The 72,089-nt window shown below is 36.4% G+C and overlaps 2 protein-coding genes across 2 annotated transcripts; both read left to right on the top strand.

Moving 5' to 3' along the window:
- The first annotated feature begins 39,091 nt into the window (after positions 1 to 39,091).
- On the top strand, positions 39,092 to 39,688 carry LOC133833903 (putative invertase inhibitor). Its single transcript, XM_062263501.1, has one exon. It carries the CDS (start codon positions 39,109 to 39,111, stop codon positions 39,685 to 39,687), a length of 579 nt encoding a protein of 192 aa, XP_062119485.1. The 5' UTR covers positions 39,092 to 39,108; the 3' UTR covers position 39,688.
- A 13,404-nt stretch (positions 39,689 to 53,092) lies between these two features.
- LOC133777999 (serine/threonine-protein kinase CTR1-like) lies at positions 53,093 to 57,975 on the top strand. The gene is made up of 5 exons (XM_062217799.1): positions 53,093 to 53,462; positions 56,410 to 56,478; positions 56,658 to 56,758; positions 56,868 to 56,952; positions 57,781 to 57,975. The coding sequence occupies exons 1-5, from the start codon at positions 53,385 to 53,387 to the stop codon at positions 57,832 to 57,834; spliced, it is 387 nt and encodes a 128-aa protein (XP_062073783.1). The 5' UTR covers positions 53,093 to 53,384; the 3' UTR covers positions 57,835 to 57,975.
- Positions 57,976 to 72,089: the final 14,114 nt, after the last annotated feature.

Here is a 72,089-nt window from a genome sequence, read left to right as displayed (position 1 = left end):
TATTCTAAAAAATTCAAAATACTAGCGTTTCGGAGCACCTGGCGCGGTCGCGCCCATAGATACTTTGGGGTTTCTAGGGTATTGGCGTTGTCACGTCCTACCCAGTGCAGTCATACCCCTGGACACTACCCCTGGAAACATTGGGGTTTCAAAATTTTACCGTTTCTAGGACACTAGCGCAATCGCGCTAGGTCGACAGAAAACCTAAATTACCCATAATTCAAAGTGTTCTTCCCCAATTCGAGAGATATGATTTCCTCAGCACAACCAGACCCAAAATCGACCCCAAACAGGCTTTTCTAGCAAAAAAAAAATTGCCGCAAATCACCTCAAACAACAAGCAACAACAAAATACCTCAAAAATGCACTAAAACACAAAGATTCAAAGACTTATCGTTTTGATCTTTGAGCTTAGGAACTTACCCAAATCCGAGAATCTAAGTCTAAATTGTGGGCCTTAAACTCAATTCCAAGCTTGGAACATCCACCAACCCGCATTCCCTCCAACAAAATTTAACACCAAAACCTGGTAGAAACCTCAAATCTTCATAATATATCTTAACCTCAACTTAATCAAGAACACTATAGTTAAAATGAAAAACAGAGCAAATGGGTTCTTACCTTCTTTGAATTTCAAAACCTCTAGAGTAGGTATGATTATGCAGCTCCTAATCCTTCCTAATACCCCAAATTTCCAAGAAATTTCCTCAAATTCAAGTTTTTGTGGTTGGTGTTCTTGGGAGTGTTCTTGAAAGAAGGGAGAGAAAGAGAACTTAGAACGTGAATGGGAATGGGAATGGGAATGAGAAGGAGGGAAAGACTTAGATCAGATTTCATTATCCCTTCTTAATAAAGCTCAAGGTCAAAATGGTCATTTAGCCTAAAAATGCCCACTAACCTCAAATTATACCTCAAAGTCCCAATTTAATTCACTATTCTTCTAAATATAAGTATTTTCCCCGAATCTATCTCATATTCCATTAATTTTCAAAATACGCAAAATTACCAAAATACCCCTTGGTTCACCCCAAGCCAGGTATAAATCTTCGTTGTGACTTTTCCACTATATTTCTCAAAAGGATCAACTCATGCCGAATATCATAAATATATCCACATAATAATGTAGTCTCAAGCAGATAGCATACAATATTACAAATATATCCTCAGCAGGTCAAAATTATAAAAATGCCCATTTTTAACAAAAGCTGCTCTTTAAACACATTTAATACACATAATCGTGCGTACTCAATCATATAAGCATCTAAATCACATAATTAATTTAATTACCACATAATCACCCCACGTGTCCTCTCGGCATGCTAATCCATATGCTTAATTCTATTAGAGATTTCGGGGGGTTACACCTACCATCCCAACGACCACAACGCCTAACTTCTCCTATTTCTCGCCATACACTCCTGCACTTACGAGTGTAATGAGTGCCCCACAGTACATTCACAATGTTCTGCAACCGGGATATAGCGCCACGCCCACAAGGTACGGAGCAGATCCCACTGGTTCAGTGCTTATCAGCCTGCTTTCAGTACTAAAGCAGCTGCTCCTTCCTAATCAATAACACCTAGTGATGGGCTAAGTGGAAGTAAGTGCGGGACTAAAAACAAAGGGAGCAAGAAAGCAAAGAAAGCTCCCGAAAAGAAGTACACCACCCAATACTCTGAGTACATCAAACTAATTGATACTTGAGAGAATGTGTACTTAGCCATTGAACAACAGATCCACTTCCAGAGGCCTTAGCTCATCCACATAGAAAAGGAAAAGAGAGATGTCGGAAAATTCTTCAAGTATCACAACGACATTGGTCAGAACACCAATGAATGGAAACAGATGCGAGATGAGATAGAAAACATTATCAAGTTGGGGCATATTTACCAGTACACGAGGGGCGGGTCTCACCCTGTGTAGGCTTCCTTAGGGGCACTACCCCCAAATCACGTGGAGGCACCTCCCCAAAACCAAGGCCAAGTACTTACTGCTCTGTAGCCTATGGCCCAAGATCCTCCTCCAGTGAATATGAGAGTGGGGACTATCTCAGAAGGACCCCACTTAGGGGGATGTTGAGGAGTTTGGAGAATAAATATGTGCGGACCCTCAACCATGACAATGAAGTTTGTGCATTGGTCCAACACGACCCGGATTCCTCGAATGACTGACCAATTCAATGCCTTCACCGAAGAAGATGCTCAGAGAGTGCAGTTCCCCTACCACGATCCTTTGGTAATTGAGACCCAGAATGCTAATAAGATGGTTGCTCATATCCTGGTGGATAATGGAGATCAGGGAACATCCTATTCAAGTAGGTAGTTAAGAGAATAGGATTCACGACATGTGATCTCTCTCCATGCACTTCGACCCTTACGACTTCTCGGGTGAAGGATAGATCCTGATGGGGCAGATCAAGTTGCCAATGATACTTGGAGAACTTCCTAGATAAGCCTTCAAATATTTCACCTTCGTTGTAGTGGACTGCTCCTTCACTTACACCTCCAATATGGGTCAACCAGCCTTGGTGGAGGTCGGAGCAAACACTTCCTTTAGACACTTGTGGATGAAGTTCTCCACTGAGGCAGGAATAGGTGTGGTTTACGAGGACTAGAAAGAAGCCTGCCAGTGCTACAATGTGTCGCTCAAACACCTAATAATGGTGATTGAGGCAACAGCTCCCGAGCAAGATCCTATAGAGATGGAGGTTCAAGTTATACTCGAAGAGTGGGAGGAGCCTAATTAATTGAACCCAAAATGGTTCAGGGCAAGGCAATAGAGCCCATGGAGGAGATAGAAGAAGTTATCCTTGATGAAGCCAACCCAGACAAAAAGATGAAGGTTGGGAGGAACCTCAAGGCGGAAGTCCGAGAGGCAATGGTAAACTTTCTCTGCGAGAACCAAGGCGTGTTTGCATGGTCTTATGAGGACATGACGGGGATCGACCCAAGCATCATTTTCCATGCCTTGTATGTGGATCCCAATGTTGCCCTAATACAACAAAAAAGAAGGCTGCTTGACCCGACAAGGTCAGAAGCGCTGCTGGCAGAAGTCAACAAGCTTCTCGGGAACGGGTTCATACGGAAGGCCCAATATCCCAAATGGGTAGCTAATGCGGTGTTGTTCCCTAAGCCTAATGGGACTTGGAGGACCTGAATCAATTTTATTAACCTCAATAAGGCCTACCAAAAGGATTATTTCCCCTTCCAAGGAATGATCAAATGGTGAATGCTACCTTCGGATACGAGCTTTTGACATTTATGGATGCATACTCTGGTTAAAACCAAATTTCCATGCATGTCACAGACAAAGAGAAAACTAGTTTTCGAATAGATAAGGGCTACATAGTGATGCCATTTGGCCTGAAAAATGCAAGGTTGCGTATCAGAGATTATTGAACAAGATGTTCAAGAACCAGCTTAGTCAAAACATGGAGTTCTATGTGGACGACATGCTGGTCAAGTCCAAAGCATCCCCGGAGAACATAAAAGACTTACCGAAAGTTTTCTCAGTCCTCCACAGGTTCGGGATGATGTTGAATAAAAAATATGTATAAAGCCTGACTAATCGGATAGTGGCTCTCAGACGCTTTGTATCGAATTCCACTGACAAATGCATCCCTTTCTTCAACACCCTTTGAGGAAGTCAACATTTTTAGTGAACGCAAGAATGTGAGCAAGCTTTCCAACAGCCTAAGGCGCACATGGTAAATCCTTCGATACTGTCAAAGTCGGTGGGTGGAGAACCATTTCTTCTCTACCTTGCCATCACAGAGCATAACATTAGTGCAACATTAATACACGAGGAAGGTCGCTCCCAACACTAAGTCTATTATGTCACAAGGAAGCCCTATCTATTGGGCCTATATGGAAGCTTTATGTGGATGGGTCGTCCAATGAGAACAGGACCAGAGCAGGGATAACCTTGACTTCACCCGAGGGGCAAGGATTCACAGTGCCCTGAGATTTGAATTTGACGCCTCGAACAATGAGGTTGAATATAAAGCTCTCTTAGCCGGATTACGAGTTTACCGAGAGCTTAAGGTTGAGGGACTCAAAATCTACAGTGATTCTCAGCTGGTGGTGAATCAACTCTTCGAAGGTTATGAAGCTCGAGGTACCAAGATGGCTGCCTACCTGGCCAAGGCTAAAGAAATGCTACATAACTTCAAGAAATATACTATCTGACAAGTTCCATGTGAACAGAACTCCGATGTTGACTTCTCAATGTGGTCCCAATTGATTACTTGGCTTCTCCAAGCATCGTAGAGCCCGAGGAAGTGGAAACAATCTAGCCTCAGGACAGTTGGATGGAGGCGATCATGAAATAGCTTGTCTCCGGAGAACTAGCGCAAGACAAAAATGTGGCTCAAAAAATACTCTATCAAGCTCCTTGGTATGTGATCATGGACAACAAAGTATACATGCGAGGATACTCACTACCACTACTTTGATGTGTGTTTGAGCATGAAGCAAAACTCATCCTCGCACGAAAGCTTCTGTGGAGACCATGCTTGGGGGCAAAGTCTTGCCAAAAAGATTATGCGACAAGGATATTTCTGGCCCACAATGAACAGTGATTCGTTGGAGTATGTCAAAAGATGCGATAAATGTCAGCGATACGCTAACATCCCGTGAGCTCCTCCTAATGAGCTCACTCAAATAACAAGTATGTGGCCCTTTGCAGTCTGGGCATTGACTTAATAAATTCCTTGCCCACTGGAAAGAAAGGAGTAAAGTAAGCAATTGTGGCAGTCAACTACTTCACCAAGTGGGTTGAAGCCGAACCTCGCTACTAAAATCTCAAAGCAGGCACTAGACTTAATGCTTTTACCAATTTACATGTTACAAAAATTAATAGTGATTAAGGTTCCACGAAAGTTGTTTTAAGGCTCCACAGGAGCTGAGTCTAGTTCTCATCATCATTTATGACCATCGGAGGAGTACATCCTCCAAGGGCACTACCACCCGAGTACCTTAGTCGAAGAATAAGGCTCCACCAGCCCTTCATGCTGCGATGGATTCCTCCAAGCATGCGAGAAACCTTCACCGAAGTAGGAGAATAGTTGCCATGTGTCAGGCCAAGAGGTGCCTTAGACCACAGACAGCTTACTAACACCCATCTATCTGCCACAGAGATCTTGTTGTCGATCTTGTATAAGCGGCAAAGAGGATGTCTCACGACGTCGGCTGACATGGGAAAATGTGCAACTACCACCATGACACTATCAAGGGCATTTTCCCCCATAAAGCAATGGGCTGAGACTCCTCGTAGTTGGCCCACATGAGATACACTAGGGCCCACAAGCTTAGTAAATGCAGCATGTGCTTTATTTATGTAATAACAACCCTCATTAATAGAGGAATACTTGTAATCGTGTAAAATTAATGAGCTTAATCTTCCTAGCTGTCTATAAATAGGGCTAGGGCACACTTTGTAACAGATCATATTCCCATTTTTCAGAGTGAGCACATAATGTTATGATTGGTTAAATATATAGTCAAATTGATTAGGCACGAAGAGTAGAAAAAACTATAACAGTTTCACTAAAGTCAACATGTGTGAGTTTACTTTAGGTATAGGCATCTATAGATTTTTTTTTTGGGTCCAAATGGTTTCTTTGGAGTGTATAAGAGTACCCAAAAAGTTTAAAGGCATTTGGGTGATGTTTTGAGACAAGTTTTTGGGCGTCAAGTTAGAGAGACCTGCGTTGCGTCACCTTTAGGGGGCGATGTGTCGCCGAGTACTGAAATCACCATACAGACGATGCATTACCTGCATAGTGGTGATGCATCACCCGGGTGTAGGTGACGCATTGCCTGGGCAGTCCGTATAGGACCGTACATGTTGGGAATTGTGCCATTTAAAGCATATGTGTTGAACAATGAAATAAATAATTAACATGAAGTTTTGCATACATTGATTGTTTATTATTATTAGAATAATATTATATGAATATCATAAAATTCCCAAATTCGTTATTGTGACTACAATCTTGTATTAGTACGAGAGGATTAAGATTGTATGGAACAAATTTATATAGTTCATAGTAAAACAAAGTTATATGGAATCTTTGGATTAGATATTGTAAGTACAATTCACTAGTATTATTCATGTAATCTAGATCCGGATTACTGGTGTAGTAGGACATCTTAGTGGAGGTACTTTGTATATAATGGTTATGCATGAACGAGACCTGATATGTTATTCATACTTAACTAAATATCATTTCTTTTATGAGTATTAATTAAACATATCAATAAGATGATCATATACAAATTGATCTTAATCCTAAAGTTACTATGAACTCTTGTTTATGCCATTTGGGTTCTTTGATTCACTCTTTATGGTTTATCAAAATGATCAGGCTGAAACTTTTATTTTGGGAACTCATTGGTGAAATGGATGGGGACATAATATACTGATATGGAATCTATACCTTTTTCGAGTGGAATTGAATAATGGTTCTCTTAAGGGTTAACTTTTGGATCTGAAGTTCAAATTCATAAAATAATTTATGAATTAAACTTCACTAGTAAAGTTAATGGTACTTAAGGAAACAAGGTATAATTAAAGAGGTAAAACGTTATCTTATGTATTTTCTTACGTGTAGAAGTATTATTTTAAGTGGTGTATATTTTATGCAAGTAATGAATATATTGTCATGCTAAGCTTGATTGTTTATTTGTATCTAAGTGGTAAATGTTAAAGCAAGCTAATGATATTTAGGAAAATTGAGTTATTATTTCATGGGAGAATATTTCATGTTGTTAGTAAGCCATGTGTTTCGACCTACACTTATTTTTGGGATTGAAGTCTGTTTAAAGTTGTTTGATAATATTGTAAAAAAAAAAAATTCTTATGAAAAAAAAAACATGTGGTAAAACCTTTAGTGTCATTTTATGATTTAAAGTGAGAATCTTAAAGGTCTACAAGGTTTCGGCCAAGACTGTTTTCAAAGTTTAGAATTTTTTTTGGTATTGGTAATGAGATCCATGTAATTTTTGTTTGATACTAAGGTGTTCGAATGTTTGTAACATGCTTTATAAACTTGTTGGGAGGAGCTTAGAGTTTTCGGCCTAGGGTATTATTAAGGATATTAAATAGTTCATAATGCTTTGTTATAGTTTGGTGAATCATGTGTTGTCTATAACATGTTTAAAAATGCTAAGAAGTGTACTTTTGAATGAATGGAGCGCTTTCATGGCCCATCCAAATGTAAATGTAGTTTCGTGTAATTATATATCACCTATGTGAAATTGAGACAAGTTGTCTGTTTCTAATTCTAGGCTCTTTGTGAAGTAGTGTTGATATTTATGTGCTTGGACTTGAGGTGAGGAAGTTAGATATATTTCCTTTCATTATGTTGATGTTATGTTTAGTCTTTTCTTGAGTTTTATGCTTGCTGTTTGCAGCCAGAAAATGCTACAACATTCTGTTTATTATTTATGAGTTATATGATGCTTCCAAGATACTACAACATTCATTGTTTGTTATTTCTGAATTATATGTTGTTGCTAGAATGCTACAACATTTACTGTATTATGTGTTATGATAAGTTTATGATTTGTGATTATGTTGTATTGCCATGATATTAAGGTATAACGTAACATCAAATAGAAATGTTACTAAGGCATGACGTAACATTCAGGCTACTAAGTTATGACGTAGAACTAGAAATAGAAGTGTTACAAAGGTATGACGTAACACTAGGGTAGATGTGCCAACAGATGTCGCCTAAGGGAAGGCCACTAGGGAACAAGTCCCACAATTATTATGTATTATGTTTGTAGCTTTTGTATTATGATTATGTTAGAGAAATGAGCTCTTATCATAAGTTTCATGAGATTCAAAAGGGACGAGCGATTAAAAAGGGATGAGTCCCACAAGATTAAAAGGGACGAGTCCCAAAAAATTAAAAAGGGATGAGTCACACAAGATTAAAAAGGAACAAGTTCCACATGATTAAAGAGGGACGAGTCCCTCAAGATTAAAGAGGAACGAGTCCCACAAGTCTAAAAGCTGCATGAACCGATGGGGACAAGTCCCACAAATACTATGAATATTATGTATGAGTTATGATAATACTATGATGATTATGAATAATATATATGGAGTTTTCTAATTATGAGACTAAAAAAATGTCAGGTGGTGACAATGATAAGACTATGGTAGACAACTACAAATATTTTTTATTATATTATGCTTATGTATATGTTCTGGGCTCTTCTATTTGGCAAGTACAAACGTTGTTGTATATGTCTGATTGTCAACGCACAGAAGTAAATAATGAGAATGAGTTGTGTTTTCTCTTGTTTATATTATATTTATGATATGTTAAGATATGCCTTATATCAATGTATATGTACGTTATGATGGTTAAGCTATGTACGTAAGAACTTTTTGATTTTATATGTTGTATTCTATTTGTTGTACTTCTTTATTGGGTTTTTTAGCTCATCCCCATTACTTTCCCTCTGCAGGTATCTACCTAATAATGTTTGATTTTATGTGTGGAGCACGGTGTGGTGGGACCAAATCATTGTGAAAGTGTGTACTACTATGAGGGGTCATACTACCAAAGAAAAGATCCTGAAACACCATAGTTTTTATGTTTTCAATTTTCAGCTTTGTATTATACAAGAGAGTTGTAATTTGTTTCTTACAGTCTAATTTTTATCCAAAGTGTACTTTGTTTTTTTTTTTTTTAAATCGGGATCCCGACCAAACTTTATTTTAGAACATGTATTTTAAGAATTTTCAAATACTATTTTTCTTAGTTATTGCAACCTACTAACTCAAGAAATTCAGGGCGTTGCAAAAACCAACTAAATTCATTTGACCATAAATAAAAGAAAATTATTGTGCATTGATTAGAAATAACTGGTTTACCGAATAATAGCTTTACTATCAAGAAAAATCAATTTACCAATTTCACATAGCTATAAAAAGAAAATAGATTTTTATGATAAAAAATAAAATTCTTTATTTATAAAAGTTATACTCAAGAAAATTATGTGAAATGTGGATTATAAATGAAGAACCAAAGTCAATCAATCAAACGAACAATTCCTTGTTTATCACGAAAATATCCTAATTGATATAATTAAAAAAAGTGTAATATTTAATTTAATTTAATTCAAGAATGATATTTTTTAAGTAAACATTTTTTCTTTTAGTAAAATCTGCAAATAAAATATATAGGTATTAACACAAGATAACCAAATATATATATAATCTAAAAAATAAAGAAGAAATATAAAACTATATGTTTGCAGTTGTTGCAATAGGATTACATAGCAACTTAGATACCTTCATGAAATTCAAAAACATGTCTATCTAAAAGTATGTCCATTCAGAGTTTTCCAATAATCTTTTTATTTGATGAACTTAGACATAATTTAATATTGTTTTGTGGGGTATAAAGATATTTTGATATTGAATAAACCAAGTGTACAAATAAGTAATGACGTAAACAACATATTAATTGTTAAAATAATATAATTTCTAATAATGATAACTATTAATATAGGAAACATTGCACTTATCAATGCTGAAAAAAAGTTTATTTTCTTTTTAACTTCCAAAACTTCATGATAGTATCAGAAAAAAGTTTATTTTTACCAGTTAACAAATTAATAACCAAATATATACTGAGACTTTTTTTCTTCCATTCAAACTTTTCAACACGAAAATTATTTACCCCATAATAATTTAATAAATGTATCATTCTTCGGGAAAAAAAAATGTTTAAAGTCTCACAACTTGGATTTATTTGTGGGTGCATATCATTGAGGCTTATACTAGCAATGACAAAGCCATAATGAACATGTTGGGACCTAATTTTTTTTTTCATAATAAAGATTATGGCCAGAACAGTGCACATTTTTATGTATTATTATGGTAAATCATATATTTTTATGTAAGTTATGATCTCAATTTTTTTATTTATCTAGTAATATTCTTTATAGTTATAATAAATATCCTGTATATTTTCAGAAAATTTTGAATAACTTAAATAAATAAAAAAAGAAGTCTAAATATAAAAATATACACGGTAATCTTTTCTAAAGAATATATAGAAAATTTAATATATATATATATATATTAATTTTTTTCTAAATTTTTTATATTAATTTTCTTTTTTATAAAGTTAAGGGGCCTGACCACACCCTAACCCCATAGTTCCATTAGTGGTCGAGAACTTTATAAAACTAGGATAAGATTAAATGAAAAATTTGTGTAAAATAATAAATGGTTGGATGGAATAGATTTTTGAGTAAATGAATCATTTCAATTTCATTGTTTGTTTTGCTTACATGGTATTTTTTTTTTCAAATGGACACTAATATTCAAGGAAACTTAATTTTCCAATTTTACTAATATATATATATATATATACACTAGGTGGAAGCAACGTAAAATACATGTTTGCTTAATTTTAAAATTATAAACATTGTTTGTAATTTTAATATACACTGGTTCATTATTTTTTTAAAATATATATATAATAGAATAAATTATAGTTCTATAGTATATATAAATATTTATATCAATAATCTCTACATATATAATATTTAAACACAACGTTGACATAAATATATATTTATATGACTATATGACTTATATTAAAATACAGTAATATTTAAAAAGAAATTAACAATAGAAATAAAATAAAAATAGAAAAAGTCATAGTGTAGACAGTATTATATATGCATCAACTATTTTTAGTTTCTAATATATCTCGCAATGTCCTTCAGTAAATTTGATTGAAGAAAAAGAGCTACATTCACTTGATAAAAAGCAAACTATCAAACAAATTTATAAGATAAAAAAATTATATGTATGTCTTTATTATTTTAAATAAATATGATTTCATTATTTAAATTGTAAATCCTAAAATTAGTAAATTTTATAGAAATATTTTTTTTATTTAAAAGATAATTTTAAATTCCTATTATTGTGAATTTCGAAATTAATATCTTGAACTAATTTGTAAGGTTTTCATATAATTCCTTATTTAGCTTGATTTTATCACTATATGTTTATAAAGGGAATTTATATCTTGGTTATATGAAGAAAATATTCTGTGCTTACTCAAAATTACTTCTCGAATATTTGTCTTTTATTTTTCGTGATGCTCAAGGTAATAAAATTCAGGAAACACAATCTTTGAAGTAATTAATGTTATTTCTATCTTGAGCAATTTGATCTGACACACGTATTAGTTGTCCCCACCAAATCTGTATCTGTCAGATCAGAATCATCTAAAAATGGAAAATCTTCATTAATCAATAATATCTTCAAATATTCTTATTTTTATTAGGAGATTCTTTCTCAGCCTTTCTGAGCACGAAATGGACCCTATAAATAGGTTTCTAAGGCCTTGAGAAAAAATGAACTCTTAGATGCATAGTTTGTGAGTGAATTGTAATATTTGTGAGAGTTCCTTGTTTGTATTCAAGATCATTGTATTCGCGTGATCTTGTAGTAAAATGAGTGTTCAGTTTTGTGGTGAGTTTAAACCACTTTCATGAGTGAATACATGTCATAATTTGAACACAAATTTTATAGTCTTTGGGAGAGGATTTTTACAAGCATTGTGTCGAGAGGATGCAAGCACTCGCTGGCCATTGAAGAGAGTGTTAGAATATTTATTTATATGGTATATAAAATCAATTTGTTACAATTAATTGATTTAATATATCAAAGTCAATATTTTATTTATTGACAAATATTCTAATTAATGGTCAACATTATTTGTTACCCAATTTTGTTTGTTACCCGAATTTTCATATCCCAACTAATTGAGAGAATATATCAATCTGTGGCAGAGACTGATGGAATGTCTCACTCTATAAATATAGAGTACCGGTCCCCAAGCTCGCAACTCATTATTCTGTCTTTCAGTAACTCCATCTAAAAGAGTTAGTGAGAGTTTGGAAGCCCATGTACTCATTCTAATTTCTCTTCTTTTCTTTTGTATATCTAGAGTTGTAGATCGAGATTATCAATAGCAATGGCTGGAGGTACATATATTCGATCCTCTAAATTTTATAACAATCTGTTTATTCCACATTAGGATTGTTATGCATCTAGATTAATATTTAATCTAACATTTTGTATCAAAAGCTAGGTTTATCTCTGCCTTGTTATTTTTTGTATGCATATATACATATATATTTTTATGAATTATATATGCATATGTATTCATATATACACATATATGTATTCGTGTATGTGTTATATTGCCAAATGATTAAAAAATTTGTTTGGATTGTTTTACTGCATATTGTTGTTAGGATTGTTCTAGTTTATCAATTTCTAACATATTTTTGTGCATTAAAACTATAACATAAATATGTGACAAAATTTTTGAGTTGGGCCGATACATGCTTCAAAATTTGGTTCTTAAATTGAAATTAGTTTTTTCATTTTTAATGCTATTATAAATCATTTATCTTATGTTTTCTAAATGATATATGCATTAAAAGCATGTTTTTGAAACCCTTGGAAGCATTCGAAATTCTCTTAAACAAGTTAATGGCCGAAAGTTTTTAAAGAATTAAAACCAATTTTTTAGTTGTTGTTTAATCAATCTAATGCCATGGATCTCTTAATCTATTCATTTCCATGTAATCTGGGCTTTGAAACGAGTTTTTTGGTCGTCAGAATGCATTTTTCCGACCGGGTTTTAAAACTGAGTCGTGTGACCCACTTGCAAAAAAATGGGTCAAAAGGACCTTGTTGGTTGAAGGAGATGACCAAAACGACATGTCATTTTCGGTCATTGCTGAAGAAAAACGACTCGTCGTTTGACTTGTCATACGACACAATATAGTGTTTTCCCCATGGCAGAATTTTAAAAAAATTTAAGAAAAATTCATAAAAATTCTGAAAATTACCTTTTTAATTTATTTTTGGAATTTTTTTTTATTTTATTTTAATGCTTATTTAGACAATAAATTTCATTTTTAATTTTTTGCCAATTTAATTAAAACATATAATTTTGGTATATTATATATTTGGAAATTAATTAAAATGTGTAATTACTTGATTTTGGTGTATTTATTGCATGGTATATTTATTTTATTCATGCAATATTATGTAATTGTGCTATTTTAAGAATGTAATTATATTTTTATTTTACAACTATGTTTGTGTAATTATTTAATTAATTCATCAAATCAATAAATGATTTTATTATCTTATTTAGAATGAATTTTTCTGCTAAGTGTATATATGAAATTATTGTATTTATTTTCCTACATATGAATAATTATGCTAATTTGTATGATTATTTTGTTATTATTCATGCAAAATTTATTTTTAGTATAATTATATGTATTACTTTATGATTTCAAATACGTTGTATATTCCATTATTGTGTTAGGTATATTTAGATTATATTCAAATATTAAAATAGGTTGAATAATATTTAGCACATTAATATTCATAAATTATTCATAAAATATTTAGGGTGAATAAAATTATGAATAATACATAAAAAAAAATTGTGGTTGACATAAGAACGTGTGAAACTGAGACAAATGCTCAATCTAGAACAGTTTTTAATGATCTTCGGACGACCGCAATAGGAGCACTACTCTCTGTGATTGCCTATTATGTTATAACGAAATTGTTCTTAGGTCTTCATAGAGCCTAAAACATAATGTCTAGTGAACCATATAATTTTAAATAATTAGGAAATAGCTACAACATCTTTAATTATATATTAATTTGAAAGTATCACATAATGGACATAAATTATGATTGATTATATAGATATAATAATTTTACCCCACAGAGATTTTATTATATTTATATAATTAATTAGGATAATATATTAAATTAATTTTCTTAATTTACCTACAGGAGTTATGATAATTAATTTAATAGTTTTATCATAAAGTTTAATAAACATAGAAGTATCAAACCGTAATTTATCCCAAAATAATTCGTTTGAATAATCTATCATCATGTACATCCAATTTTATTAAATTAAAAATTTAGCCCACAGGCAATTTTTGTTTAATAAAATTTCATCCTTCAGCATGTTATACATTGGTAAAACATGACTTCATTAAGCCTCAATCTTTAAAAATCTAAGTTTATAATCATATTCATGCAGCTTCTTCATCTTCCTCTAGTTTCGCTGAAATCCTTACCGAAATTACTGAGCTTAGGGGTGACAATTTCAAAATCTAGAAGGAACAAGTTCTTCTTCATTTAGGTTGCGCCGACATGGACTACGCAATAAGGAAGGACAAACCTCCTGCAATCACTACGACTAGCACTACTGCTGAGATCGCACTATATGAAAAATGGGAGCGATCCAATCACCTCAACATCATGTTCATTATGTCCAAGATCCCTATGGGAATGCGTGGATCGGTGGAGCAACCTGAGAAAGTCAAAGACTTGATCAAACTGATCGGTGAGCAGTTTGACACTTCGGACAAACCACTTTACAACAACCTCATCCACCAGTTCTCATCCACAAAGCTCACTGGTGTCAAAGGAGTTAGAGAAAAATCTCAAAGATGAGGGACATTTCTGCTCAACTGAAGAAGCTCGATGTAGTTATTCTTGAAACCTTCATAGTTCACTACATCCTTAACAATCTTCCACCTCAATACGGGTCTTTCAAAATTTCCTACAACACACATAAGGACAAATGGAGTATCAATGAACTGATAACCATGTGTGCTCAAGAAGAAGCAAGGATCCTATAGGAACATGGTGAAAGTGCTCACATGGCCACCCAAGTAAAGAAACACAAACCATCTAAGAAGGACAAGGGGAAAAATAAAGTGCCTCCCCAAGGAAAAATAAAGAAGGATTTGATCAAGTGTTTTTTTTGCAAAAAGAAGGGACATGCAAAAAAAGAATGCGCCAAGCAAGAAATGGATGGACGACAGAGGTAATCCAATTTCATTCGTATGTTATGAATCTAATATGGCTAATGTTAATATTAACATGTGGTGTATTGATTCTGGATCAACAATTCACATTTCAAATTCCTTGCAGGGTTTACAAAACCGAAGGAAGCCAGTGGGAAGTGAGCAAAGCATCTTATCCGAAAACAAGATGGGCTCACATGTGGAGGTTATTGGAACGTGCCATTTAGTTTTAAGTAGTGGTTTTATTTTAAAATTAGAAAAGATCTTTTATGTACCAAGTTTCTCTAGAAACTTGATTTCAGTTTCAAGACTAGTACCTTTTGGATTTTCCTTTACATGTTCAGACAAATCTTTTAATTTATATAATAAATTTGAATGTGTTGGAAATGGTATTTTGTTTGATGGTCTTTACTACCTTAATTTTCAAAACTATACCGCTTATAATATTGTGCACGTTCACACTGGCAATAAAAGATGTGTTATGAATGACAATTCCTCTACATTATGGCACCAGAGATTGGGGCATATCTCCATTGATAGAATTAGAAGGTTAATGAAATATGGGGTACTCAATACCTTAGATTTTACTGATTTTGATACTTGTGTGGATTACATTAAGGGAAAGCATACCTCCAAGTTTAAGAAAAGTGGTGTCCATAGGAGTTCTGACCTTTTAGAAATCATACATACTGATATATGTAGTCTAGAAATGGACTCATATGGTCAGAAATACTTCATCTCCTTCATAGATGATTGCTCACGCTACATGTATATCTACTTACTTCATAACAAAAGCGACGTCTTTAATATATTTAAAGCTGAAGTAGAGAAACAATGCAACAAGCAAATTAAGATAGTGAGATCAGATAGAGGTGGAGAATATTATGGTAGATACACTGAAGATGGACAAGCACCTGGCACTTTTGCAAAGTTTCTTCAAAAAAATGGGATTGTTGCCCAATATACCATGCCTGGTACACCCGAGCAAAATGGTGTTGCAGAAAGGAGAAACCGAACATTGATGGACATGGTGCGCAGTATGCTTCGCAGCAACCCTAATCTTCCTAAATCCTTGTAGCGTCCCGGAATTTTACTTAGTTAGCTAGATAGTAGTAGTTGTAGTATTTTAGATTTCGTGGATTTTGGTTCAAACCAGGACTTAGTTGGAAACTCCTAGCAATAGTTATGGATTTTATAAGTTTAACCTATAGTTTAAGACTGTTAATTATAACATAAGGTTTGATTAATATTGCTGGTCCTAAATATATTTCTTATTATACCCTAAGGTTTAGATGGAGCCAATAGGAATATGACACTTGTCATAAGCATGATTATTAAGGAAATATTATTTTAATGATAAAATAAGGAAATATAAGACTTAGTCTTCACCAGAAACAGTTAGGGTCGTAGTTTGACTCAGTCAAAGTAGTTATCCAACCTTAATTATGCTGAAAAAGTGCAATTACGTGTTTAAAATAATCACGTATGCCGATATATCGCATCATAGGAGCCGATATATCGCCTGACGATGAATGCGGAAAAACACATTGACGTTGCACGATCGTACGAACGGAGACTCGGGACTAGGGGCAACCGATATATCTCCACATAGGGGCGATATATCGCCTATATTAGATGTTTTTTTATTTTTGTTTTAATTTTTTTAAAAATAACTTTAACTCCTTAGACCTACCTCTGATAGTTTTGACAGAGTCTTCAGCCTCTGATTGACGAATATTCAAATATCTTCAATTAAATTCATTATTTTTATTCAAGCCAAAAAGAAGATTTTTATTCCTAGAACTCTATAAATAGGACTTAGGACCCAACCCTTTCACTTACTCTTCAGCTATGATCAGACTCCAAGGTGCTAGTGGGACCATAAGAGTGATAAACACTTGGGTTAGGAAAAAGTTTTTCTATTCTTAAGCTTTATCAAACACTTGGGAAGTGAGGATTAGAGTGTTTCGGCATTGGAGTTAGACCAATCCATAAGGTCAACTAAGGTACCCTTATTCTTAAGTTCAATTCTGTTTGATTCCGTAGTTTCTTTAGTTTTCATTCAGGTTCTAATTTTTTTTATGGTTTTGTGGTTAGGTTTTTAAGTTCTTTGAACTTAAGGTATATTTTCGGTAAGTTTTCTCTTGGTGGTTTAGTTCTATTCTTTTCATCTATTTCTTTTAAGAAATACTCACTATTCTTATTATTGGTTTAGGAGTGTTTCAAGTCCTGCATTTGTTCTCATATCCCGGTTTTGGTAAGGAAAATTAGATAGTTTAGTATTATGATCTAGTTTATGTAATGTATGATATAGTTTATGTTTGTATGACCTAAAATTTCAGGTACAATAAAGGGGTAAGTGTGTCTGTACCTAAGGTGTCCAATGATATGGCGGACTATGTCTGGTAGGCTCAGTTGCCAAAACTTTATGACGGACCTATGTCTGGTGTATGACAGACTTTTGTCCGGGGCTTAATTGTCACCCCTGTATAAACACTTATCTTTTTATTATATCTGACTTGTTATTATAGTTATGATTATGATATATGACCTATAGTTAGGATTATGATCTATGATCTATGACTTATGACTTATGACTTAGAGTATGATTTATGATTTATGACTTAGATTTATGATTTAGAATTATGACTTAAGATATGATATGATCTAGATGTTTGTGTTTGTATGACTCTTGTGAATTTATGTTATGTTTGATTATATGACTAACCCTTTTGTTTGTATTTTCCTTAGTGGGCTTTAAAGCTCACTCCTTATGATGTTGTTATTTCAGGAAATTAAGGATAGAAAGGTCGATGGCGAGTGGGACCTAAGAGTTTCGTGATGTATTCGTTGGGGACCATATAGTCGAGCAAGATCAAGCGGGCCAAATTATTTTTTAAAGAAAGTTTGTTTTAAAGTTTTATTTAAATGTTGCTCATTATATTTTTTTATGTTAAAGACAATTATTTTGTTTTTGTAAAACCATGGATCCATGTATTTATTTTTAAGTTTTTATTAAATAAAAGAGCAATATTTACGATTATGATCCAATGCTGTGTTCTCGGTAATCTATGAGAAATTAGGGCGTTACAATCCTTGTAGACTGAAGCTCTAAAGACATCCGTGTACATATTAAACCGAGTTCTAACCAAGGTAGTCTCAAAAATTCCCTTTGAATTATGGAAAGGTTGGAAACCGAGTTTGCAACATGTACGCATTTGGGGATGCCCATCTGAAGTGAGAATATACAATCCACAAGAGAAGAAACTGGAACCAAGGACCATAAGTGGATACTTTATTGGATACGCTGAAAAGTCTAAAGGTTACAAGTTTTATTGTCCATCTCATAGCACTAGGATTATGGAATCAAGGAAAGCAAAATTTCTTGAAAATGCCTTGATTAGTGGGAGTGATCAATCCAAGGACTTAGGTTTTGAGAAAGATCCTTCAAAACCCTCCACCTCAAGAGCAAGATTGATTGTGGTTGATAACACCCCTGAAGTCCAAATGGATGTTAAACCACCACAACCAATTGTTGAAGATCCACAAGTCAATGATGAAGTTCAAATGGATCAAGTTGTTCAAGAGTTGCCTATAATTGTTGAACAACAAGCTGAACCATCCGCTCCCCAAGAGCCTGCTGGTGTAGCCTTAAGAAGAGCCACTAGGACAATAAAATCGGTGATACCTAGTGACTACGTTGTGTATTTGCAAGAATTTGACTACAATATTGGAGCAAAAAATGATCCAGAAACGTTTTCACAAGCTATGAATAGCACAGAATCGAAGTTGTGGTACAATTCCATGAATGAAGAAATGAATTCTATGAAGAGCAACGGAGTCTGGGATCTTGTTGAGTTTCCTAATGGGGCGAGGGCTATTGGGTGTAAATGGGTCTTCAAAACAAAGAAAGACTCATTAGGCAAAATTAAGAGACACAAAGTGAGACTCGTTGCTAAGGGATTCACTCAAAAGGAAGGAATTGACGACACGGAGACCTTTTCTCCGGTATCTAAGAAAGATTCTCTCAGAGTTATCCTGACATTAGTTGCTCATTTCGATTTAGAGCTGCAGCAGATGGATGTGAAAAATGCTTTCCTGAATGGTGACCTAAAGGAGGATGTATACATGAAACAACCAGAATTATTCTCCTCTAGTGATGGTGAGCATTTGGTGTGCAAGCTTAATAAGTCCATTTATGGTTTAAAACAAGTGTCCCGCCAATGGTGTTTACAATTCCATGATGTCATCTCTTCCTTTGGATTTGAAGAGAAGGTCATGGATCAATGTATATACCAGAAGGTCAGTGGGAGTAAGATTTGTTTTCTTGTTTTATATGTGGACGATGTTCTTCTTGCAACCAATGATAAGGGCATGCTACATGAGGTGAAGCAATTTCTCTCAAAGAACTTTGAGATGAAAGATATGGGTGATGCGTCTTATGTTATTGGCATTAAGATCCATCGAGATAGATTCAAAGGTATCTTAGGTCTATCTCAAGAAACCTACATTAACAAAGTTCTAGAGAGATTTTAGATGAAAAATTGTTCACCAAGTGTTGCTCCATTGTTAAGGGTGATAAATTAAATTTAAGCCAGTGTCCAAAGAATGATTTTGAAAAGGAAGAAATGAAGAATATCCTATATGCTTCTGCTGTTGGAAGCTTAATGTATGCTTAGGTGTGCACAAGACCCGACATTGCCTTTGATGTCGGAATGTTAGAAAGATTTCAGAGTAACCTGTGGTTAGACCACTGGAAAGCTGCAAAGAAAGTTATGAGGTACCTTCAGGGCATTAAGGATTACAAACTCATGTTCAGACGAACCGAAAACTTGGAAGTAGTTGGCTACTCAAATTCAGACTTTGCTGGTTGTACTGATCCACATAAATCAACCTCTGGTTACGTGTTTGTGTTTGCCGATTGAGCTATATCATGGAGGAGTAACAAACAGACCTTGACTGCTACTTCTACTATGGAAGCTGAGTTCATTTCGTGTTTTGAGGCTACATCGCATGGTGTATGGATAAAGAGTTTCATTTCAAACCTTAAAGTTGTAGATTCCATATCTAGGCCATTGAGAATGTTCTGCAACAACTCAGCTGCTATATTCATGGCTAAGAACAACAAAAGTGGTAGTCGAAGCAAGCACATCGACATCAAGTACTTAGCCGTGAGAGAACGTGTTAAAGAAAATAAAGTGGTCATTCAACACATTAGCACTGAATTGATGATTGTTGTTCCTATGACGAAAGGCTTGCCACCTCATAAATTCAAGGATCATGTAGTGAACATGGGACTTGGTTCCCTTATGTAAATTTATTGCTCAAACTGAAGTTATTATCAATGAAACTCTTATTTTTGATGTTTTCTCATATTTATGCGCATTTTAATTTTATTTGAGAAAATTTTATAGGACTTGAATAAACATAGGGTTTATTCGTTTAAGTACATAGCCACATAAATTACATTGTTATGTAATAAATATATTGTAATACATGGAAGATAATACTCGCCATAAAAGGAGGACCTATCGCCATGATTCATGTGATTATTATCTAACAGGGATAATCGTCGGGCTTAAGTAATACATTAATTTAATTGCTGACCAAGTGGGAGAATGTTAGAATATTTATTTATATGGTATATAAAATCAATTTGTTACAACTAATTGATTTAATATATCAAAGTCAATATTTTATTTATTGACAAATATTCTAATTAATGGTCAACATTATTTGTTACTCAATTTTGTTTGTTACCCGATTTTTCATATCCTAACTGATTGAGAGAATATCTCAATCTATGGCAGAGACTCTAATGGAATGCCTCACTCTATAAATATAGAGTATCGGTTCCCAAGCTAGCAACTCATTATTCTGTCTTTCAACAACTCCATCTAAAAGAGTTAGTGAGAGCTTGGAAGCCCGTGTACTCATTCTAATTTCTCTTATTTTCTTTTGAAGATCTAGAGTTGTAGATCGAGATTATCAATAGCAATGGCTGGAGGTACATATATTTGATCCTCTAAATTTTATAACAATCTGTTTATTCTTCATTAGGATTGTTATGCATCTAGATTAATATTTAATCTAACAGGGAGTTCAAGTGGTTGAGCGTTTCAATCAGAATCAGATTAATGAAGGGAAGTACAACAAAGTTGCGGAAAATCTCAAGAGGGAGTCTTGTGTTGTTTAAGACAATATTTTGTACTTGTGATTCTTTATTAATTGGTTTTATTCTCTGGGCGTGGCCCCAAGGAGTAGGCTATCCGAAGGAGTATGTTATCTGTGTCCGCCGGTAATTAGAATTAGCAACGGGGTTCCGCCGTTAATGCCCCGCCGCTAATTAATGGCCGCTAATAAGTATTATTTGCAGCGGGCAGTAACGGCGGAACCCGTCGCTAATACCTGTGTCAGAGGCGACATTATTAGCCGTGGGGTCCGCCGCTAAATAATATTTTTATTATATATTTTAAAAATAACTTTAAATAAAATAATATTTATTAAATTTAAATATTTTTAAAAATAATTCATAATAAATTTTAACAAAATAACCAATTAATTAATTTGAACATAACTAACATCAAAATTAATATATAATTTTAATATTTAGCAAACTAACTAATATCGCTATTGTCATTAAAAATAAATACATTTTTAATTTAATCAAAATACATAAACTAATAACTAAATATAATCATTAAGGTCAATATTGTAATTATCCTCATCTTCAACATTTTGTTGTGGCGGCGGCGGTGGCTGTGTCTGTGGCGGTGAAGGAATATAAGGCTGCTGTGAAGATCGTCCAAGTGTGAGGCCCCCAAGCTGATCCCGAGGTTGTGGCTGTATCGGGGTGGATAAAATAGGTTGCTACGACCCGCTCCCAAACTCACCATATCTAACATATGGTTGCTGCGAGGAAGCCCTAAGTTCACCATACCAAGAAAATGGTTGTGGCTAGGACGAACCTCCAACCTCCCCGTACCTAACATTAGGTTGCAGATGCTACATCGATCTTCCTTGAAAATCAGTAAAGTTAAAATATAGTGGAGGAAACTGGGAAGAGCGTCCAAACATGTACTGATTTTGATACTATGGAGGTTATTGCGACAACATATGTGGCAGATACTGTGGAGGCTGGTACTGTTGTTGTGGCGGTGTATGAAGGCCAGGATGGGCGGTGTTACTCTGAGAAGACGTACCACCTTCAGATTGTGATGGAAAATACCTCTGTAGAAAACAGTCAATCTGTGGGTTATACAGATTACTGGGTTGTTGAGGTGCCACCATTTGAATCGTCTCACGCATTGCCTTCATCCTCAAAGCCATAGTAGTCATATCTTCATTAGGCGTAGGAGCAATATGTGCTTGGGACGGACTTTGATTTGTAGAGCTGGAGGTTGACTTTCTCACTTTCCCTTTCACCCTATAACCCACTCCTCTTTGGAAGTCAGATCTCTCCCCAAGTACTTTACTTAGTATCTTGTATTGATCGACCGGGGATGAATCAATGCCAAATACATTACCAGACCCCTCACTCTGCTGTTGAGACTGCCTATCAAGTTGTGACCTTTGAAGCTCCGCTGGCATTTTTTCTTGTATATAGAAAACATTAGAAACGAAAAACTAAGATAATTTTTCGAATATGAAAACACAATAATATTCACTTACATAATCTTGTTGAGTTTCCTCGTTGACAAAAGTTTTTGTCGATTTTTCGTATGAACATCCCTCCAAGTATCAACAACATGCGCATCTGGGTGCTCCTATACAAATGTAAAATTTAGAATTTAGAATGTGTTATTTTGTAAAATTAAATTAACATCTTCACTTACATATTCGTGTCGCTTAGCTGCCAATGATTTTGTGCCTTGTGTTGTTACATACTTCATTTGTTTTTTGTTTGCTTGGTTTTTAGCGGAGCGAACGAAAAATCTTTTGCTCAAAAACAACTCACAAATATACTTCCATGTCTTCTTAGTGCAATGGTCAGGTTGCCTAGAGAGAACATTCTCTCAATCTTTTGGTCCCGCGTAATGATTTTTGAAGTGTTTATGTCTGATGTTCTTTCTCTCACGATATCTTTCGCACATCTCCTTATAGACAGTTGCCAGAATTGACTCAGGTTATGGATGGCCGTCTATATTATAGTAATACTGCATTAAGAAAAAAAAAATAGATGATTTTGTAAATAATGCAAATAAATAATGTAGATCATAAGATTTGTAATGTTTTACCCTCATACGATCAAGCACTTGATCCTTAAACTGTTGGGGTAAATTAGCAAAATTCAAGTAATGTCCTGGACACAACATTGTAACTTGGGTGTCCAACATGCGAATAAAAACTTAGTCCTCCTGCCCAACCACTTTTTTCGTCACAGGATCAAGCTCTAGATCCAATGGTTTATCGGCTTTTTTCCTTCGTTCTTCAAGAACATTATTACTAGCAAGGCCACGACCATTTCTTCTCGTCGACTGGGCTTTAAAATTTATTAACAATGTCCAATATTAGTATTGTTGTTATATTTCTCTAACAATATAATTTCCAAAAATAATTTTGATATAAAATATTTAACCTGACTCGCAGGATGACGGTACTCTAAAAGGATCTGGCGGGTCTCGACCACCACCATCTCTGCTGTGATAGGTTGTTATATCAGCTGACATTATACTTCAGTTTAAAAATTATTAGTTAGTAATTAGCATCAAATTAAAATAGAGGTATACTAGTTAATATCACATTCAATTCGCAGACATAATAATTACAAACAAACTTGATTATATTTCAATATATAGTTCTATTACACAAATAGAAAAACTAAACAGAGTAATTCATCAAATATGTTGTTAGGCACCTTCCCTCTAACTTTTAGATGCAATAACTTTGCTAAAAAGTTTAGGGATGAAATCCAATCACAACCAGAATACAACTCCGCTTCAATCTCCTCAAATAACTTGTCATAATACTGACTCCCACCAGGATCTATTTCTACTTCCTCAGTTGTCGGTAAAAGGAAGTCTTCCACAACGTGAATCATCTCATCGTCTTCATTCTCATCAACCACCTCATCGGCAACAATTTCTTCCACCTCACCATGAAAAATTCACTTATCATAAGCTTGATGAAAACCCATATCAAATATGTGTGCTTGCACAACATCCAAAGATTCCAATCTATTATTATTGCATCTCACACACGGGCACCTAATTCTTCCATCAGAATCTTTATGTTCCGACACCATCCTAAAAAAAGCTTGTAGACCATTCCAATATTCTAGACAACCATGATTTCTCAATGTTGTCCAAGATTTATCAACTGTCATCTATGGTGATATAAGAGAGTATAAGAAAGGAAAAAAGAAAGAGCAAGTGTCTTAATCCGATCATTTTAAAATGTTTTATTATTTTAAATGTATTATGATGTCTTATGAGAAGTGTTATTCCTGGACAAACTTGGCTTTTATGATCTTTTATTACTTAATTAATTATTACTATAGTTAACAAGAACTATATTTTTGTATTCATGGTAAAATTTATTTAAATTTATCTCATATTATTTTACGATAACTTATGTTATTTTATAAAGACTTCCTTTTTCGCAAATTATTTATGATAATAAACATATTTTATAATTATTCTAAAATTAAATTTGTTTACCCTAAAAACGGTTCCTGATGACGTGACAGGGATTTCTCACACGTGGTTGACACGTGGCAGAAGTGTTGTTCGGTTATCGACCAGAAGCACATCACTTCGTCAGGCTTAATTATAAGATACAACCAGTCTAGTCGTATAGTTTGTTTTATTTACTTCTAAAATTGTAATCTTATAATAATTACATTGAATATTTCCTCATTATGACCTTGATACACGATTATTAAGGAAAGATATGGCTCGTTGGCCCATGTAACCCTCATTGAGCCTATAAATATACATGAAATAGCTCAAGGAAAGGACTTTTGATCCCTGAATTTCTTTGCTAAGATAGAGAGAGAAAGAGAGCTATAGTGCAATTATCCATCGTTTCATTGTATTTCTTTCAAGGTTTGTGAAACTCAAGAACTCTAGTTCTTTGATCATGGTTTTGAGATTCAATATCAATAATAGCACTAAGTGGATGTAGGTCATTACCATCCTTTGGGGCCGAACCACTATAATTCCTTAGTGTTTTCTTCTTTTCCATTGGATTATATTCTTAATTGTCGTTTTATCTTATATCGTACATTTGACTTCGTGTCGTTGGCCAAATCGTGGGTCAACATTCTGGTGCTTTCATTGAGAGTTTGACAAAAAACTGTGAGAAAATCTAATGGCGAAAACATCCAAGAAGACTGGACAGGCTGCTAGCGCTACACCATCCCAACCTCCTCCCCCAAATGTGGCTGAGAATGAACCACATTTGGAGTTTTATGAGGAGGAGTTAGATTCCGAAACACTGAGGGTAGCGCTAGGAGTGTTGCAGGATGAGTTGGCTAGTCTGAGGGCCAATCAAGAGAATGCTGCGAAGACAATGGCGCTGCAGCAAAGAGAAATAGAACGCCAGCGGCAGGAAGAAATGGATCGTCGACAGAGAGATGCCATGGCCGCCCTTGAAGCAGCCATTCAACTGGCTAGGAGTCAGGATGTGCCAGCCTCCCAGCTAGATCAGCCACCGAATGCACCACCTCAAAGGGGTCCCAATCCAAGCCCTCCGCTCCAGCCGGCAACCCTCAAACGCTGGAGCAGCCGCCTATGGCTCAGGATGATGTCCCACCTAGGGATCCTGAGTAGTAGCCTCCATCTCAGGCTTGTTGAGGCAATCCCCAGCGCCTGAGGTAGCATAGGGTCGGGCAACCGCCCTGCAGCCCTAGACGCCTCGGGGATGAAGAGCCAAATCTACCGAACAGGGGGCAACGTCCTTCTGCCAACAGAAGGAACACCGAGTCAAGCTCTGCGGTCAGGGCCCCCCCACGGCATAACAATGCACGAGGACCCTACGACCAGCGCAGGCCTCCCCCTGACACTCGGGAAATGCCAGTCCGAGGAGGAAATAGTGTGAACAGCCGGTCACGCCATAGTCAGCCACAATTCAGAGATGGCCATGACTATAATGAGGCTGATTTCGACAGAAGAAATGCTGGCCGGAGAAATGAGGAAAGGGGTGGAGGCAGAAGCCCCCGACCTAGAGAAAATAGGCAACCTAGCCACAACATTGGGGGGCAACCCAGGCAGCAGAACGTCTTTAGTCGGCTGGGAGCTAGCAAGCAGAGACGTAGAGACAACGATTTAAGGTACGTACTTAACGACTGCCATGAGAGGCACGACGAGTACGCTCCCCCGGTACCGGCGACCCCAGCAGTCCCAAAAGCTATTCAGGCTCAGATTGATGCCCTGAATCAGGGGGTACAGCAACTGGTCGGGGGACGAAGTTCCCATATCAAGTATGATAGGAGGAGGGGCACTCCCTTTGTATAAAGGATTGTTGCGGCCGAAACCCCCAGTAAGTTCAAGATGCCAACATTGCCGAACTTCGACAGGTACGGAGACCCAGTATCTCACGTTAATAAGTTTGAGATACAAATGGATATACAAAAAGTGTCGGAAGATGCCCGCTACCGGATCTTTCCAGCGACACTGTCTGACACTACCCATGAGTGGTTCTTTAAGTTCCCTCCTGCTAGTATAGTATCTTGGGAGATGTTCGTAAAAGAATTTTACAGACAGTTCTATGTGGGTCGCATACATTCCAGTGAGGCCAACCAGCTGGTCGACATACGCCAGAAAAAGGGAGAGCCCTTGAAAGAATATGTCCAATGCTTCATGCAAGCTGCAATTGGATACAAGACAGTGGGCGATGAGGGTAAGATGATGGCTCTAACTGTTGGGGTTAGGCGCCATTCACCCCTTTGGAGTAGCCTCAGAAAGAATAGGGTAAGAAGTACCCAAGAGTTTTTGGATCGGGCTAATCGATATATCAAGCTCGAAGACGCGATTGCCAACGAAGGGAAGTCGCCAACAAAAGACAAGGGGCCCAAGGAAGAACCCACCAAAGCTACCAATGGGCTTGAAAAGCCCAATGGCAATGGCAACGGCAACGGCAATGGCAATGGTAGGAACGGTGGAAAAAGGGCGAACAATGAACCCTCAGCTTCTGAGAGTAAACGCCCCAAAGGCAATCGATACGAGCTGAGATTCACCAACTACACGACCCTTGTTGAAAGTTGAGCTAAAGTCTACCAAGCGACCAGCTCAAGCGTGGCTTACAAACGACCCGCGGCTATAAGGAAAGATATCTCCAAGAGAGATACGACAAAGTTTTGTCATTTTCACAACGCCTATGGGCACGACACCAATGAATGTAACTAGTTGAAAGACGAGATTGAGTTCCTAATAAGGCAGGGACATTTGAGAAGATATGTGCGAGCCGCAAGAGGATCTCAGCGAGAGGCTCAAGGTGGCAACGAGCAGGCACCTGCACGCCAACGCTCGCCACCTCTACTGCCAGCTCATGTGGCAGGCACTTTACTCACCATCTACGAAGGCCCACATCTTGCAGGAGACAGTGGGAAGGCAAGGGAACAATACGCTCGGACCCTACGCCACGACCAGGACATCAATATGATGAGTGTGGAGGATCGAGCACCGAAAAAGGCTCGAACAGAGGAGGAATTGATAACCTTCTCTGAAGACGATGCCCAGCATGTGCGATTCCCACACTCCGATCCACTGGTCGTAGACGTACAAATTGCCAACATGATGGTAAAGAGGGTGTTGGTCGACACAGGAAGTTCGGTCAACATCCTGTACAAGTCTTCGCTGGAAAGAATGAAGCTGTCCGTCAAAGACCTGGAGCCATGCAACCAAACCATTTATCGTTTTTCCGGTGAAGGGCTCGCCCCAACAGGGTCGATTAGGCTTCCAGTTACAGCAGGTACTGCACCTACTAATAGGACATTACTCAGTACTTTCATAGTAGTTGATTGTCCTTCAGCATACAATGCTGTAATTGGGAGGCCAATTCTGGTCGACCAACGGGCCGTCACTTCAATATGGCACCTCTCCATGAAATTGTCGACAGATGCAGGGGTAGGATGTGTATTGGGAAATCAGCAGGAAGCAAGGGAGTGCTACAATGCCTCAATCACCAAGGAAAAGAAAGGTGTATCGAGAGATGTTCCCAGAAAAGAGTTGCAAGTGGCAATTAATGCTCAGGCCCACTCAGGTGATAATGTCACCAAATAGGGCGTTGCCCAAAGTGAGGATAGAGATTTGGATCCTTGCTTTGGGGATTTTGAGGAAGAAATTGGACCCATCGAGGACCTTGAAGAGGTCTAACTCGATGAAGAAAATCCGACCAGGGTTGTGAAAGTCGGTAAAAACTTAGAGACAACAACAAAACAAGCACTGGTGGAGTTTTTAAGGAGGAACCAGGAAGTCTTTGCCTGCTCACACAAAGAAATGGTCGGGATAGACCCTGCAGTCATCAGCCATGTCCTGAACATCGACAAGATTTTTCCACCGGTGCAACAAAAAAGAAGGCTGCTCGACAAAGATAGATCAAAGGCCTTAAAGGAAGAAGTCGAAAAGCTGAGGGAGAATGGGTTCATCAGGGTGGCATTTTATCCATCGCGGGTCTCTAATCTCGTGCTAGTTCCCAAGCTGAATGGAAAGTGGCGTACGTGCTTGGATTTCACAGACCTTAATAATGCCTGCCCCAAAGATTACTTCTCACTCCCAAGAATCGACCAGCTGGTCGATGCCACTGCAGGGCATGAGATTCTCTCATTCATGGATTCATACTCTGGGTATAATCAGATTAGTATGAATCCCCCTGATGAGGATCACACTAGCTTTTGGACTGATACAGGGCTTTACTGTTACAAAGTAATGCCTTTCGGTTTGAAAAATGCTGGTGCAACTTACCAGTGAATTGTCAACCACATGTTTAAAGAATTGATCGGGACAAACATGGAGGTCTATGTCGACGATATGCTGGTAAATTCAAAGAAGGCGGAAGGGCATATAGAGGATTTACAGAAGTGCTTCAACGTCTTGAACAAATATCAGATGAAGCTTAATCTCCTTAAATTCTCCTTCAGAGTAAGATCAGGGAAGTTCTTGGGATTTATAGTTAACTCTAGAGGAATTGAATCCAATCCCGAGAAAATCAAAGCCCTGATCGATATGAAATTGCCAGCGAAGATTAAGGATGTTCAAATTTTAACCGGAAGAATTGCCGCTCTTAGTAGATTTATTTCAAAATCAACAGACAAGTGCGTCCCATTTTTTAATCTACTTAGAGGCAACAAAAAATTTGAATGGACGGAGGAGTGCGAGCAGGCTTTTCAAGCATTGAAGACTCACATGGCGCAACCACCCATCTTGTCAAAGTCGGTCGATAAGGAAACTTTATTCATCTACCTGGCGATCACGGAATATGCTGCTAGTGCCATTTTAGTAAGGGAGGAAAAAGGCGTGCAGAAGGTTGTTTACTATGTAAGCAAAAGGCTAATTGGAGCAGAGCAGCGATACCCACCCATCGAGAAGCTAGCCTATTGCTTAATTTTTGCCTCAAGGAAACTGTGGCCTTACTTTCAAGCACACCCAATCACCGTTTTGACCGACCAGCCTCTACAGCAAGTTCTGCAAAAACCAGAGGTTGCGGGTAGATTGATAAAATGGGCAGTCGAACTTGGGCAGTTCGATATCTCTTACTTGCCGCGAGCAGCAATAAAAGGGAAAGCCCTGGCTGACTTCATTGCAAAGTTCACTAAACTTACAGATAGTGAGCAGGCTAAAGAGCCTAATGAGTCTAAGTCTCAAAACCAAGATCCCTCGTGGAAATTATTTACAGATGGTTCTTCTAACGAGCTCTACACCGGAGCAGGAGTGATATTGATAACTCCGGAAGGGCATCAACTTCACTGCGCAATCAGGTTTGACTTCACTGCTTCTAACAACGAAGCCGAGTGAAGCATTACTCGCTGGGTTGCGTTTATCCAGGGACATGAATATAAAGGTGCTTGACATCTACAGTGATTCTCAGCTGGTGGTGAATCAAGTCATGGGAGAATACCAGCCACGAGGTTTAAAGATGGTTGCCTATTTAAACAAAACAAGAGATCTATTGGCTCAGTTCGACAAATACACCCTCCAGCAAGTACCTCGCGACCAGAATTCCAATGCTGATGCTTTGGCCAAGTTAGCAAGTGCGAAGGATGCTGATACTCTGAATATAGTACTGGTTGAGTGGCTGTCTATGCCAAGCATCTAAGCAGAGGAGACCACTATGGTGATCCAGATGGCGGATACATGGATGGCACCGTATATAGAGTATCTGATGCAAGGCGTGTTACCAATGGACAAAAACAAAGCTAGGACCCTTCAGCGGTAAGCTGCTAGGTATATCCTGGTCGATGGAATCTTGTACCGAAGGGGATACTCAATGCCACTCCTCAGATGTATTTCAAAAGAAAAGGCCAAAGAATTAATGAAAGAGGTACACGAAGGCTTTTTTGGAGACCACGCTGGGGGGCAAAGCTTGTCAAAAAAGATCCTGAGGCAAGGATACTTCTGGCCCACGATGAAAGAAGACTCGATGGAGTTTGTGCGGAGGTGCGACAAGTGTCAGAGGTTCTCCAAAATCCCATGAGCAGCCCCTAATGAGCTTAAACAGATGCAAAGTCCGTGGCCGTTTGCAGTTTGGGGCATAGATCTAATCGGATCTTTGCCCACAAGAAAAGGCGGCGTCAAGAATGCTGTGGTTGCCATCGACTACTTCACTAAATGGGCCGAAGCCAAGCCACTCGCAACCATAACAACTAAGAAGGTGCTAGATTTTGTGATCAAAAACATCGTTTGTCGCTATGGATTGCCAAGGAAAATTGTCTTGGATAACGGGACCCAGTTTGATAGTGATTTATTCACGTACTTTTGCGAACGACATGGTATTATCAAGAGCTTTTCTTCAGTCGCTCATCCCCAAGAAAATGGACAAGTCGAGGCAGTCAACAAAACGCTAAAGGATACATTGAAGAAAAGACTGGAAGAAGCTAAGGGGGCGTGGCCAGAACAATTGCATGAAATCCTTTGGTCGTACAGAACTTCCCATCGAACAGTAATAAGCCATACTCCATTCTCTTTAGCTTATGGTTATGAGGCTATGTTTCCTGTTGAGTTAGATCCGCCTTCGCATCACAGAATAACATACGATCAAGGCTCGAACAGCCAACTACTGATGGAATCCCTAGACTTGGTCGATGAGAAGCGTGAGCAAGCCCAACTCCGAGTAGCTGCGTACCAACAAAAAGTTGCCTGGTATTTCAATTCTAAAGTGAGAGAAAGGAAATTCAATGTCGGAGATCTAGTACTTCGAAGAGTTTTCCTAAACACCCGTGACCAAGCTACTGGAGTACTTGGACCTAATTGGGAAGGGCCTTACCAGATTGAAGAAATCCTCCATCCAGGCACCTACAACTTGCTCGCCTAAATGGAGATCTCATTCCTTACTATTGGAATGGAGAACACCTGCATAAGTACTATCAATGAACAATCCTTCTTAAAGGATTGTCTTGTATTAATTTCACTTTTTACAAGTTATGAAAAAGGGTTGGTCATTTTATGTGACTAATCGCTTATAAGTGTAAGATCTTTTTTATCACTCGTACAAACATGTTTTTTCCATTTATTACGAGAAATATAAGGGACTATGCGCAGCCAGTCATTCTTGCCAATTATTGTATTTTATACAAGTATTTGCCCATTACATGTGTTGTTTTGCTATATTACAATTTTAATTATTTTGCTCCGAACAATATTGTTCGAACAGGTTTTGGTCAAGGCAAGTGACCAAGGACCTAAAGCTCCTCGATCATTTGGGGGGCACATAAGGTATCTAGTAAGCAAAACATATCGAAACGCATGTAAACACATGAGCAAAATAAGTGAAAGCATGCTAGGGTACTTAGAGTATTTTTTAAAATTTTGTATTTTTTCAAATCAAACCAAAGTACTATGCTAAGTTCGGTCATGCGAACATATGTTATAATAAGATGCAAATATATTATAATATCAAAATCTATCCTTTTACACCGCGAGCACTCGCTGCTCGGATGTAATTGTTCAATTAAAAGTAAAAGCTGCCCGTGCAGCAATAAATATTCAAATGGAAAATAAGTGCCTTTACATCATGACCCGTAGGCCGTGTACTTGAAAAATTAAAGAGAAAGAAAAATCGCAGACTACGAGGCTGGAGGATCTTGAGGGGTGCCCTGGTCGACAACAGTTGTAGCCTTGTTGTCCGCCCCGTCCACGCCAGTGGCCAAGGAGATTTCGGGCGAGGCAGGTACCCTTGCCCTCTCTTCTTCTGCCAATCGAGCAACGCAACGAGCTATCTCAGCATGCCTTGCGCGCTCGGGAAGGTAGTTGAAATCAGCCTCTTGGTTGTGTTTCCAGAAGTCATAGAAACACTTAACCGTGGCATTCTTGTACCTTTCCAAATTGCTGGCGTTGGCTTTTTCAAGCTTCTCGATCCGGCCCTCCAAGGTTGTAGTCTCTTGTCTTCTCACAATCAAGTCCTGCTCGAGCTTTTCAGCCTCACGATAGTTGACGCGGTTAGACTCCTTGAAATTGTCTCTTTGCTCGACGACCTTGTCTAGAGCAGTCTGCTTCTCCCTTAACTCCTCAGGCAGTTTGTTCTTCTCCTCGAGCACTGCCTCAAGCTGTTCAGCATATTTCGTTTCGGCTGTGTTGAGTTCTTCAACATGTCGTTGCTCTAAAGTCCTGGACTGCTCGGTGACAGCACCCGAGCAGAGCTGGCCGGTAGTAAGGGTCAACATTGCATGTGTTCAGAGCGAAATTTAGACTGACTATAAAGTACAAAGGGCTTTCTCCACAAAATAAATAAATAATAATAGCTTACACTGGCAAACTCATTCAATGTGCGGGTTAAGATCTGGTTGACGTCCATCGTCTCCGTCAAAGCCATCGCCTCTCACCAATGTTCGTGCTTCAAAATTTTGGCCACCCTGTCTTTGACCGATCTCAAGGCGCGACTCGATATGTCGCCCCTCATGGAAGCAGAAGTAGCCTGGTGAGTCTGGTCGGTTGGGGTCGGTGGAGAAGGTGTCAACCCGACAGGAGCAGGGGGATTTTGCTGCTCGAGAGGAGAAGGAGGTGGTGTTACATTTGCTGAGGGTACGTCTGCCGGAGGGCCTGCAGTACGGGTTTTCTTGGCCAGAGGCGCTTTACTGCTTTCCCTGGGATGCCGTTTGCTCGTTTTCTTCTTGCTCGAAGGAGCTTCAGGAGCCTCGGGGGCACTGTATATGTCGAACACATTCTCGGAGTCCATGTCTGTAAGAAAAGAAAATACATGAACAGTGAGATAGTATAAACGATTAAGTATGTTATGTCAGGAAAAGAACCAAAGAAAATTGTAAGTGAAATACCCGAGCTATCATTACTAGTCGCTACATTATATACTCTACTATTGTTACACTCACTCTCTGGCATGAAGAAGTCTGAATCAAAATTGGGAGCGTACTTAAAATTGTCGTCTCCGTTAAATAAGTGACAGGGAATTGGCAAACTATCTAAGAGTGAGAGATCAGTACCATTCTCATCTGAAGATTCGTCGAGGGGCTCGAGAGGTTTGGTGGCTTTCTTTTTTCCCTTTCCCGTTGAGGCGGGGGGAGCAGCAGCCCGCGGGTTGCTGGAGGGTTCCCTGATTTTCACTCTAGTTGCCCTCCTCGGAGGGGGTTGTGACACGTATGGGTGCTGCTCGAGAACCTCTCCACCAGTGGCACTCCCCGCTGTTGACTCCCTCACATCCTGATGAGGGGCCAAAAGGCCGACCAGTCTCATATTGGCCTTTGTGACCAACTGTTTGACACTATTCTCTATGTCGGTCATGCTGGCCAAGAGGGCTGATCACATCTCCATGTCTAGAGTAGGGTCTAGTCGCAACCATGGGCCTAAAACGCACTAAATTTCTAAGGGAAATGCAACAAAAAATTGAAGAAAGATAAACGACCAGTGGTACAAAGACTTTACCTCCTTGTGTGAAGGCCAAGTTGTTCACGACCATGTCAGTCGTCAGGAAATACTCCAGATGGTACTTCCCCATGTTCGAGATATAAGTGGTGTCAGTCAGGAAAGTGCGACCTGTTTCCTGGTGACAGAAGTGGAAGAACCCCGTGTTTTCTTGGTTGGGGTTAGATTTTAGGTCGAACAGATAGTTGACCTCATGTGGTGTGGGACGGGCCATTTCTTATGGCTATAAATGATATAAAGTGCAGCAATAATTCTATATCCGTTGGGAGTTATTTGAAAAGGGGCGACCCCGAAGTAGTTGGCCACCCCTGGAAAAAAGGATGAAGAGGCAGGGTTGCTCCTGCCTCGATGTGGTACCCGACCAGGTGTTGAAAGCGCCTCCAGGAAAGTTCGCCCGTTGGTCCTAAGTGGGTTGAACTAGTGTCACCCCAGGAAGTCCATATTTTTTAATATAATTAGCGATCATCCTGATCGTTACCCGGCTGACAGGGGCGACGTATCATTCAACATCTGGTTGAATGGCGTTTCCAGGCTGAGCGTGAGTTTGAATGTCAGGGTCAGGGATATTTCTTTCCCGACCACTGGTCGAGGGAACTCCAGCCTGAGGAGCAGGCTGATTAGAAGGGTTTGAAGGTTTCTTTTTCTGGGCAGTGGATTTTACTCTACCCATGGCTGGAAGGTTTGACTGAGGTCTATTGGGTGGGGTTCGAGAAAAAGGAATTTCTAGTACCAACAGCAATGGTTGCTCCTTGTCTTCCAGTAATTGGGCAAGCAAGCCACCGTCAATAGGTCTTTCACCTCCCCACGGATCTTGCATGAAAAGCTGTGATCAGAGAAAGGGGGAGGTGAGAACGTAAAGCCTAAAAATCTGTGTTGAGAGTTAGAATAATGTTGCTCGCATATAAAAGTTAAGCTTTTATACGGCCAGCAGCATTTTAGCAAAAACACTAAGTTTTACACGAGCAATTTGAAAAACAGATTGAAAAGCAGAAGTAAAAAGTTTTTCAAGAAAAAAGCTTTTTCGACTCTGAAGGGACGGGAAAAACCCAATTTTTACTTCGATTTTACACCCTATATCTACAATCTCGACTACCAAACTGGCTCCTAACTCCTACAAAACATTACTTTACTACCCTATCAAACATATATTGGTATACACACAATCCCCATAACAGTTTTAGCCAAGAATATGCAAAAGTTCAGAGATAAAAATAAGTATGAAACAGTTTTGCATGGCAACTCAAATGTCTAAGAAGTTCGTGAAACTTACTTAGATGAAGAACGGAGTCTGAGTGCGAAGTCTGAACACGAAAGCTTTCGAGCGTCCGGATGAGAGTTCCTGGGAATTTCTGGGCTCTGAAGACAGAATTTCTTCGAAGTTCTTGGAGAGGAGATGGCAAGTGAAAAGTAACAAGTAAAAATGTGGATTTGGGGTATTACTTATAGTGGCTGCAACACAGTAGAAGAAGTAATCATGAATTACCCTTTTCAAAGCATGGGGAAGTGTAATGGCCGTCAGACAAGTTATTGGGAAACTGAAAAGACTAGATTGGACATGATTGATCACCTTTTTCGAGAAAGCATGGGCAGCTTTGACAGATTTCGTGGGGTATTCAAAGGGTCAGTTTCCTAAGTTTACTTATTGCTGGTCACAATAAATAAACTTGGGGGGCAAATGTTTACCCTAAAAACGGTTGCTGATGACGTGGGAGGGATTTCTCACACGTGGTTGGCACGTGGCAGAAGTGCTGTTAGGCTATCGACCAAAAGCACATCACTTCGTCAGGCTTAATTATAAGATACGACCAGTCTGGTTGTATAGTTTGTTTTATTTACTTCTAAAATTGTAATCTTATAATAATTACATTGAATACTCTCTCATTATAACCTTGATACGTAGTTATTAAGGAAAGATATTGCATGTTGGCCCATGTAACCCTCCTTGAGCCTATAAATATACATGAAATAGCTCAAGGAAGGGATTTTTGATCCCTGAATTTCTTTGCTAAGATAGAGAGAGAAAGAGAGCTATAGTGCAATTATCCATCGTTTCATTGTATTTCTTTCAAGGTTTGTGAAACTCAAGAACTCTAGTTCTTTGATCACGGTTTTGAGATTCAATATCAATAATAGCACTAAGTGGACGTAGGTCATTACCATCCTTTGGGGCTGAACCACTATAATTCCTTGGTATTTTCTTCTTTTCCATTGGATTATATTCTTAATTGTCGTTTTATCTTCTGTCGTACATTTGACTTTGTGTCGTTGGCCAAATCGTTGGTCAACAAAATTATTTTTCTATTTATAATTACCAAATTAATAAATATAATTTAATAATTGTAAGTAAATTAAATTTATTTATAATAATTACATTTATATTAAACAACCATAATTTATTAATTTTTAAATTTTTTCAAAAAATACTAACATTTTTTTTTATTATTAATTTTATTTCTAACAAATCTTAAAAAATTAAATTATATTTTGGCAATGGACCTCTTATTTGATGGGCTTAAATGCATTCAAATAATATAATTTTTTATATATCAGTAGAATTCTTGGTGCTTAAATAAATTGAGACTAAATCTTAATGCAACATGGAAACCCAGTTCCCAAGCATTCAAAATAATAGAAGAAAAACTACCAAGCAATGGAAGCAAAACAAAATTCCCACACAAAAACCAAAAATAAAATAAATAACATATTTATATCTATGCATACACAATACAAACAACACACATAAGAAGATATATGAAACCCAACAAATTTTCCAATTTAAAAATTACACAAACACATTTTAAAAAACAGATTATTTCAGAGTATTCCATCTTTGCATATTTCTTTCAGTTCATAAATAGTTTTTCAAAACAATGCAATATTAAGATCCAACATATATTAAACAGTTGACAAACAAACTTTAAAAGATGTTGACACACCACAAGCTCTAGTTCACCTTTAATTTATCAAATAAAATAGAAAATAATTCTTAATTGGACTGTATCAAGAAATAAGATATGACATGTCTTCCTCTAGTATTTTCCCAAATATGCTTTATAGAAATGCTCCACTAAGATCCCTTGCTCCCTTGCTCCACTGAACCATACAAACATACAAACAAATCTTGAACACAATACTGAACCGAAATAGGAAAACAAGGTACAAAAAAAACAAAGACAAATTAACCCCACCTATCTAAGACTAAGAGAGAAGAAAAACCCACCGTAACCAAGAGAGAAGCCGAGAGAGAAGAAGTTGTGTGTGTGTGTGTGAAAGAGAGAGAAAGAGAGAGGTTGAAGGGAGGGTGACAAAGGGAGGATCAAAGGTGTAAGAGAGATGGGGCAAAGGGTACACAAGAGACAAGAGATGGAAGCTTGGGAGGGGGATTGTGTGATATTGGGAGAGCGAGAGGACGAGAGGGAGGATGTCGTTGTCGTTGCCTGAGAGAGAAGAGAAGATGTGAGAGAGGAGAAGAGAACTACGGAGAGGGGAAACGAAGAGGGCTATGAAAATTTTAAACTATAAAAGTAGTAGAGATTGGGCTCGCCGCTATTAATATTGTCCACCACTGATAGTAGTATTAGCGGTGGGTAGTCCGCCGCTAATAAAAGTGAATACCCGCCGCTAATACTATTAGCAGCGGATAGTCCGCTTCTAATAAAGGTGATTATCCGCCACTAATAAATCTTAAAAAAAAAAACCATCGTTTTCCCGTGCATTTTATTTGGTATATTAGCAGCGGACTATCCACCGCTAATAATAGTAAGTCTGCTGCTAATAGATATTATTATATTTTTTAAAATAATCACCCATTATTAGTGACGGACCCTTGAGTCCGCCGCTAATAACCTGTATAATACAGGCGGACTAGGTCCGCCGCTATTAGTGACGCCGCAAATGGCATTAATTCTTGTAGTGAGTTTCTGAACCTTGTAAAAATTCGTTGAGTTCTTTATTGTTTTTGCACTGTCTTTTTATTGTGTTCAGTTTCTGTCTTGACAAGTTCGGATTCTGTCTCAATAGATCTGAAATCTGTTTCAACATTTAATTTCCTCTACACCTTAATTATTTCATGTGGTTTAATTAATTTGGTAATTACTAAAAACGGGTTTTCATAAATCATTATAAAATATCTTAAAAATATCATATTTTAATTAATTAATTAATTAATTTTTGTTTAATTTTATGTTTGTTTTAGTTTTTTAATTGGGCAGTGACACCAAAAGATTATATATTATATGTTTAATATAATATTAAGTTTAATTAAATTTTATTTAAGTTATAAAATGTATGGTTTTATTATTTTTAAATAATTATCATTGTAAAATATCTAAAAAAAATATCATATTTTAATTTTTTTAATTAATTATTTATTTAATTTTATTTAAGTTTAAGTCATGTTTACAATCTACTGTTTAATATAAGAATATTTTGTTAAAATTAACAGGAAAAAAATAAAAAAAACCAAGAATTTATGTTATCTAGACACTTTTTATATAGAAGAGATATCGATTTAGTTTTTAATTCATTCCAATTATTTAGTTTAAGTAAATAATCCAATATCATTTACATTCTTATATTAATTTCAATTCATTACACCAAAATAAAACAATTCTAAGTTCTATAAATCTTAATTTGGCAAATTTATTAGTGATAAGAACAAATAACTTATATAATCCTAGACATATCACAAGTTACAGGTACAACTAATTTCACAAGAAAATAAACCTTTTTGGTTATTATCCAAAGTTATGGGGTGTAGAATTTATTAAAGCGTGAAAGGTTAATGACAATTTATCTCTACCTCATGGCAGTAACAAAAAGTTTCAATTGTTAGGCACCAATACTTTTTTATATATATATATATAATCAATTTTTTTTCTATATTTGTAAGGTTATAACAATAGTATATTCGTGTCATTCAAAGACCATTTCTCAAAATCCACCACAAAAAAAACGTCTCTAACAATATGTTCATACTTTCACGATAAATATTTATATACATATATTAGAGCGTATTGGATAAAAAATAAAATAAAAACTGAGTTGGATTTACCAGAATTCTACTAATAAAACAGTGCACAACATTATAAAAGACCTCATATTTTTTCATATTAATTCCGCTGATCACCCCTTAGTACTACATAAAAATAAAGAAAAGAAGGGAATTCATCATAATGGGATCATTTCCCTTCTTTTCATTTTTCCTTTTCACAATATGCATTATTTTCTCTTCTCTTCAAAGTTGCACTCTTGGTTGTTCTGACCTAATCAAACAATCATGCAAGAAAGCTACCAATGATGATCCAAATTTGAGCTATAATATTTGCATCAAAATCGTAGGGGTCAATTCCAAGGCCAACAAGGCTAAAACCATTGAAGAACTAGCCCTTGCCTCTATTGACTTGGCCATATGCAATGCCACCAAAGTTGCTTCCACCATTTCTAATGTTTTGAGGTCAAAAGTAAAAGTGATGAAGAATAACTACACCGAGGGCTGCCTGAAGGACTGCTTGAAGATCTACTCCGACGCTATTTCGTCTTTGCGTGAAGCAAAACATGCCATTCGAGTCAAGGACTTTAAGACAGCTAATGTGGAAATTAGCTCTGCAATGGATGCTCCTTCCACTTGTGAAGATGGGTTCATTGAGAGACAAGGTGAAGTTTCCCCTATAACTAAGGAGAATCAAGTATTCTTTCAGCACACTGTCGTTTCTCTTGCTTTTAACAATATGGATGGTCATCTTGGTTTATAGGCTGCAAATTTCAATTTCATTGAGTTCAATAAACTATAAACTATTCATATCTATTTCAGTTGTTTAATATTGTCCCTATTTGAAGTACCTTGATCATTTTAATTTGTATCATGAGTAGAAACCAAGAGTGATGAAAGCATAACAAATTAATGTATGATTAAATGAGTGAGAGTGTGTATATGCTTCATAATTTTATCAAAAGGAAGGTGAAAAAACAAGTATATATGTTTTATTTGTTTTGATCTTTGGAAAGAAAGTGAGCACAAATAAAAGAAAAGTGAGTATGCCATTATTTATATATTTAGAACTTGTATTAGTAAAATGCGACAAAAAAAAAACTTGCATTAGTAAAAATTAAGAATTCATCACTACCAAAAATTGTTGTCATGGGAATATAATTTAATATGATTACATATGCTTGAACCAACATTTACTAAGCATTATACATATTCAATAACAATATGATTTATAGAAAAACAACATATAAAAAATCTATGTTTTTAAAGCTCTTAAAAAAAAACTATATTTTCAAAGAATTAAGAATTATATTATTTTTTTTAATTGTTAATTTGATAAATGTTCAAATAGTTATTGAATCATGAACATGTTTGATGAATAAAAATTCCCTTTTTTTAAAGGGCAATTTTCACTTATATACAATAAATGTAAAAAAATTACTGTAATAACACCAAATAAACTAATTAAAAAAATATATACAATCTATAACATTTTAATATATAAAATTATGAAAATGCAATCCCTTAATTTCAGTCATTTTCCATATATGTTTTAGTTTCAAAAGTTGTAACTTCTTATAAATAAAATACATACAAAAAACCGTAATAATTGATATTAATAAGGATATCTATCAATTAATATATAATATGAGTGATAATGATAGGGGAATAAATATACACAAATAATATCAAATATTTAAAATCTGATTTACACAAATAAAACAGAAGATACATAATCATAAAATATTAGTAGGCGCCATTTTAAAAAAAATTCAATATATATCTTCAACAAATCTGCATTTGTTCACAATTTGATGAGCAACATTAAGAAAAAACGTTGGTTGAAAGAAAGATAAATATGTTTATATTTTGATATAGGAATTAGGAGTATTGATCTAAAGTAAACTACTTAGAAAAATGATGCAATATCCAATTTTGAAGCTGCCATTTTGAGACACCATTGTTTCCGGCAAAGTAAGCTTTTTGAATGAATTATATCTCAATTTTGTTTAAAATATATATATATATATGTTTGATTTAACATTGTGATGTGCATAACATATGTTTAAGTAGTTTTATATTATAATCGACTAAGTTTAAAAATGAAAAGCTTGAATAATAATGGGTACAATCAGCACATTTAGATATAATTATCAATTTCATTAGTTCAAAAAAATAAACTGATACGTTTATTTTGTAAGGTGTTCAATTGAACAACTAATTATGTTATGTTGCATTGTTAGGAATAATTAGATGAACTTAAATAATGAAATAAACAAAACAAAAAAGAAAATAACACTACAAGAAAATAGGCATTTAATGGCTATATGGGGGAGACATTGTAGACATTTGATTTCTCCCCCTAGGGGAGACGTTGTTGCAGGGGCCATCTAAAGTGGCCCTATGACGTCTCTCATGGGGAGACTTTGTAGACTTCCAACGTCTCCCCCTGGGAGACGTCATAGGGTGTACGTGTACAACCTATGACGTCTCCCAGGGGGAGACGTTGAAAGTCTACAAAGTCTCCCCATGGGAGACGTCATAGGTTTTTGTATTTTTTTTATAAAAAAATTAAATAATTATTTTCAGTATATTAATTAATAGAATTAAATATATTAATTTTTTTTTGAAATAGAATTAAATATATTAATTAAAAAATATAAATTATATAAAAATTTAAATTTTGAATTTTCATTAATAAAACCGAAATGTGTATATCTAATATGTTTTTGCTAGCTAAATATACAAAATTGTAATATTTGTTGTTAAACATACAAAATTAACAAATATTACACTAGCTAGCTAAACATATAATAAGAAAGAAAAAGTAAAAGTAAATGACAAAAACCTAATATGTGGGGCGATGACTTTGAATTATCGGTAGCATATGGTTCGCCCAGTGTTGTCGCATTTCATTAATCTTTGCTTGTGTATATAGCGTAGTGTTTAGCTACAAAAAATACAAAATAAAATATATTAGTTAATCAATTATTTGATTATATATACTTTAATAATAAATAAATTGTTAACTTTGTATAAATTTATGTACATACCTCTTTCTTCAAGTACCGTCCAGGTCGTGAATGTTCAATGTAATCCTTGAACATTCTCATCACATAATATCCACATGCCACATTGTCTGGTTAGTGCGGACACTAATATTTAAATAAAATATCAATCAATTAATATAAAAAATATCAGTAAAATTCAAGTATAATTAAAGTCGTAGTTACTTACTTTCGGTTGCATAATTTCTATATTATTTGGAATCTCGGGAGGTTTTGGTAGACTGGTCAGAAAAAGGTTGAAAGCATTGACTATTACTGCCACAATTTCTTCATGGTTTTCCAGTTCTGAGTTCACCGGATCACAACAACAAACGTAATATGCATATGGGGCCAATATAATCAACATCCAATGATCACTGCACAAGAAAAACAATATTTGGTATAAGTCTCCAACGCAAATGTTATAAGGACTAAGTATTTGGCAGTAACAAATTTTTGAACTTACCCATGGTTCCAGGGGACAATCATAAGTTGCTCACTTGATCTTAATTGACGACAGCGCTTGAACAGACCTTGAACACGCTCTTCAAATGAACTTCCTTTAGTGGCTACAACATTAGGATTGACAAATAAAAACTTATTTTGGCGCCCTTGTTCTACCAAAAAATTGTATACCACTCAGAGTACAACTTTGTATAGCTCCACAACACACAAACAAATTTTCCAGAACCTACTTCACTAAAACACACAGTTCTCAACCTTCTGTTATCACCGCAACACACAATTTTAATCTCAGAACCTACTTCACTATGGATGAATATTTAAGATATTCAAACTCCTCTAACAAAAATTTAATAATACTAAAACGAGAGATAAGATAATGTACGTACCTCTTGCAATTAATAGTCCTAGCTAGAAAATTTACTTCACTTTGCAATGCACTTTGCTATTAAATTCACAACCAACAAAATTGAATTAATTAATAAATAAGAAATTACTAAACAAATATCACTAAATAATTGGATTAACAATAACTTATTCTTGCAATTTTAGAAACTTAAAAACCTCAAATGTGTTATTGAAATAGAAATTTTGAGGCAAAAATCTCTCTAATTAAAACCACAACCTACAAAATTAAATTAATTAATAAATAGAATATTACTAAATAAATAAAAAAAACATAATATATATAATCAACCTACTTCAATGTTAATAAAATATTTAAAATATATTTATACAAATATATATAATTTTTTAATTAAATAATAATATAAATTAAAAAAATCATAAACATAAATATTTGAATTACTTATATCTGCAATTTAGTATGTAAATTAAAATTAAATTATTTTCCTTATTTTAGATATATATATTAATAGTTAATCAACCTAAAAAATTAATTAAAAAATCTACAATTTTCGGATTAAATAGTAAAAAAAATTAAAAAACAGTAAATAATGTGGTATAATATCAATATCATAATTCTTAATGTCAAATTTTCACTAAAATTATTTTTCAAACTTTAAATAAATATTTCTAATATCCTAAAATTACCCAAAACCGCACTATTCACAAATACCCTAAAATCCCATCATTAACCCACTATATTTAAAGAAAATAAATAAAAAACATTATTCTTACTATTATACAGTAATTAAATCTTAAAAACATACCTAAAAGTAATTTTTGTTGATGAAAATCAACCAAAAACGGAAGCCAAAATCGCCCAAAATCGCCTTGAAATCGCCTATTTCCGCCTCTGGTTCGTGTGCTCGGGGAAGAAGAAGAGTGAAGAGGTTATATAAAAGGGAAGCCTCCAACGTCTCCCCTGGGAAGACGTCCGATGTGGCACGTCTTCCCAGGGGAGACGTTGGAAGTGTGCACGTCTTCCCAGGGAAGACGTTGGAAGTGTACACGTCCTCCCTGGGGAGACGTTAGAAGCCTAAAATTGTCAGATTTATATATATTTAATTATTTTATTTCGATTTTTAATTAATTATAAATAACGTCTCCCACTACTTTTAATGACTTACACACTTAGTCATAAACAATAACTTTTGATGACTTGCACACTTAGACTTTAAATATCCCTGATTACTTTTAATGTCTTACAAATTGGTGTAAGTCATCATAGAGAGTCATTAAAAGTGAAAATTGTTGTAGTGTAAACTGTGATGTAGAAGGAAATAAACAATGCTATTGTAAATCTAAACATAAATTTGTAAAACATAAAAGGACTTTTTGAACAAATAATTAACAAAAACATTTACTTTTAAAAAACTATAACCTAATAGTGTAATGTTTTTATTTATTTATTTATTTAGATATGTTTTTTTTTTTAAAAACAGAATATGTGAAATTAAAACAGATTTGTTTAAATTAAAACATTTTGTTTATTTTCAATGTCACGAGGGAAAAAATAAAAATGGTCAGTAATTCAAGGGTTATTAAATAACATATAGGTAACTGTTTTTTTTTTTTGAAAAAATTATACATAAACATGACAACAGTTTATATAAATCTTATAAAGAAAAAAAAAACAATGCTTTTGTAAATCTTTAAACAAAATTTTTTTTATATAAAAGGAAACTTTTAACAAAAATTTTTTAAAAAATATACATCTATAAACTGCTATTGTTATGTATTACATTTTATATATTTATTTAGCAATTTTTGTATAAAAAGAAATATGTAAAATTATAACACATCTATGAACGTTAAATACATTTGCTTATTTTTCGATATCGTGTGGAAAAAATGAAATGAGTAAAGTAATACAAGGATTATTATCTAACAAATGTCTTACTGTTAATTATATGAAAACATGATACACAAATATGACAACTGTGTACATTTACTACAATGGTATTTGAGAAAATCGGTTTACTTATAAAGATTTTGAGGTAACTGGCCTCATACCTCCTAGTGACTGTACTTTTCTTCAATTGAGTACAATGATCACTAAAAAAATGAAGGTACAAAGTAAAAACATAGGTGTAGAAATTAAGTTCCAACCAAATCCATCATTACCACCGATGGTAATAGATGATGATGACACGCTAAAGTCAAGGTCTCGTTAATAAGCTTTATTACATCATAATGGGATGTGTAGACTAACCTCCCACCCAGTCTATTCTCGGGTTTGAAAAAAAGTTCACCATCCTGTAAAAAAATATACAAATGAACATATAAGAAAAAAAACATTTCAGGAACGAAAGAAATAAAAATAAAAATATTATTAAATAAAACAGGTTGGTATGAACAACAATTTAAAACCATAAAAATAAAAATTAAAAAATAGACAAAAAATTTTAACATGTGAAACAATAAAAAATTGAAAAAAAAATGAAAAAAAATAAACAAATGCAAAAAAAAATAATAATAAAATTTCGGAAAGCAAATGAAATAATAGGCAATTGCAAAAAAAATAATAAATAAAAACCGTCTGTTATAACTACACAAAAATAAAACCTAGATTATGACCAAAAAATGTATCAATATCATTAAAGCATTTTTCTTTTTAAACACTATCACTTTCAATTATAAACAAATTCTTAAATAAAGAAAACAAAGAAAAACAATAATTGCTAGTTGAAGAACTAAAAAAAAATATACATAATGAAAAATCTAAAGAAAAGATTATGATGTTTACTTTAGAAAAAAAAAAGCTATATAAAAAAAAAAAAAAACCTTTATCAATGGAGATTCGGGGATTGGGTCGGAATCTGAAACCGAATCTTGAACAAGCTCCGTCTCATCAACAATTTTCAACTTCTTGTTAGTTGTAGGTTTAACAGAGGGGGGCAATCTACTTTTCATCTTCCTAACAGGTGCATGCATCTTCACACTCGGGGGAAAACTCTTTCATCTTCGGACTCGTCAGATTCAAAGTCATCATCGAAGGGTTCATCCTTCTTCAGTGACTCAGTGGATAGAGTGTCTCCGGCACTCCGAGTTGAGACCATGGCAATGTGATGAAAAATCAAAAATGGGTTTGGGTGTAAGGGTTCACGGTAAGGAATGGAAACAGAAGGAAGTATGGGGTTTTATTTTTGAAATGGGAAAACAAGCATTTTCTGGGTAAACGAAATGGCAGAAGAACAAAAATGGGTTTGGGGGTAAAGGATCACGGTAAGGAATAGAAAGAGAATAAAGTTTGGGGTTTTGTTTTTGAAATGGGAAAAAAAAAAATTTTGGGGAAACAAAATGACAAAAACTTTTTAGAAAGTGTTGAGAAATTTAATTGAATAAATACAAAAAGACAACCAAAATTTAAAAGGTAAGTAATAAATATATAAACTAATATGATAGAAAGTAATAAATAATACAAAATCAGTATTAGAAATACAATATACATTCATAGTAATCAAAATTCAAAATCAGTTAGGATATGTATATAAAAATAAAAATATATTAAAACGTATTAATATAGTAAATAAAAAAAATATTATAATGAATTGTGTAAAAATCTCTTTTTTAAATTATGTAGATAATAATTTATTTTTAAATGATTTTATTGTTCCATTTTAAACCCAAGTTATCATAAAATGCTCATCAAGCGCGGTCGAATAATCCTATCACGTAAATTAAGAACAAAAATACCATGTGTCTATATAATTTTATAAATATGATATTCCTCTAGATATCTTTATATACAAAAAAAAAAGTGTATTTAACGGATTATTGATTTTAATGATTTTTTTTCCTTTCAAACTTTAGCATATTTCATTAAATTTAACATATTTCCGTAACTTTAACGGTTTGTTTGTTTATTGTTTTATTAATTATATTTTGAAATATCTCATTTAAATTAATGATAAAAAACTAATTAAATAATACATAATATATTTGTCAAAAAATAAATGATAATTATAAGATATATTAAATTCTTATTGGTATAAGATATTTTAAAGATCCCATAATTTGAAGAGAAAAAAAGTACGAAAAGAAAGAAAATAATTCAAATAAAACTAATGTTTAATAAATGAAAATGTGAAACATTGAAAGAAAAATCATTTAAAAAAAGCCTGAAACATAATTTATCAAAAAAATTAAATTTAAATTTAAACAAAACAAATCTTTGTCTGATTTTCTTTTGGGATTTTTTTTGTAAATACGTAAATAGGAACTTTTATTTCAATAATATGGTCATTAACTATTTAATTTATAATATATAGCTTTTAATTTTTATTTCAGAAATACGATCTGTAGGTTGTAAGTCGTCCCCCATCCTCCCTTCTACTCGAATTCTCTTCTCTCATCAATGATCTAATCTTCTCTTCTCTACCAGCTGTGGTGACAACCATTGCCGGAGCTGTAAACCTTCGAAAAGCAACCAGTAACCTTCACCCTGTCAAATCCAAATCATCATATCAACCTAGGGCACATTGAAAATTCAAAAAACCAACAAAATCTCAGCAAAATCTGCAATTAGGTTGAAATCCTATTGAATTTGACTTCAAAATCAAACACAACCACTCAAATCTCTACAACTTTCAGATAAGTTCTAAGATTATTCACTTACAATTTGATTTTAATCTCTGAATATTGTACATGTTGCTTATGGGTTGGTTTGAATATTATATATGTTGCTTATGGGTTGCTCTGAATATTGTACATGTTGCTGTATATGTTGCTTCCTAGTTGCTGCAGGGGTTATAAATGTTTCTGAAAAGCTTGCTTAAGAGTTTTTTCTCTATTTGTTGTATATGTTGTTGATTGTTTTGGTTGAATCTTAATGGGTCGCTCTAAATGATTAGGTTGCTGCAATAATATTCATAAAACAAGCAATTGGAAGAAGGTGTGAGAACAAGCAATTGTCAAATTCTTGTCAAATGGGCAAGGGTTCACTCTCCAAACAATAGATACTCAAACATAACATCAAACATTGCAGAATCTTTGAATTCTGCAATCGTAGCAGTAAGAGAGCTACCAATTTGTACGATGCTAGAGTGTTTACGAGCCTTGGTGCAACAATGGAGTTGGACTAATAGGAACATAGCAAATGCAATCTCCACAAAGTTGACTGACAAGCATGAAGTGATCATGTGACGAACCTAAGGTAGGGTACGTCCGCCACATACTCGTAATTCTAGGGTTTACGAGTATGTTAGGCACTTGACCAAAAGAATTAAATAAAATGATACGAAGAAATACAGAAAAATTTAAAACTTTTATATAAACATATTAATAGAAATTATTACACGTATGAATACTTCAAATTTAATGTAGCCATATGAAAACTCTAAACCACTATTGCATTGCTACTGAGTCCGTGCTCCACAAGTTGCTCAACAGCTAAAGCCACACCTGGAAAAATGTTGGAATATAACATAATGAGCTAACGCTCAGTAAGTAAATCTCATGCATACACATACACATGAATGTCGTGAGTTTGAAGTGCAAGTATACTAATATTCTGATTTATATACTTATGCATTTCATTTATTGCTCATACACTTTCAAACTTTACTTTTATGCTCTTTCTTTTACTTTCACATTTTTATGGGCCCAATATCACTTGTGCACACTGTTTGATTCGACCAATGCCTACAGGGCTTGTTACACATATCATATAGAATCACATGGGTTCTCCTCCGGCTAGCCATCATCGCAGCTAGGCTCATCGTAACACTCATTTCATCGTTGCCATAGCTGCCATACTTATTACACATATGGAGGAGAAAGACGGGAACGTGGCAAACATATCTGAATGGTCAACTCTGACCTAGCCCACATTAGTGAGAAGCCACTATAAGCCTTATAGACCTCCGTCTTCTTTACTGAACTTACTTAATTGCTTCATCGAAACAGTGGCACCCTTTTTAACATCTTATTATCACTTTGCTTAAGTATTGTGTCATTAAAATGTTTAACTTTACATAAGACTTTTTAAGGCATTTCATAACTTTTCTCATATTCTTATGCATGGTCTTATATCACATAATAATGTATCACATAACTGTACATGCCATGCATACATGTAGATGGTGAAATGCCAATGTTCATATTCATGATTCATGTTTGATGGTATTCAATCAAGGCATTGTATCACATCTCATATAACTCAAAACATCTTTAGTCATAATACATAAAGCTTTGGGTTGGTGGCGTTGTTATACCTTAACATAGAGCTATGGCTCAGGTCTAAGGTTTCCAGCCTAAAAATTTAAACGCTTCATATATCATAACATATAACAAAATCATGAACATAAAAGTAATCCACATATTCATCAACATAAGAACACATACTTGCACATAATTCATATCAATCTTAACCAAGTAATACATCTTTCACATATCACGAAATTCATCAATTACATATCACACAACACCATTGTGATATTCATATAACCATTCTTCACATACTTATCATATGCATCATCATCATCCCATACTTAACTCATCAGATATACACAATCAATGTAGTCATGCATCTTATACTTAAGCACAAAAGGTGAGATTTACTTACCTTAGGTCCTTAGCTTATTTTAAAACTGCTCACCAAGAGTCAATCAATCAAATCCATACAAATTCTATTCAAGGCACATCATTTATTAAATTATATCAAAATCGTAAGGGAATATACTCATTTGGTACCCTATGATTTTGCAAAGTATCATTTTGGTACCCTCTGTTTTCAATAATGCTCATATGGTACCTTGTATTTTAAAATCGTACATATTTGGTACCCTAAACTCAGATTTGATAGATAAAATTTTGTCAATTTAATCAAACTGCTGTCAATTATGTAAGTTACAAATTTAAATTTAATTACATAATTACATATAACTGATGACAGTTTGATCATATTGACAAAATTTTATCTATCAAATCTGAGTTTAGGGTACCAAATATGTACGATTTTAAAATACAAGGTACCATATGAGCATTATTGAAAACAGAGGGTACTAAAATGATACTTTGCAAAAATACAGGGTACCAAATGAGTATATTCCCAAATCGTAAATATACACTACTGATAGTGTATATTAACAATACCAGAAACTATATAAATGATAATAATAATTATTATCAACGTAATGCAAATAACTCTTCATATAAAACCATGCTTTATACCTTGCTCATAAGATAATGTACTCTAATAATAATAATAATAATAATCACAACAACAATAATAATTATCGTCTATAAATAAACTTATTTCAATATTAATAACAAAATACTTCAATAACAATATGTATATGAATGTATATATTCAAATTGTCAGTTGATTAAAGAAATCATAATTTTAACATAAAATTGTAATAATCGATATAATGATAATAATATAAATATAAATATTTATATTATTATTACTTAGTCATAATATCAATTCCAGTGATATAATAAATATACTTTCTCTAAAATTCACTGGTCTTACAAATATCAATAACTGTAAGAAACTAATATTTGATATTATTTTAATATTCAAATATTAACAAAATATTAATATATAAGAATAATTGTTAAATAATAGGTTTACTATATATCAAACTTTTCATATAAATATATACATACATGAAATTGTATTCTTGATTTACTTAACAAAACAATAACACTAATAATTAAAATTAATTAATCATAATAATTTCTATATTACTGGAAAATCAATTAAATATGTATTTTTATAATTTATTTAATATCTAATATTTTCTAGAAAATTGGACAGCACAACGGCTATAAAGTGGACAATCCCAAAATCAAAACCTGTATCAGAAATACATATAATCCTAGACAGCTAGTATAATTATAGAAAAATATTCCATATATCAAGAATATATAATTATATACTATAAATACACATAATAACAATTACTTTAATCAATCACAACTAAATCATAATATATAGGTCAAAGAAATTATACCACAATGAGCGAGTTTCACAATAAGCCAAACGATGATTTTCTGAAACTTAAAGTGAACTCCATAACCTCGAAAATAAGTTTTTGACCGTCGAACTACGGTGGATCGCGGTGGCTCGTGGTGGGCCCACCACCTAACTATGGTAGATGTGGGAACAAGTTATTGGGTTTTGAAGCCCACAACACGAGGAACACGATGGTGGTGACGGATCGGCAAACGGATGCCCAAGGTGGCCGAATCGCAACTTTGAAGTCGCGGGGTGGCCGAACTTAAATCGACAGGTTGAGGTGTTTAATCGGCGAGTGAGCTCTAGATTCCCACGCGGTCAATAGTTCGGAGGCCTCTGAATCCAACGGTCCGGCGCGTGGCTATAAGTGGTGACCGCCGGTGGATGTTCGGTGGTCGGGCAGACGCACGCATGCGAGAGAGAGAGAGAAGAAAATTTTTCCGAGGAGAGAGAGAGAGAGAAGAAAATTTTTCTAAGGAGAGAGAGAGAGAGGCTTGGTTAAAAGGCTGAAGCCTTTTATTTAATTTTTTTTAAATTACACTTGGACCTGAAATATTAAAATTATTTTCAAATAAGCCCTTTAGCAAAACTTTCTTAATTTTATAAAAATCCCCAATTAAAATTATATGACATTTGGGTCCAATACTTGACTACTCAAGTTTCTCTATCTCTTTAATCTCATTAACAATATAAAATCATATTTTAAACACTATTTTTCCATTACTATTTCTTAAATTTGTAAACTTGTACATTTTATGTATTAAAACTCTGATTTATAATAAAAAAATATATTATGAAAATGTTGGATATTACAGATCATGAATGACAACTACATCTACTCATTGAAGTTAACGGTATTATTCCCAATTAAAAATGCACACTACTTTTTTATTTAATTTAACTTCATTACACATACAAATCTAACAATATTACTCTTAATAAAAAAACAGGTGCGCCCAACAAATCATATTTTGTATGAAGTTCATGATGATGGAAAGAAATCAATAGTTGATCTAAATTCAAGAACCTGCACACGCAACAAGTTTAACACCATAATTCAATTTGTTATTTAAATATTTTATCATGGTTGCTTTATATGCTGCTAATGAATATTATGTGTTACTTTGGTTTGTAGATTGATAATATATTTTTTTATATGTTGTTTATGTTTATATATAGGGTGACATTAGAATTTAAGGTTTCCTTACATGTTTTTGTATGAGGTTGCTTAAGAGTATCTAGAGTTTCTTAAAAATGTTGCTTTATATTTTATTTTTTAGCATTATAAGTTGCAGGTTGTTGAATAGGCTGCTTCAGAGTTGATTAAGTAGTTATAACTGTTGTTGTATACGTTGCTGATAATGATTGGTAGTTGTAGATATGTTGCTTAAGAGTTGCTCAAGTAGTTAATTGTAACAATTGTTGTATGTGTTGCTTATAATGATTGGTAATTGTTGAATAGGTTTCTTAAGAACCGATTAAGTAGTTGCATTAGTTGATGTATATATTGCTTATAATAATTGGTAGTTGCTGAATAGGTTGCTTTAGATTTGATTTATTTGTTGCTTAAAATTTGTTGATAATAATGATTGTGGGCTGCTGAATAAGTTGATTAGGGGTTGTTTTATATGTTGTTTATGAGTATATGTTGATATATAGGGTTGTCTAAAATGTTGCGTTATGGTTTAACGTGATGCTTAAATATATAAGCTTCCTTAACATGTTGCCTTATAGGTTGCTGAAGCATTATTTAACAAGTTGTTTTACATGTTGCCACTACTACAAAAATACTCTTTTAGGATACCTTTTTAGGACACTCACCTAAATGCGAGTCCTAAAAACAGCTCCTGGACTTTTTAGGACTCGCAAAAAATTTGTTTTAGGACTCGTGTGTGTCCTAAAAGTTTGAGTTTTTTTTTAAACAAACACCTCCTAGACTTTTTAGGACTCGCAAAAGAATGTTTTTAGGACTCACATTGCGAGTCCTAAAAACGGATGCGTGTCCTAAATTCTAGATTTTTTTTCTAAATTTTTAATATTATTAACTTTTTATTTATAATAATTTTTATATAAATTAATTATCATATAAAGAATAATATAATTAAATTTTATTTAAAAAATTATAAATTATTAGTTTTTAAATATAATTAGAAAATAAAAATTAATAATATATCATTAATATTTTATTGTATTTTTTTTTTCTTAATATCATTAAAATTTGTATTTAAAATTAAAATAAAAACTAAAAATTCTACCCACCCACGTTTTTTTCTTTTACCCTAAACCCTATCTCTCTCTCTCTTTCTCACTTCTCAGCCGCAACACTCACTCTCTCAACTCCCTCTCCCTCACGCTCGGCGAACAACACGAACGACGAATGATGAACGGCCAACGATCTTGGGTATTGGGCAAACGGTGGGGGGCTTGGGGGCCGGTCATGGGCAAACGACACATACGATAGGGGCTCGGGGGTCTTGGGTGGTTCGGTCTCGTGGAGGGGTCATGGGTGGCTCAGTCTCGCAGAGGGGTCGTGGGTGGCGGTGTAGGTAGCGGCGCGACAATGTGGCTGGGCTTGGCATCATGGATGCAGGCGCAAGTGAGGGACTCGACATCATTGGCTCAATCGACTGTAAGGCATGGGGCGTCCATGAGTGTTGGGTAAGTTTTCTTTCTCTCTGTTGGGGTAGATAGGAGGAATGCTATGGTATTATATTTTGTTTGTCCTCCTTTGGTTCTTACTGTTTTGGATTTTAAATTTGGTGTTAGAATATTACTTTATTCTAAAATTTTAGTCAAATATTATCATCTTTTGTTAGTAGTGGGGATGATTATTGACAATGGTATGAATGTTTTGTTTTGGATATTATTCAGATGATTAATGAAGGGAAAGAGATGGATATTATTCTATTTTCCTCCATTGGTTTATTTTATTTTGCTGTTTGCTACTTCCAAAGATGATGCTTTTTTTCACATTTTATTCATATCCGTAGCTATGCAAATTGTTGGTATATAATATTGTTTTAACTCTTAAATCATCGTTTAAACAAATGATTGTATATTCTATGTTTTGTTTGATAATGGTTGAGTTTTAGATATTTTGATTTATGTCCTAAGTCCTAACCTGCCTTGCAAATATTCAACTTTAACTGTAACTAAATGTGTTAAAACACTGAGAAAGAAGAAAAAAAAATATGACAGTGATCATTATTATGTTTTAGCCATTTGGGAAAAATTTGAGGTGGGCATGAAGAGTTTCTATTGATTTCAGTATTATTTTCAACTATTGTTGGGAAATGGATTACGTTGGAAGGTTCATATCTGAGGATCAATTCCTCGTGGGATCTGCTAGAGTTTCTACCCTCCTAATGATTATAAGGTTTAGAGTGAGGACATGATGTAGAAATAAAGAAATTCCTTTTTTATGTGTATAGAACACTAGGGGGAGATGCTTTGAACTATGTGCATGAGCAGCAAGTTTAATTATAGAAATGTACTTGAAAAGTTGGGCTGAACTAGAGAAGAGTAACATGAAAGTCTCAAGGCAGTGGCTGCTTGGGCAACATTGGACTGGATAAAATTTCTGGAGTCATGTAGTTTGAGTGTGGGGTTATCAGTGTTCTTGTCGTTCTTAAATAACAGATGAGATTTTTTAATTTCTAATTATTTCTGCTTATCTTACCACCTGTAAACCATGCATTGAAGCGGCAGCTATTTTTATTTTTTTCTTCTTTAAACAAACATTTATTAGTTATGTTTAATTTCTCTCTGAAGCATGAAAAGTTTCCAAAACATATTAGGACTTTGCCATCCTAAATTTAAATCTGTCAAGTAATTACTTTTCTTTGAGACAGAGTTTAGCAATTGTCCACTTCAATTCCTATAATGCTGTACATTTTATTCTGAAATATATATATATTAATGAGATGATATAAAAGTAAATCTCTTGCAAATTCTTTCACGCTCTTTTGGAACTGTCTATCATGCTAAATGGCGTGGCTCAGTAAGTAATCTTTATTTCATTGCCTTTCATCCATGATATACATTTACCTTTGTATTTTTGTTATGTCTAGTTGGTTAGGAAGTTCTTATTCTTTCTTAACCATAAAAGGTAGTCGTTTTATTCCACTGTAAATTTGTGATTTTAATTTTAGTTTAGTCAATTGATGTCTAACTTATTTTCTTTTTGGTATTCTTATTCCTTCTAAACCATAAAATTTAAGTCATTTAAAGCATTCCTCTGAACAAGTTTCTCTCTTATTCACTTTCCTTTTTAGCATAAGTGCCAAACACCCAATTCTTATATGACACAAACTTTTCATAATTCATATGGTGTCTTCAAGTTTCAATTTTGATGGGATGAGTAGGATATTGAACAAAGTGTGCTTGTGTTTGTAGCACATATTCCCAAAATGAAATGATCAATGTCAAATCATAGACCTCACCGTGTCTAAAAGAGCTCTGTTCCTCATTTCTGCTATACAATTTTACTCTGTTATGTGAAAAGAATAGGAGAAAATCCTAATTTATATTAAATGTTGCTAAAACTCATCTGAGTGGTATTTGTTGCTTCGATATGATCAAAGAGTCATCTTTATGTAATTACTTAAGTAGTTTTTGGTTTCTGCTTGATACCTCTTGAACTTTTAAAAGCTTCATACCTATGTTTATTAGATATGCATAATCATCTTGAGCAATCGTTCGTGAAGGAGATAAAATTCTAGCATCTTCATCTAACATGAATGTTTGTTAGACCACATATGTCATCAATATGTACTAATTCAAGAAAATTTGTAGCTCTAGCTCTTCTAGCTCTGAATGTCATTATAGCCATAGGGTCCATCTTTTACAAACCTTTGAATTCTTATTTAATTTCTTAGTTAATAGGTCCAGGATGCTAGTGACACAAATAGGTTTCTTTAGTATATATATATATATATATAAAATAATTCATATGCTCATTGTTGTAGGGTTTAGAATTAATGATTACATTGTATTTGTATTCGACATTTGATGTCTGCAACCTAGATTTCTTTGAATATTTCAATTTTGATCTTATTTTTAATTTTCCAAATCTAAATTTTCGTTCTGAAATGAAACCCTTTGGTTAGGCAAGTAGGAAGTTGCTCAATTGCAGACTTAGTCAAACAATCCTTGTTAACGCAAGCTCATATATAACAATTTTTGCGAAAGTACGCACAGTGGTGCCTTTTTAAAAGCAAGAGAGTTTGTAGTTGTCTGGTCATGATTTCTACTATTGTTGCTCTATTACTTTTCTTTTAAACTTGAATATTGGGTAGACCATTCATCTTTTAGTAAAACAAATACAAAGAAGTTGTTTTTTGATATGAACAATATGACAAGTAGTTAAAGAGAGAAACTTTACAAGACTTGCAATCAATCCTAGAGGTGAACAAGCAGGTCAGCCATTGGCTAAGCTTTTACTTGCAGTATATAGTTACCATAGTTATGAGAACTGGAAACTTCTGTTCAGGTTTAAAGCTGAAAATGTTTAATGTGTCTACCATTTTTCAATGCATTTTTTGCCTATCATCTCAGTGGAATGTCTCTGTCTGCTTCTGAAACTAAATATTTTAATAACCTTTAGGATGTTGCTGTCAAAGTTCTCAAGGAACAAGATTTTCATGCAAAGCACTTCAAAGAATTTCTAGAGGAGGTTTGCTATTTATTTATTATTATTTTTACGCTTTTTTTTTGGCTTTCAAAAACTATTAAGTCATTAAAGTATGAACAACGGTGAATTCTTTCTTCATCCTTTTTCAAAGACCAGTGAAATAGATTTTTCTGGTATTTTATTGTTAGTTGATACTTTTCTAAATTGTACTTTGGCTGTAGGTTGCTATCATGAAACGTTTGCAACATCCAAATATTGTTAGCTTTATTGGTGCAATTACTCAGCCGCCAAACTTCTCCATAGTTACAGAGTACTTAAAAAAGTAATAAGATTGTCTGATGTTGTCTTTCATGATGTCCATATTAATTGGTTGCCTCTCCCTTTTCTCATTTTTTTAATGCACTGAACAACGTTATTTATTTCAATTGCAGTGGTTGCTTGGATAAACTTTTAAGGAGGTCGAATGCTGGAGTTATACTTGATGAAAGGCTTCGGCTGAATATGGCTTACGATGTGGTAACGTCTTAGTGTGATTAGTTGCTTTTTTTTTTCTATGTTGAAAGAACTCGGCGACTGGCTATCTGCATCTTATTATTCATGGCTCCCCTATAAATGTTTAGTATAATCGTCTCCCCTCTTTTGTTTAGGATTCTTTCTCTGAAATCTATCTTGTTTTGTCGCTTGATATAGAAAATAGCTTAGTGTGGCAAAAGCTAGAATTTGTCTTTGGTAAAGACTTTCAACACTAGTTTTTATGAAATTGCAGTATTTTTTTTCTAGAGATGTGACACTCAAAGTTCTTTGGGATTTAAATGTTGGTTTGAAATTATTTCTTCATAGCATGTGGACTGTCTATAGGTTAATTAGTATGTGTGAGTAACTAAATATCTCTCCAAACTCCAATACTAAACCTAGACATTATGCAGATAGACATCTATTTTTAACGTTTTGCACTTAAATTTCTTTTATATTGGATATATGTAATTGATATTTTGATTAGTACATTATATCTTAAGTTTAAAACAATCATTTTTCAGTCTTAATTCAAATGAATTTGTATTTCTCTTAATAATTTATATCTAGTTGCATGAGGATTAAAATTTAATCATTAGAAAATGTTGAAATTTGTAAACAAATACAAGCGTGTCTAGCTTTCTTGAAACATTTTTCTTATCTAAAATTTCCTTGATTTTTTGGACGTGCTTATTTTCTAAAGGTATATTTTTTTTATAAATACAATATTCTAATATTAATTATCAGCTTGCAATGGATTGATTGTTTCTAAGCAAACTTTTGAAAAGTTTGATGAACCTAATAATTAAAGAACTTTTTTATAATGTGCAGGTCTACATTGAGATGCATTTCTTTGGCGCAATACTAGACAACATTGGTCGTTGAAGTTTTTAGAATAAAAAATATATTTCACTAACTTTGTATACATTTCTTGTTTAATATTTGGTGATGATAGAATTTGACTGTAGTATAAACTATCTTGTAATATGATTTTGTAAGCCGAGTAGACTAAATATTGAAATTATATTTTTGAGTAATTAATAAAAAAATATTTTTGTTGTATTTTCTTTTGAAAATTTTAGAAATCTAACATATATAATACATTTTGGACTCTCAAAGAGATATATATTTTTTTAAATCAAAATGAAAATTGTAGCTGCATTTTTTTAAAAAAAATTACTTTTAAGGGCATGCAAAGCGAGTCCTAAAATCTTAATTTAAAGACACTCAACGGGATCTTTTAGGACTTGCATTGCGAGTCCTAAAAAATTACAATTACTTAAAGGCACTCTGTTTAGGACTCGCGTTGCGAGTCCTAAAAACTTACTTAAAGGCACTCAACGGGAGTTTTTAGGACTTGCGTTGCGAGTCCTAAAAACATTCTTTTAGGACTCTCAATGCGAGTCCTGAAAACACTTTTTTAGGACTCGCAAAAAACCTCAGTTTTTAAGGCTCTCAAATAGAGAACTTGCGCCCCGCGAGTCCTAAAAAATTTTTTAGGACTCGCAATGCTAGTCCTAAAAAGTCTTTTTTGTAGTAGTGTACTTGAATGGTTAGACTTTTATTTTGGTTTAATAATGAAATTACGTTAGCTATTTTTATAGGATTGGTTATATTTCTAAACACGTTGATTTACTTGCTTTACCATGTTAATGACAGAATATATACTTATTCAACAGGTTTCAAATGGATCAACTTCTGTGTGCCCACACAATTGTTGTTTTTAAAGAAATGAATCGAGATCCTTATCAATATTTTTCTCCATATTACACAAAGGAAGTCATGGTTTTAACCTACAAAGAAATTATATACCTTCTTGGCAATGAAGACACTAGGCAAATACCTGAACATATAAAAGTTGTGAAAGTACACCCTCCAGAAGGAAAAATAAGAGTTGGTAGACCAAAGAAAAGAAGATGCAAAGCTACATGGGAGAGAAACAAAAAACCAAAAAAGTAAAACAAATGCGGGGATTGCGGTCAAAATGGACTTAACAAAAAGACTTGCAGAAATCCTTGACAAATAGATTAGATATTTACTTGCAAAATCGTACATTATTGCTTCATTTTTTTTCAAAACAATGTGAAAATTTCAATTGCTTGATCTATACAATTGTTTTGGTTCATTTCCTTTATGTTTTACTTCAAAATTACTAATAATTTCTATAATATTGTTTTGATTTATATGATGTTTTTTGGATTATAAGTTGTCGATTGCTGAATAGACTGATTAACAGTTGCTTAAAAAGGTTACTTTATATGTTGGCATATTAGGTTGCTTAGGAATTTTAAGGGTTGCATATCATGTTATTTTATGGGTTGCTTAAGAGTTTTCATAGTTTTTTGACAGGTTGTTTATGATAATTGTGGATTGCTTAAGAGTTGAATGGGTTGTTTACAAGTGGTTGTTTAAAGGGTTGCTTTAGATGTTTTTAAATTTTTTATTTGGAAATTATCAAAGAAAGGCATTAAATTATAAAACAATTATAACAAAAAACTAATAATAACTATATGAAAACTAACATGGTCAACAACAAGCTTAATAAATTGGGTATGAAAAGTAACTCTTAAGTACAACCAATAAGCATTTTGTCATGACAATAACAACTACATTAATAAATTTATTGGTTGTGTCTTGATATCTGCCTAATCACGACAAGCATACTCTCGTGCACTTTCATATCCACATTCTTGCTTTCCCACTGCATATGAGTATAGTAAATAAGCAAGCCTAGACCTATGACATTTGGCATCAAAATCAGGACTTGGAAACTCTTTTTCGCCAATGAAATACTCAGCAAAAGAGAACATATATATCGCACTATCTCTCCACAAGCACAAAAAAATAACATAAGTTATATCCTAAAAACAACATAATAAGATATTTAAGATTTCTAAAAATTAGAAAGAAGGAAAAACACACATAGAAAACTCAGAAGAAATGTCATCATCCATAACTACTTTAAAGAAGCAACTTGAGTTCTCCCAACATAAGGCTCTAAAGAGAAGTCTATATCGGTACGCTCATAAAATCCAATGATAGACAAATAAGTAGGCAGCAACACACGAAATGGTTCTATAGTTAGAAATGAAACATGATCCTTACGATCACATCTCAAAGTATTGTAAACATGAATCAACCTGTCTTTGAAAGACAATATATTAAGGAACCAATGCTTTTCAGTCTTAACTAAAATAGGAAAAAGAACATGATCTACTTGTAGCCAAGATTTGTTGCAACTCAATGCAAAGCCCATCATAACCTCAGCAACAACGTGGTTGCGATTCATTACCCCATGATCGCGATTCTTCTTTAAGAAAAAAGAATCATAAATGGCTTCAATCCTCTTTTGAAAGGTAGTATTATTTGTAGTGAACTTCAAAACAGTCGAGTCACAATACATACCTTTCTTCCTCAAATAATAAAAGACTACATCAACATGCTGCAAAGAAAATCAAATTTATAATACATTTTAGCAACTAAATAAAGAAAGTAAACTAAAATAAATAAATTAAATAGAACAATATAAACAAAAAATAAAATAAAAACAAGAAATGAACCCCAAGTTGCAACCCGGGAATGATAAGGTTGTCCTCTTTAGAGTACAATCTCGATCTATTAAAAATCAAATAAATAAGATACAATTAGAAAACTTAAAGAAATAACTAAAATAGAGATAAGAAGAAACTAAATAAAAACATCACTTGTTATTACTTTTCATTCCTTTATCAAGCCATACGTAGAATTCTTGAATAGCGACAAAGTCAAGCAATTCACTAATTTTGTCATCTAATGGGAAAAGTCCTTTGACAACCTTGATCCCTCCTGTAGATTGAATCACACTACTTTGCCTAGAAGAAGAACAAAAAGTTTGTAAAAAAGGTGATTGCAAGCATGGTGGAAGCTTAATTGTCATTTTTGGTAGAGCAAGTGTAACATATCCCAAGTTACTCTCACTACTACCAACATAAGGGACAATAGTTGTGCAAGGAATAGGAGATACCTATAAAACAAAATAATTGAAAAGAAAGTAAACATAAGAAACAAAAGATAAAATTGAATAAAAAAAAATGTAGTTTGAACAAAATCCCATAAAAATGCATCATTACAGCAACCAAAATAATCATATAAACAACTACAACAACCATAAACCATAACAACATAATTCATTTAAATAACCCAAAAGACCATAAACAGTGTAATACAAAATAAATTTAAATAAAAACAAATAAATAAGGAAACAATGACTAAAACTATACCCCAGTTGCCTTCATCGCGTCTACAGCTTTATAGACATTTTGTATAGCCTCGTCAATTCGATGTCTGATAAAGAATCCAAAAAAGACACTTTTGGATCTTCGGCAACTGCCTCAACAACCTCACCAGCAACCTCACTAGCAACATCAGCAACCTCACTGGCAACCTCACCGCAACCTGAGTTGCAACTCCAGCAACTTCTAGATCTTTAGCAACTTGAAAAGCAACTTCAGAAACCTCAGCAAGTGGGGCTGCAACTTCAACAACCTCACCAACAACCTTTAACACAATATCATTAACCTCACCTGTAATTTGAGTTGTAACTCCATCAACTTCAACAACCTGGGCAACTTGAGATGGAACTTTACAAATATCATGACAATCATCAACCTACAGAATAAACATACAAATAAGCAAGCAAAAACATATAAATGATATAGATATATTTATAAGTTTTTTTTTTTTTTGCAAAATAAAATAAACTCAACCTTAGAATCTTCATCCTTCTTTCCTCCACTATATTTTTCATTATTGTTATCCAAAAAATTGGCAATGATGACATGGCAAGTGATCCCAGCACACGTGGCTGACATCTGGAGGAACTCTGCTAGTGTATCGACCAGAAGGTATATTATAAGTAGGAGGTGGCCCAGCCTCACCTACGACCAGTCTGGTCGATAGTTCCGCATGAAACGTAATATTACTATAAAGATCTTTGTAAGTCCCAAATTTAACTCACACAATCTCCTGAGTATCCGATTATTCAGGAGAGAACATCTGTAACAATCTTGTGTAATCCCCTTTGAGCCTATAAATAGAGAAAGATAGCTCAAGGAAGGGACTTTTGGCTTTTGAATTATTTGAGACTAGAATAATTCTCCTTGGAATATTGTATTGCTCTTCAGAGGTTAGTGAAACTCATTGAACCCTTGTTCTTTGATCACTCCTTTGATTCTCATATCAATAATAATCTAAGTGGACGTAGGTCATTACCAAATCCTGGGGCCGAACCACTATAAAATATCGTGTTCTTATTACTTTTTGCCATTTGATTCTTGTCAACACATTCATTCACATCAAGCATATTCTGAATTCGTGTCAGTAGACCAAAATCTGGGTCAACATTCTGGTGCTTTCATTGGGAGCTTGATTTATCATTGTTGAGAAAACCAATGGCGAAAACTGCAAGGAAAACTGGATAGGCGGCCGCCGCTGCACCGTCAAACCCGCCTCCTCCTGCAAGCGTGGCTGAGGATGAGCCACATTTAGATTTTGAGGAAGAAGAAATGGATGATGCGACGCTGAAGAGTACTCTGGGAGCGCTGCAAGAAGAGCTGGCTAATCTAAGATCCAGTCAAGAGACAGCTGCCGAGGTTATGGCACAGCAGCAGGAGATTGAACGGCAGCGCACGGAGTTAAGCGAAAGACAGGCGGAGATGGACCGCCGCCAGAGCGAAGCCATGGCAGCCCTTGAGCCAGCCTTGCAACTGGCTAGGAATCAGGTCGCGCCTGTCTCGCAGCCTGACCAACCTGTCAATGGGCCACCCTAGAGGGGTCCCAATCCTAGCCCACCAATCCAGCCCTCAAGTCCGCAAAGGCCCGAGCAGCCTCAGGTGCCCCATGACGATGTTCCACTAGAACCTGGGGCACAGCCACCATCCCCAGCTGCTCGAGGTAATCCCCCGCAACAGAGGCAGAATAGGGTCGAGCGTCAGCCTCGCAGTCCTAGACGCCGTAGGGGTGATGAGCCAAACCTACCGAACAGAGGTCAGTACCCTCCTGGTAACAGGAGGGACTCAGAGTTAGGCTCTGCGGTCCGGGGTCCCCCATGGTATGATAATGCACGGGGACACAACGACCAGCACAGGCCGCCCTCTAACGCTCGGAACGCTTCAGCCAGGGATGGAAATCGAGGGAACAGTCAATCCCACCATAGCCAATCGAGGTTCAGAGATGGCCATGGATATAATGAGGCCGACTCAGGCAAGGGAAACGCTGGCCGAAGGAATGAAGAAAGAGGTAAAGGCAGGAGCCAGGTACCTCAAGATGACCAACCCAATAGACGGGATGCTGGGGGGCAGCCCAGGCAAAATAATGTCTTCAACCGGCTCGGGGGTAGCGAGCAGCGGAGAAGAGACGAGGATTTGCGAGACGTGCTCAACGATCGCCGCGAGCGACATGGCAAAAACGTCCCCCCAGCAACAGAGGCTACAGCGATTCCTGCCGCTGTACAGGCCCAGATAGACGCCCTCAATCAGGCAATGCAACAGCTGGTCAGGAGAAGGACATCTTATATCGATCACGATAGGAGGAAAGGCACCCCTTTCGTACAGAGGATAGCTAATGCAGAAACTCCAAGCCAGTTCAAAATTCCTACGCTTCCAAACTTTGACGGGTACGGAGACCCAGTATCCCATGTCAATAAGTTTGAAATACAAATGGACATTCAGAAAGTGTCCGAAGACGCTCGTGTAGGATCTTCCCTGCAACACTTTCTAAAGCTGCGCAGGAATGGTTTTTTAAGTTCCCGCCCGCAAGCATAGTTTCTTGGGAAATGTTCGTAAGGGAGTTTTACGGACAGTTCTATGCAGGTCATGTGCATCCGACCGAAGCAAATTAGCTGGTTGAAATTCGCCAGCAGGATGGAGAATCAGTGAAGGACTACATCCAGCGCTTTATGCGAGAAGCAGCTGGAGCAAAAACGGTGGGAGACGAAGACAAAATGATGGCCATAACCGCAGTGGTTAGGCGTCGCTCCCCTCTCTGGAAAAGCTTCGAAAGGAAGGAGTAAGAACTATCCAGGAATTCCTAGACCGGGCCGATCGTTACATCAAGCTCGAAGATGCCATTGTCGACGATGGAAAGCCTTTAGGAAAGGATAAGAAAACAGCCGAGCCCGCCAAAGCCGCCAATGGGTCCAAACCTAATGGCAACGACAAAGGCAACGGGAACGACAACGGCAATGGGAAGAATGGTGGAAAACGGCCATATAACGAGCCTTCCACCTCCGACAATAAACGAGCGAAGGGTAACCGTTATGAACCTCGGTTCACTAACTACACTGCCCTCGTTGAGTCTCGGGGAGAGGTTTATCAGGCCACAAGCTCTAGTGTGCCTTATAAAAAACCTGGCCCCATTCGAAAGGATATTTCGAAGAGGGACACTACCAAGTTCTGTCGTTACCATAACGACTACAGACATGACACCAACGAATGCAACCAACTGAAAGACGAAATCGAGTTCCTTATTAGACAAGGACACTTGAGGAGATACGTACGGGCCTCGGGAAATTCCCAACGAGAAGCTCCGGGTAGCAACGAGCAGGCTCCCACGCGCCAACGCTCGCTACCCTTACAGCCTTCCCCCGTGACTGGCACACTCTTAACCATCTGTGGAGGCCCGCACCTCGCTGGAAATAGCGGAAAGGCCAGGGAACGATATGCTCGGACCTTGCACCACGACCAGGACATCAAGATGATGACTGTTGAGGACCGTGCACCAAAAAAGGCTCGGTCAGACGAAGGCGAAATAACCTTCTCTGATGGCGATGCCCAACACGTCCAGTTCCCACATTCCGATCCGCTAGTCGTGGACATCCAAATGGCCAACATGATGGTGAAAAGAGTGTTGGTCGATACAGGAAGTTCGGTGAATATCCTGTATAAGTCTTCGCTGGAACGCATGAAGCTATCCGTTAAGGACCTGGAGCCTTGCAACCAAACGATATACGGCTTCTCTGGAGAAGGACTCGCCCCCGCCGGATTGATCAGACTACCAGTGAAGACAGGTACAGCGCCTGCTACAAGGACATTACTCGCCACTTTCGTAGTGGTCGATTGTCCTTCGGCGTACAATGCGTCATTGGGAGGCCTATACTAGTTGATCTACGGGCCGTCATCTCTATGTGGCACTTAGCCATGAAGTTCCCAACGGACGCAGGAGTAGGACGCGTGTTGGGAAACTAGAGGGAAGCCAGGGAGTGCTATAACGCCTCAGTAACGAAGGCAAAAAAAGGAACATCAAAGAGCACTACCTCGGATAGGTTGCAGATGGCAGTTGATACATAAACCCAATCCGGTGACGAAGTCACCAAATAGGGTGTTGCCCAAAGTGAGGATAGAGACTTAGATCCTCGCTTTGGGGATTTTGGAAAAAATGTTGGACCCGTCGAGGACCTGGAAGAGGTCCAACTCAACGAAAAAGACCCGACCAGAGTTGTAAAGGTCGGGAAAAACCTGGAGCCCACCACGAAGCACGCACTGGTGGAATTTTTGCGGAAGAACCAGGAGGATTTTGCCTGGTCACACAAAGACATGGCCGAGATAGATCCTGCAGTTATCAACCATGTCCTAAATATAGACAAGACTTTTCCACCCGTGCAACAGAAGAGAAGGCTGCTTGATAAGGATAAATCGAGAGCCTTAAAGGAAGAAGTTGAAAGATTAAAGGAGAATGGGTTCATCAGGGTGGCATTTTATCCATCGTGGGTCTCCAATCCAGTGCTGGTTCCCAAGCCTAACGGCAAATGGCGAACCTGCGTGGATTTTACAGACCTCAATAAAGCCTGCCCAAAGGACTGCTTCCCACTCCCAAGAATCGACCAGCTGGTCGATGCAACTGTAGGGCACGAGATCCTCTCGTTCATGGATGCATATTCGGGCTACAACCAGATTAGCATGCATCCCCCTGATGAGGATCACACCAACTTTCGGACCGATACAGGCTTATACTGTTATAAAGTAATGCCTTTCGAACTGAAAAACGCAGGTGCGACTTACCAACGGCTAGTCAACCACATGTTTAAGGAGCTGATCGGAGTAAACATGGAGGTATACGTGGATGACATGCTGGTAAAGTCTAAAAAGGCAGAAGGACATGTAAGGGATTTACAAGAGTGCTTTGATGTATTGAACAAATACCAAATGAAGTTAAATCCCCTGAAATGTTCCTTCGGAGTTGGATTAGGGAAGTTTTTGGCGTCATTGTAAATTCAAGAGGAATCGAGGCCAACCCCGACAAGATAAAGGCCCTGATCGACATGAAATCGCCAGGAAGGGTCAAAGATGTACAAAGTTTAACCGGGAGAATCGCAGCCCTAAGTAGATTTATTTCGAAGTCAATAGACAAGTGCGTCCCTTTCTTCAATCTACTTAGGGGAAATAAGAAGTTTGAATGGACAGGAGACTGCGAACAGGCATTCCAGGCCTTGAAAGCTCATATGGTGCAGCCTCCCATCTTATCAAAGCCAATCGAAGGAGAAACTTTGTTTATTTACCTGGCAATTGCTGAAGTTGCTGCTAGCGCGGTGCTGGTGCGAAAAGACGAAGGCGTGCAGAAAGCAGTCTACTATGTTAGCAAGAGACTGATCGGGGCAGAGTTGAGATATCCACCAATTGAAAGGTTAGCATATTGCTTAATCCTGGCCTCTAGAAAGTTACGCCTTTACTTTCAAGCCCATCCTATCACAGTTTTAACTGACCAGCCCCTTCGGCAAGTCCTCCAAAAACCAGAAGCGGCTGGACGATTATTAAAATGGGCAGTCGAACTAGGGCAGTTCGATATAACCTATTCACCGCGAGCAGAAGTCAAGGGACAAGTCTTGGCCGATCTTATTGCAGAGTTCACCGAACTCCCAGACAGCGAGCAGTGCAAACAGCCTAGTGCGCCTGAGCCTCAAGAGAAAGCTCCTTCGTGGAAGTTATTCACGGATGGGTCGTCCAACGAATCCCACGCTGAAGCGGGAGTGATATTGATAACGCCGGAAGGGCATCGATTTCACTGCGCCATCAGGTTCGACTTCGCCGCGTCAAATAATGAAGCCGAATACGAAGCACTCCTCGCCGGATTGAGAATGGCAAAAGATATGAGCATAAAGGCGCTTGATATTTATAGTGACTCACAGCTGGTCGTGAACCAGGTTCTAGGAGAATATCAAGCGCGAGGCTTAAAAATGGTGGCCTACTTGAATAAAACAAAGGACCTACTAGCCCAGTTCACGGAATACACCCTTCAGCAAATTCCGCGAGATCAAAATTCAAACGCAGACGCCTTAGCAAAACTTGCGAGCGCAAAAGATGCTGACACCTTGAACATTGTGCCAGTAGAAAGACTGAGTGAGCCAAGCATACAAGCGGTTGAGATCAATATGGAGATTCGAATGGAGGATACGTGGATGGCACCTTACCTGGATTATCTGACGAACGGTGTGCTACCAGCCGATAGAAACAAAGCCAGAACTCTACAAAGGCGAGCTGCTAGGTACATACTGGTCGATGGTGTTATGTAGCGAAGAGGATATTCCATACCACTACTTAGATGCGTTACACCAGGAAAAACTAAGGAACTCATGAAAGAGGTGCATGAAGGCTTCTGCAGGGATCACGCTGGGGGGCAGAGTTTGGCAAAGAAGATTCTAAGGCAAGGCTACTTCTGGACAACTATGAATGAGGATTCGATGGAGTTTGTACGAAGATGCGATAAGTGTCAAAGGTTCTCCAAGATTCCACGAGCAGCTCCAAATGAATTGAAACAGATGCAAAGCCCGTGGCCTTTTGCAGTATGGGGTATAAATTTGATTGGATCCCTTCCTACAGGGAAAGGCGGAGTAAAGTACGCAGTCGTGGCAGTTGATTACTTTACTAAATGGGCCGAAGCTGAACCCCTCGCCACCATAACGACCAAGAAAGTTCTTGACTTTGTCATCAAGAACATTGTTTGCTGCTATGGCTTGCCCAGGAAGATTGTTTCAGACAATGGAACCCAATTTGACAGCGACTTGTTCACCGACTTCTGCGAAAGGCATGGAGTTATTAAAAGCTTTTCTTCAGTTGCGCATCCCCAAGCAAACGGGCAGGTCAAAGCTGTGAATAAGACTCTTAAAGATACCCTGAAGAAAATACTTGAAGAAGCTAAAGGAGCATGGCCAGAGCAGCTGCCTGAAGTCCTCTGGTCGTATAGAACGTCTCACCGAACAGCGACAGGACATACCCCATTTTCCTTAGCCTACGGATATGAGGCGATGTTGCCTGTCGAATTAGATCCCCCCTCACATCAACGTATAACGTACGACCAGGACCAGAACAACCAACTGATGATGGAGTCCCTAAACTCAATTGACGAGATACGGGAGAAGGCCCAACTCCGAGTTGCTGCTTACCAGCAAAAAGTCGCCCGGTACTTTAACTCCAAAGTTACAGAAAGAAAATTCAACGTCGGTGACTTGGTGCTACGACGAGTTTTCTTAAATACCCGCGACCCCACTGCTGGAGTACTCGGACCTAATTGGGAAGGACCTTACCAGATCAAAGAAGTCCTTCATCCGGGCACCTACAAACTTGCACGCCTAAACGGAGATCTCGTTCCACGTTATTGGAATGGAGAACACCTGCACAAGTATTATCAGTGAACAGTCCTTTTTAAAGGACTGGCTTGTATAAAGTTTTACTTTTTACAAGTTTTACAAAGAGGGTTAGCCACATTGTATGGCTAATCGCTCGTATATGTAAGATTCTATTTTAGAATCACTCGTAAAGACATGTTTAGTCCATTTTTAATACGAGATTATAAGGGACTGTGCGCAGCTAGTCATTCTTGCAAACCTTTGTAAATTTATATTTACAAGTATTTGTTCATTACGTGTGTTGTTTTGCTGTATTACAAGTATTACTTTTTCACCCGAGCAGAAATGTTCAAACAGGTCATGGTCAAGGCAAGTGACCAAGGACCTAAAGCTCCTCGATCACTTGGGGGGCATATAAGGCACATCGATAGCAAAGCGTACCATGAGGTATGTAAACACATGAACAAAATGAGTGAAAGCATGCTAAGGTACTTAGAGTATTTTTCAAAATTTATATTTTGTTAAATCAAGCCAAAGTACTATGCTAAGTTCGGTCATACGGACAAATGTTATAATAAATGAGAATATTATAGCATCATGATGCAATCTTTTACACCGAAAGCATCACTGCATGGATGTAACCGTTCAAATAAAAGGAAAAGTTTGCTACCCATGCAGCAAATTCAAAAAAAAAAAAGTATTGTCTTTACATCACGACCCATGGGTTGTGTAATCAAAAGAAAGAAAAAATAATAAAGCTCAAGAGGCATTGGGAGTAGAAGGGTCTTTATCAGCATTCTGATTGGTCGCGTCCTCGACGACTCCTTCTTCTTCTGCACCAGCGAGGCTTGGGGAAGCAGGGATCCTTGCTCTGGCCTCCTCTTCAGCCAGTTGAGCAGTGCAGCGAGCCAGCTCAGCAGTCCTAACATCCTCTGAAAGATAACTGAAGTTGGCTCCCTGATTGTGTTTCCAGAAGTTGTAAAAACACCGGAGCGTCGTCTTCTTATACCTTTTCAGATTCTTGGAGTTGTCAAGCTTCAGCTGCTCCACTTGGCTCTCAAGGGTGGCGATGGCCTCGTCCTTGGACTTGAGCTCCTCACCCAGTCTCTTGACTTCACGATACTGGATTCGGCTGGACTCCTGGTACTCCTCCCTCTGCTTCCTAATAGCTGCCTTCGAAGCTTCAGCCTCCGATAGCTTCGTCACCGCGACATCCCTTTGCTGAACCATCACCTCCAACTCCTTTGCATGCCTGGCCTCTGCAGCCGAAAGTTCCTCGGCCGCTTTCACCTGGTGCCTCTCGATAGCCTTTGCCCGAGCCTGTTCGATGGTGGCTTGGGTGCAGGTACGAGCAGTAGTTGCAGACAGCAAAGCCTGAGGACAGAAGATAAAGTTAGAACCTGTTGCAAAAAATAAAAAAGTCTAAGGCCAAAGAGATAAAGAAGCACTTACGCTGGCTATTTCGTTCAGGGTCCTGTTCAGAATTTGGTCGACCCCCATACTCTCTGCCTCAACCATAGCATTTTTGACGCGGTCGTTCTTCACGATGTGCGCAAGGCAGTCTTTTGCTGCTCGTAAGGCATGGCTCGAAAGTTTGGTCCCAACAGTTTCTTCCCGCTTGTTTTGTTCCCTGCTGGGCGCAGCCGGAGGGTTTTTCGGAGTAGGAGGAGTCGGGGCAGGAGGAGTCTCCTTCTCAGCAGGAGCTGGAGGATGAGCAGAAGTTTGCCCAGTTGGCACGTCCTTGGAAGCTTCTGTTCGACTCTTTTTGGCAGGTCCCTAGCTTGTTTCGCCATTGTGTCTCCTTGACGACTTTCGCCAGAGCTGAGGAACCTCCTCTTCCTCCTCAGCCTGGTATAAGTCGAAGACGTTGGGAGTGGCCATATATGCACACAAATAAAAACATGCAAAGGGTAAAGATAAAGGCAGATGAAGACTCTTTATCAAACAGAAAAGAAGGTCACAAAGTTAATACCCGAGCTACAACTACTGGTCGCTATACTATTGACTCTATTAGTCATACACTCATTATCTGGCATGAAGAAGTCTGGCCCTAGATTTGGAGTATATGTAAAGTTGCCCTCCCCGTCAAACAAGTGACAGGGAATTGGCAAGCTATTTAAAAGCAAAATAACTTTACCGTTCTCATCAGAGGATTCCCCCAAGTCCACAACCGGCTCTTTGGCCTTTTGTTTCCCCTTGCCTTGGGGAGCAGAAGGCCTTTCTGCGGAAGGATTGCCCATGAGCTCCCTGATTGTAACCCCCGTCTGCCTCCTTCGTGGAGGAGACGCAGGAGGTTGCTGCTCGGGAACCCCCTCGGCAGTGGCATCGGCTACCACGGGTCCTCTTGTTTCATGGCGAGAAGCCAGGAGGCCAAACAGCCTCAAGTTTTTATCAGTAACCAGGGACTTGACGCTTTTTTCTGCGTCTGTCATCCTGGTCAATGCATTGGACCTCAACACCATGTCTGGTGTTGGGGTCGGACGTAACCATGGGCCTGAAAAACAAAGTATACTTTAAGAAAGATGAAGGAAATTTCGATGATTGAAAAGTATCGACCAGAAAAACATCACTTACCTCCTCGAGCGAAGGCCATGTTGTTGCTGGTCAGGTCCGGCGTAAGGAAGTACTCCTTGCTGTACTGCCCCACGTTGGATATGTGCGTGGTGGCACTCAGGAACGTTCGGTTTGTCTCCTGGTGACAAAGATGGAAGAATCCCGTCCCATACTATTGCGGGTTGGACTTAAGGTCAAAGAGATAATTGACCTCATGGGGGGGGGGGGGGGAGGCTCTGGCCAATTTTTAAGTTTGTACAGGATATAGAGTGCGGCCAGCATTCTATATCCATTTGGAGTAATCTGGAAGGGGGCGACATCAAAATAATCGGCCACCCCCTGATAAAAAGGATGTAGAGGGAGGCTAGCCCCCGCCTCTATGTGATACCGAGACCAAGCACTATATACACCTTCGGGGAGGTTAACCCTTTGGTCTGCAGAAGGAATTTTGAGGTTGATCCCTGTGAGGGGATACTTCCTGAGATAGTTGGCAAGCATCCTAGGAATCACTAGGCTGGTCGGGGAGATATACCACTCGACATCAGGCATATTCTGATGGCGAGGGCGTGCTCTAATTTGGATGTTAGGGTCAGGAACAGGATTGTCTTGACCGCTGGTCGAGGGAACCCTAGCCTATGAATCAGGCTGGGCAGGAGGGTTTGGACTATTGTCGGAGTCAGGTCTTTTCTTGCCTAAAGATTTGGAACGAGCCATTTGAGGAGGAGAAGGACGAGGTCGGGACGAGGATCGAGGAAAAGGAATCTCGTGGATTCGGTCAGTCGGTTGTTCTTCACCTTCGAGCAGCTGGGCGAGAAGGTCGTCGTCGATGGGCCGTTCACCTCCCCACAAATCTGGCATCAAGGTCTGCAAACAGAAGAATGGGGAGGTGAGGATAAAGAATTTTTAAAGGCTTTTTAGAGTAACGCTGGTCGAGTATAAAAGTCAAGCTTTTATACGACATCATTCTAACAAAAAGCTAAATCTTTCTACA

This window comes from Humulus lupulus, chromosome 5 (assembly GCF_963169125.1).
Source record: "Humulus lupulus chromosome 5, drHumLupu1.1, whole genome shotgun sequence".
In the NCBI taxonomy this organism is placed as follows: Eukaryota; Viridiplantae; Streptophyta; class Magnoliopsida; order Rosales; family Cannabaceae; genus Humulus; species Humulus lupulus.
Note: the sequence above shows the minus strand (reverse complement) of the source record. Positions and strands in the feature narration are given on the sequence as shown.

Coding starts and splice junctions, on each gene's coding strand:
- LOC133833903 (XM_062263501.1), top strand. CDS start 39,109: ATGGGATCATTTCCCTTCTTTTCATTTTTCCTTTTCACAATATGCATT.
- LOC133777999 (XM_062217799.1), top strand. CDS start 53,385: ATGGATGCAGGCGCAAGTGAGGGACTCGACATCATTGGCTCAATCGAC. Junction 53,463..56,409: donor GGGGCGTCCATGAGTGTTGG/GTAAGTTTTCTT, acceptor AATAACCTTTAG/GATGTTGCTGTCAAAGTTCT. Junction 56,759..56,867: donor GTTACAGAGTACTTAAAAAA/GTAATAAGATTG, acceptor TTTCAATTGCAG/TGGTTGCTTGGATAAACTTT.